Consider the following 72,089-nt stretch of genomic DNA (forward strand, 5'->3'; position numbering starts at 1 on the left):
AATTCCCTTGGTTGCTTGAATCCTCAGATTCATCGTCACCATGAAATGTAAGACCTTGTCGCAAAAGATGTCTAACACAATCAATTGATGCAATCAATCGTATTAGATATGCAATTCGTGCCTTGTCCGATTGCTTGAAGAAAATTGACTGAATGTGCTGTTTTTGCTTCATTAATGCTTGGCACATACTCGAACATTGGTTGTGGGCACTTTTCGGACCTCCAACGTGGCTTTGTAATTTTGTCGAACCCTTCTTCCAATTAGAAAATCCTTCACTCATGAAGGTATCACCACCCGATTATTCTTCGATTTTTGGTTTAAGAAGATAGCAACATAGACAATATGCTTCATCTTTATCTATGCTATATTCTAACCAAGTAGAAAATGCATTAAACCATGTTGGGTTGAATCGTCGTAAGCATTGCCCATAACTCTTATAAGGAAAATGATATTTTTCAGGTTGGCAAGGACCCTTTAGCATATATGCTCTCCGAATTTGATCTCGGACATCGGGATGGTAATTCAATATCGGAGTTCGTAGTCCAGGATCTGTAGCCAGATCCTCAAGGTTGATCTCTACATCACTTATCTTTGAAGAGCCATCATCTCTTCTTAGAGATGGTGGCAACCCTCTTGTCACAAATTTGTTCATTACTGATCAATTTCCTATAGAGAGTGACGACATTTTAGTTTGGATTCTTAGTGATCAAACAAATTCAGAAATTGCATATTATAACAGAATGTGTACCTGTGTTGTTGTGCATTGTACTAAAAAAAAGAAATTAAATATTAAGAAATTTCATATAACAAAATAATTGTGCATCTATGCCGTTGTTCATTGTACCAAAAAAAATAATAATAAAAAAAAATAAAATAGAAAAATAAAATATTAGAAATTGCATATGCATTGCTATTAGAAAAAATAAATCAAAGGGCGTACCTATATAAAAGAACTTGATCTTGCAAGTTGCAACACTAAACACTCCCAATTTCTCAAAATTGTTGTCATTATACAAAGTGCTTCAACATACACCAACAATCAATCGAAATAGCTATAAATAACAAAAATGAATAAATAAATAAATTTAGTGGAATTTTTTAGTATTTAATTTGACTTCAATAAAACTTTATTGCAAAATTTTGAACCTACATTACCCAAAGATAAAAGAAAGTTAATTCCATGTACTATATACATCTTACTGGCTACTGCAAAGGGAAGAGATTGTCCTACTTTCCGTTGATTTAAAAGTTAAAACAACTAAACAAGTACTGATCCAATTATCCAACCATAATTTTAGAGGCAGCAAACAATTTTCTTTTATAGATAAAATCCCTCTTTGAGAACTTTTTTACAAATTACGAAACCTTATTATATTCCTTTTCGGAATCTCAATCCTCTATCTTTTTTAAAAAAAATACAGTCAACTAATCATCTAACCAAATCACTGGTAATCTCTTTCTTTTCTATATAAATTTATGTGTGTATGCATTTATATATGGGATAATTCTAAAAAAATAAAATTTTGAGGGTTAAAGGACAAAACAATAGAGTCAAAATTAAGTATATCAAACTCACCGTATAGAGGTGCCGAAATTGGTCTTGAGAGAACCAAATCACCGTAATGAATTTTGAAGGTTGAACTTGAATCCCTAATTTTCACGCAGGAGGCAGAGATGAGAGTCTTGAGAGAACCGAAGTGTGAAATAGTAAAGTTGTAGGAGATAAAATAATATTTTGGGAACTTATATAGTGGGGGCATTTGTGAAATTTCAAGGGGGGCATTGTATAAATTTTAAAAAAAGTCTAGTACATAATACAAAAAAAAAAAAAAAAAAAAAAAAAAAAAAAAAATCGAGAGGGGCATTGTCCCCCCCTAGTCCCCTTACAAGTCCGTACCTGGTTACATCATAAGCATGACAACTACCAAAAAAGAATTCAACCTATATGTCAAAACTGGTGAAACTGATTTTTTTTTTTTTTTTGAAGTTTTGGGGTTTGAAATGGTGGAATTTGAGAAAGTTTTGGTTCAATTTTCTTAATTGTTTTTCTCAAAATCCACTAATTTTAATTTCAGTACTCCAATTCCATGCAGCCGCCCAATGATTTTTTCAAGAAACATATTTTTCAAAATAATGTCTTCACTTTTATGATATGAACATCTTTTAGGCCCTTACAAAACACCATTTCATTCCTCCACATTCTGTCAAGTGCAAACCATACGGTGTCTAAAGCTAATCCAAATTAAAAGCATAGTGCTTCAAATTAAAAAGCCCATATTTTTTGGAATGAAACCATCAACAATCACCGCCGAAGGATGTAGTCTAGTTGTACTTCACGGCCTTCCTTTTTAAACTCCCATCCTATCGGAGTAATAAGTTGGTGCTTGTGTTATTTGCTGGGATATTAAAAGTAAAATACATTAACAATCACCGGAAACAAATATTGTGTTACACAAAGTTTAAGTGTAGCCAAGACTTCAGAAGGTCCTTTCTTCTTGGTAGCTCATTCAGTCAACCCCTTTAGTTCTTCTCCAAGTACTTCCATTGAATCCGAAACTTCAGCCTTATATTGATAGAGCTTAGTCATTACTAAGAAGAGTATGAAATTCAAGAAGCTTAGTATGGCGAGGAACGCGAAATAATAATCAAGATGAGAAGCATTAAGGTTATTCAGAATCCATCCTTTGTGACCGTGCGCCTTGGTAATATCAGAAATCAAGGAAAGAAGAAATGTGCTAAGGAAATTCCCAACTCCATTACTAGTCATAGCATAAGAAGTCCCAAGACTCTTCATGCCTTCGGGTGCTTGATCATAGAAGAACTCAAGCTTGGCTACCTCAAAACACGCGTCTGCTACTCCCATAAGTACGAATTGAGGAAGCAAAATGAATATGGTTAATGGTACTTGTCCTTTTTTTCCTACTAGGTCATGGTCCTTGGCAACACCAAGTCTGTATCTCTCAGTTAGGGACGCTACTATCATAATGATGATATGGAGTACAAGACCAATTCCCATTCTTTGAAGCAGAGTGATGCCTCTTGGATTCTTTGTCCATCTTCTTATGACCTTGACAAAGACACGGTCATATATAATGATACTAAAAAGCATGGACACTGTCACGAAAGCACCTAAGCTAGCCGGGGGAATTTTGAAGTTACCCATGCTTCTATCAAGAGTGGTGCCTTGCTTGATGAAAAGGGTATGGGTTTGAGCAACCATTACTGAAGGGATGAATGCGGGGAACAAGATGGATATCATTCGCAGCATTTGTTTGGTTTCTTCGACTTGAGTCACCGTGCAGAGCATCCATGGACTGGTTGGACCATTTTCAACACAAGCTTTGTTGAGGAACCTGCATTAGTGCAAGCAGGAATATGCATTAGAATTCTAAGAAGGAAGCATGGGGCTGTCATTAAATGGGGCCAGCAAGTCAAAAGTTGGAGAAGTTATTGGGTGGGCTAGACATCACAAGTTATTGGTATGCTCACCCAATGAAAATGCACCAAATCAACTTGATGAGAGCATTTTTTATAAGTAGGAGGGATAAATTTTATTGGATGGTACATTTTTATTCAGTGAACATACCAAGTCGGCCGGATTCTCTGTTGTAGCACCTTGATATGAGAGCATTTCTTCTAAGTAAGAGGGATAAATTTTATTGGATGGTACACTGTGAACATACTGAGTTAGTCAGATTCTCTGTTGTGTAGCACCTTGGTATTGTAGCGTTTTTCAAACGCACTTGCATCTATTTTCAACACATTTATTCTACATTTCAACACACTATTATTTCATGTTTCTAGTGTGTGGAACAAAGTGTGTTTCAAATTGTATTGAAAACAGATACAAATGCTTGGGCTGTAAAGCCTAAACTGTGTCTGGACCAAGCTAATGTGCACAAATCTATAGACTGTGTACATGAACTTGGTTTTTCTCTTGTGCACGGGACAATCCAATACACAATGGAGTGTCAAGATCACCACGCAAATAATAGGGTCCACCCTGAATTGTCCATTGCACATGAGAGAATTGAAATTTGGGCAAACCTAGGTCAACATAATTTGCAGCCTGGTTATAGCCAATAAAAGAATGATATACTACGAAAATAATATCGTATACGTCTGATCTCCCCAAATCATATAATGACGGAAGTTTCGTCACTGTGTTAATCCTTTATAGAAGAATGGTATAGAGAATGAATACAAACCTGAGGGTGGATGTGGAATCAATTCTAAACTTCCCTCTGCTGGTGTATTCTTCCAAGTCAAGTTCATAGAGTTCTTTAGGGTCTTTAGGAATGGATACCCTCCACTTCCTCAGGGCAGCCACTATGACCCTGGCCATCCTCGTGAAGGGACTTCCTGTGGGGACCTTGTGCCTGTAGAAAGGTGTGCCAAGTATGAAGACTAATATGGCAAAAGTGAGCCCCACAGTTGGGATCCCATAGCCAAGAGACCATCCCACATTGTCTTGTATGTACACAAGAAATGTGTTCCCAAAGAGTATCCCCGTGAAGATACTAAACATCCACCAATTGAAGAAGGAAAGCTTTTGGGCCTTCTCTTTGGGCTTGAAATCATCGAATTGGTCCGCCCCAATCGTGGAGATGTTGGGCTTGGTCCCGCCCGTCCCAATGCCTAAAATGTAGAGTGCAGTATAAAACACAGCTAGCTCTAGTGTTGAGGCCTTCTTACAGTCGGTCGGGTTGACATCCTCGGCGCAGGGAGGTGGTTTTAGCCCAGGGACTGAAACTGCTAGTGTTAGTAGGCACATCCCCTGCAGTCAGATTGAATAAGGCCATCTTGTCAAAAGCGACCAATAGTAAATTGGAATGGGAAAATTTAAATATATATATTGTGGTAACAAAATATTAGTTACAAGATTAAAGTTGAGTGTTAGATTACAATCCGACAAAATTCTAAAAGGCTTATAAGGAAGTTTGGATAAATTATTGATTTTTTTAGGCTTATAACGAAGTTTGGACAAATTATTGAATTTTTTTTTTTTTTTTTTCATTGGCAAGAAACTCACATACATTCATTTTGCTTTTTTGTAAACTCGAGCCCTTATCATCCACTTTGACTCCTAGTAGATCTGGCAAGAAACTCACGTACATTCATTTTGCTCTTTTGTAGACTCGAGCCCTCACCATCCACTTCTAGATGTAGAGAATATACCACTAGGCCACAAGGCCCATGGTGACCTCCACTTAAATTTGATATGTAGGATCAACCGCACGTCTAGCATTTTCTTTCCAGTAGATCTGTACATTAAATTTTATAAAATAATAATTTTATCTTTCTATTGTATGAAAATTAAGTTATTGCTAATTTTTCACGCTTAAAATCCCTTTTTGACAATGAATTTAAGAATGGTTAAATTAATAAATGCTAAATATTTTATCAATGTATGTAATTTGCTCCAACATCGAAAGAAGTCGGTGACCGGATGGGATATCATGTCATCAACACCGACCCTTGATACATTGGTCAAATGTTGAAGTGCCCAAATAGAGATTGGGTCAGGGCTCCACCATTAATCCTATCAAATTTTTTCATATCCTATAATCATCTCTATTTTTTGTATTCCAAGATTTCTTCTTAACGAAGTGCTCTATCTTATTTTATTTTATTTTATTTATTATTATTATTTCATCTTATTTTGGGATTAAGGGTGGGTGTGTAGTGTTTTTTTGTGAATTCGGATAATTTTGATACCTTTTTGTTTATTCGTAATCAAACTCATCTCATTTAACGAAGGAATAATTTGCCCTCCACATTTGCAGCCATTGACATAGCATCTTCAATAATTAACCCAATTGACTAATGCAAAAGCAAGAAAAATGCTTTGAAATTAATAGTCTGTAAGAACATTGAATTTGACATTTAAAAAAAAAAAACAAAAGAGCAATAAATTACTAGAAATGAAAAGCAGTTTCACTAATCACACGATTAACACGTTTGTCAAATTATCAATAATTTTGTAACTTATGCATATATATATGCGCGCGTGCGTGATTTCGTATCATATGACAAAGATTTCTTCCTATATTCCCTTAAAAGGCACAATTTTAATGTGAGGCATTCAAATGTGTGACTTGTGAGACCACCAAGTTAAATGCTAGACCTACAAGCCACCTAATTCAAATGATGATGATGATAAGGAAACTGATTCATTCACTGTGTGGTTTCAAAGAAAATAAAAAGAAAAAGAAAATGTAGTTGTGGCTTGTGAAAAATATAAACGTGTACTTATTCGATATTTTCGTGTTAAGAATTTGAGGAATGACATGAAGAGATATTGCTGATGTAAAATGATATGGTGTGTGAGACATACCAATAGGTAAATTGCAGATGCGATCATGAACGTCCAATAACGGCCTAGATGGGCATCGGCAACATATGCGCCCACGATGGGAGTTAACCAGACAGTGCCTATCCAATTCGTGACATTGTTTGCTGCGGTGAGTGTGCCCTGATGGAGCTTCTTTGTCAAATAAAGAATCAGATTTGCTGATATAGAGTGATAACACATACGCTCAAACACTTCATACGCTGCATAAAGATAACCAAAATGAAATAAATAAGTAAGAAGTTTAAAAACTGAATGTTAGGATGTAAAATATTTTTATATTTTTATGGTGTTTGGTTATTGTAAAATTTTATTAAAAAAATATTAAAACAACAAAAATTTACTCATCAATTTTCGGCAAGATATTTTACACGCCCCATCCATCGGACTCAACTTCAATCTCGAATTAGACCTTTTCTAAACACCGAAAAATAAAAAATAAAAAATATTTTACTTATAAAAGGAAAATATGTGGAAACAAACCGAATCTAAATGGTAGGTACAAGTAAAAAGTCATTATATATAGTGATAGGGGAAAAGTAACCCCAAGTTTGGCCGCCGCCTATACTGACTGTTCCCTTTGATTTCGGAGAAAATAGCATAAATCATTCATTCGGCTGTGGAAGATAGGGGAGATCAGTTAAAAAATATAAACTGAATCTTCCTAATCGAAATCTACGTAATCGCCTCGACCCCAATGCAACCATAAATATGATAGTTGGCCATTAAATAAGGTATGAGAAAAAATCCCTAAATATTGAATACAAAACGACTTTTCTGTTATACGATTCCAAGTACTAACTTGATCGTTGGAAGATACTCAGCCGGTACCCTACCGATGCCATTGGAAGTGACATTCCATTGTTTTACAGGTAAACGCCATTGTCCCGAGTCGAGAGGATTTTCACATCAACAACTAGCGCTGCCTATAGGAAATGTTTAGCTCCCTGAAGAAGTAGTAATTCTGACGCAATTCAGCTCGGATGGCGAGACGAATATTTCTAATCATGGAAACCATCCTGAAATCATCCTTTGCGAAGTGTTGCGACAACGAGTTCCCCGCTCTTATAGAAGGACGGGTCTCCACATCAAGATTCCCCCATCCATCATACTTAGGGCAAGACAATGGGTAAGGGCGGATCCAGGAATTGTTAATAGGGTGTGCTATTATTTATTTAGGTGGACTAATACTAATAATACTTTTCTTTTCATTTTTTGGTTGGGCTAAAATTGTTGGTGGGCTCAAGCCCACCAGAGCCCACCCCTAAATCTGCCCTTGACAATGGGTTGCATGATGTCACCCTATGTATGATGACAGTATTATAAGTTTAGCACATCGACCGAGGCACCAAACCAACGTGTCTGGTGACTTCCATCTGGCGGTGCTTAATCCCCTCACTACTAAGGTCTGGTCGCCCAAAACCAAATCATATCTCCAATTTGGCGGAAACAACTACCAAGGCTTGATTGTTGAAGACTAAGGCCTAGTTATTCCACACCTACATAAATTAGTGGGTCTCTACCCACTAAGGAAGCCAATACTAACAAGGGGGTCAATACCTACCAGTGAAACCTCTACCACCAATGAGGTCTATATGCCCAAGAAGGTTCCTAAGTCCAGGGCAATCATTGCGCCCAATGAGGTACTCAACTATTGGTAACTAGGCCATCATCCATCAGATGTTGGGCACCATGCCCTCATCCTCCAAGTATCAAGCCAATCGCAGGACACCAAACTTTCAACTACAAGATTATGGTTATCACCTCTCTTTTTTTACAAGAAATGCCCATCAACTTCAGATTATGCAAAAGTTTGGATCAATAATCCATTGTAGATTTTCAGTAATCATCCTGAACACAATCCAACATTTTAAACAATTGTATATTGTTGTAGCACCAGAATACCCGGTCCACCGTTATTAAATGTTTATAGAATGGGTCCTCACCCAACACTCCCACATTCATCATACTAGGGGCAAAGCAGTGAAGCACATGATATCAATTATCGATCTACATATGATGACAAGGTTTAGAAAACTAGCGCATCAACCTTGGTACATCGAGCCAGCTGAGTCCCTGGTCTCTCTCATCCAGCCAGTACCTGACCCCTTGGGCTACCCGGTCTTCCGAAACCAAGCACTGGTCATCTAAGACCAATTCTCAATCATCCAAAACCATAGCCTGGTAGGCCTCTACACACTAAGAAGGACTTTATGTCTAATAAAGTTTCTACAATTAATGATTTCACCACATCCAATAGGGTGCATAAAAAAACCATAGAACTAAGAACCGAACCAGAACCGATGCTTCGGTTCGGTTCCGGTTCTTGTTTTGAAAATGAAGAACCATTGTATTACGGCTCGGTTCCGGTTCCAAATCCTACAAAACCGGTAGAACCAAAACCGAACCATATATTAACCAATTACATATATATATATATATATATATTACATTATATTAATATATCAAAACTGACACTATTTGAGTACTTCTGTGACTTTGTCGGCCACTCACTCTACATAGGATTTATATATATATATTATATTGTATTATTATATTACAACACATAACCCAAAGAGTCGGAGTCTGTAATATATAGAAGTTTTATATGTACGTATTATATCCCTGATACATCATAAACAGAGCGTGAGATTTGAGGCTGAAAAAATGAACTGCAGCTTAAAATAATATTATTATATTAAGAAAGAAAGAAAACAGAAACTGATGGTTGACAGCTATATTTATTCTATATCAGTTTTATGGATGGCATTGATCTGAGTCCAAAGTAGAATAATCACTCCGATAAGAGTCTCATCATAGACCGCCTTGGCCTCCAACTCCCGGCTCATACTCACAGGCCTCTTTACAGTCATCGACTCATCGCCTTGTGTCGTCAACGAGAGCCATCATTGATTGTCTTCAGTCACTCAGTCAATCTATCTCTCTCAACCGGTGAAGAAACTTTACTCCATCCTCTCTCAACTAGTAAAGGAGATCCGCGCTGGAGATTTCTCTATCTCTTTATTTCCTTCCTTTTTTTTCTTACTTTCTGCTCTGAAGCCAGAACCATGTTGGAACCGGAACCGAACCAATCTTTCATGGTTTGGTGCCATGTGTTAATGGTATGGTTCCGGTTCTAACTTTGGAGGAACCGTCAAGAACCAAACCGTGTGCACCCTAACGTCCAAGGTAGTCTCATGCCCAATGAGGTTTTTAACCATCGAGCACCAAGAATGGTCTCTTATACTAAGAACCAAGTCTGGTCTCCTGCACATCAAGTCTGGCGAGTCTCTGCCACCATAGCCACAGTGCATGGCAAGCATAAAGCATAAGCTCATGAAATTCAAACATTTTACTCCCTTATTAAAGGGCAAGCTCATAGAGGTAAAAATAAAAAAATAAAAGCAACATATTCCCTTATTAAAGGAAAAACTTATAAGGCTCAGGCAAAACATCTCCTTATTAAAGGAGCGATCTAGGTGAAGCTTGTAAAAACTAACCCTTTATTAAAAGGGCGAACTTAGTGAAACTCGAAAAAATTAAACCTTTTATTAAAAAGGTTGGCTGGGTGAAGCTCGAAATTATTACTCCTCTTATTAAATGGGTGAGTTGAGTGAAACAAGTAAAACTTATTCCCTTATTAAAGGGAAGTGTTGAGTGAAGCTCGTAAAATATATATATATATATATGTATATATATATATATATATATATTGTGTTGATTCCCAAAGTGAATCCAACTATCATCACACATCGGTGTTGTTGAGTGTTAAGCTGATGCCCTTTAAAAAATAGAACTTTCACCCACCGTAGAATAATAGCTGAGGTATAACTATTCACCTCGGGAACATTACCCGAGGTAAAAATAAAAAATAAAATTTATTGTTCACTTTGAAAATAGTACCCGAGGTAGAATTGATCACCACACACGTATTATTCCAAAGAGAATAAAACGATCATGTTACCTCGGAAAGAATTTGTTTAGTGTGGGACTTGAACTCACGCCCTTTCACATTATAATTTTGGCGCTAGAACCATTTCTAAATATCACACGGCGTGAGTTGAAATCCCACACTCAACAAATTAGGATGGAATTTGAATTCACTGGAATAGTAGCCAGAAGTTTAAAAAAATGTACCATTCACTCCAAGAATTGTACCCAGTACATAAATTTGTTGGATACCAAAATGAACCGAGTATCATGTTACCTCCGATAAAAATCAAGGTGGAATTCGAACTCACAGCCTTTCCTACCATAACTTTTGGCATGTTAGGAATAAAACTCGAGGTTAATATATATATTTGGATTCCAAATAAATCTATCGTGTCTCAACGAAAATTTGTGCAAAGTAGAATTTGAACTCACGCCCTTTCATTTGGCAACGTCAGGAATTGTTACCGAGGTATATAAAAAAAAATAATAATAAAAAAAAAAAAAATACCATACCTAAGTTACTGTTCACATCGGGAATAGTGTCCGGGGGGTAAAAAAAACTATCTTGGGAGTACCCCGATGTACCTATTCACCTTAGGAATAGTGTCCAGGGATATATATTTCCTAGTCCGTTCCAAACCAAGGAAATAGAGGGCAACTGATAGGGGAAAAATTACCCCAAGTTTGGCCTCCACCTATACTAAACTGTTTCCTTCGACTTCGGAGAAAAGAGTATAAATCATTCATACAGTTATGCAAGGTAGGGCAGATCAGTTAGAAAAGATAAATTGAATCTTCCTAATCAAAATCTACATAACTGTCTCGACCCCGATGCAACCATAAATATGGTAGTTGGCCGGCCATCAAAAGAGGTATGGGAAAAAAAAAACCCCTAAACATTGAATACATAATGATTTTTCTGTTATACGATTCTACGTACTAACTTGATTGTCGAAGGATTCTCAACCGGCACCCCACTGGTGTCATTCAAGATAACTTTCCATTGTTTTGCTGGTAAACACCGTTGTCCCGAATCGCGAGAATTTACGCATCAATATATAGATATTTCGATCTTATGTAAGGATAATTGTTGTGAGTCGTGATCTAAAAACATCTAAAGGGGATACCTTTTAAAACATAAGCTTATAATTATAAGAAATTGGATAAATTCTACTTACCTCCTTCGAAATTTGTCAATATTCCACATAAACTCCTTTTTACATTTCATAATCTCACCTACTTCCCTTATCAATTACTTTTTTACTAAAATAAAATAGGAAAATGATCGTACACCTGCTAAATCACTTCCAAATTCTGTTCATAAATCTCACTAAATAAACAGTAAAATAACACCTTTGAACTTTTAGTTGAGTGACCAAAAAAAGAAGAAATATAAAAAGTCAAAAAATTGGTTGACACATAGATGAAGGAATATTTTGGACAGTGGGTGGAAAAAATTAACTGATAGATAATTGGTTTTGCAAGAATTTCTCACCCTTTTTACGTTTTATAATTTCTAATAATCTATTGTTGGATTTAGCAAGGATTCAATCAAATAATAGTGAAATTTTGAATTTAGTAAAGATCTAATATTGACAAATTATTTTGAATAAATTTCACTTGATTCCCCTGATATTTATCAATATCCCACTAAGTATTTTGCCATCACTTTATCGGACCATTGGACAACCTCAACTCAGACGTCACTAGGGTTCTTCTCACCTTGATTACAATTGCTTGTGAGGATGCCATTTCTTCCTTGGCGTGGAAAGTAGACTTGTCTTATTATTATTCGTGATAAAGTGTATATATTGTTGTTTATCGCTATTTTATTTTATACTAATTTTTTTTTTTACGAAAAGGCAAGAGATAATATTGAAATATCAAGGAAAAATCAATACATCAGCAGCTAAAAGACAAGTCTACGGCCATACAACTTTGAATATAAATGAAAACTTGAAAAGTAGACTTTCGGTGATCAAAAGTGTATATAACTATTGTTTGTCACTATTTCATTTTATACTAATTTATTTTTTTACGAAAATGAAACAGATAATACTGAAATATCAAGGAAAAATCAATGCATCAGCAGCTATAAGACAAGTCTACGGCCATACAACTTTAAATATAAATGGGAACCTTAAAGCCCACCCTGCAAACTTATGCGCAGCACCATTAGAAACCTCACGAGGCAACCAAGAAATTTTGGGTTTATATCATTGAATATGCATAGAAAGTATGAATCAAGATACGAAAAATTAAAAAAAAAAAATAAAAAAAAAAAATAGAATAATTAAATAATTAATTAAATTTCAAAAAGGAAATTCAATAAATAAACAACTAAGTCATCTAATTAATAACTTTACATCTCAAAAAGCAAGAGGAATTATTTAAAGTAAAAGTTATTAACAAATTACTTATATTAATATTTTGATTATTACAAAGACCATTTTTATATTTTTCACTTTTGCATTTCAAAAAGCAAAAAGAATGACTTAAAATAAAAGTTATTAATGTAGCTATTATTTGATATTGATATTTTAAATGTTAAATGGTCACTTTTATATTTTTCGGTTTAAAGGTTCAAATTATATTAAGTGGGTCACGTAGTGAAACTGAAAAATTTATTTAAAAAATTGTCTAGTGATCGTACGTGATTTAAAACTATATATATATATATATATATATATATATATATCAACTATTGTTCAAAGTTTAAGCTTTGACCAGAGTCTACAATCTAGTTTACAATTGCCCCAAAAGATACTGTGGTTCGGTGACCATCATTAATTATAGGACTTAGATTCTAAAAGATAAGAGAGAGAATGATAATCTAGAGAGAGAGAGAGTAAAACTCACCAACAATAAAGGGACAAGCTTTCCATCCACCTCTCTTGGATCTAAGGACTGGGTTCCCTTTAAGATCCACAGTCCCATCCTTCGTGTACTCATCAACCCCCTGTTCTACAGCCATGAGTGTCTTAGCAATATTGTGTAAGCTGTTCTTTCCTACCAGGAAAATTTTTATTTTTTATTTTGGTTATAACGTTTCTCGCTAGCAATTTGGTTTGAGGGTAACTCAGATATGGAGTCAACACGTGGGGTATGGGAATAAAACCAGTGACGAGTGAGAAAAATAACATTATCCCTTTATGGTGATGTGTCATAAGTTAATAACTCGTGAGATGTTGTATGCTTTAATATACATATTGTAAAAACTAAAATTTTACTAGACTTTAGTTTTGATAAATAGACTCATTCAATATGAGTTTAATGTTTAATTAAATTATTTAATTGACTCAATCTTGATTCATTTAAATTATTTACTTAGCCCAGCCCAGCCCAGATGGTTAAATAAAAAGATAATTATTCCTAATAAAATATATTTGAAATAATTATTTTTAAGGATAATTATCATAATATAACCGATCTGGCCCAGTTATTATTTTATCCTTATTAGGAGATGACACGTGTCATCATCCTATTAATCTAAGAAGCCTATAAGTAGAGGCCTGAAGGAAGAAGGAATTGACACAAATTTTGAATTCAGAAGTCCAGAAATCAAGAGATTCAGAAATCCAGGACACACAAATTCAGAGTCCATAAATCCAGAAACTCAGAAGAGACAAAGTCAGAAATCCAAAGGGTTCAGAAATTCAAATACAAATTCACAATTTAGAATCCACAAATTCATAAATCCAAAAGGTCCAAAAATTCAGAGACTCAGAAATTTAGAGACATCAAATTCAGAATTCAGAAATTCAGAATTCTAGAGAGAAATCTCATCCCCAACATCCAAATCCAAAAGCAAGAACACCAAGCACATCCAAAGTCGTGCCGTTCTTCATCAAATCCACGGTGATCAACAACAAGCACATCAAATCGTGCTGTTCTTCATCAAATCCACGGTGATCAACAACAAGCACATCAAATCGTGCTGTTCTTCATCAAATTCCACGGTAATTCAAGATCAAGCTCGTGTAACCCTTGGATCCAACCAACCAAAAAGGAGATCGAATCAGAGGACCTTATTCTTTGTAAAGAATATTACAGAGGATTGTACTCCAAGTTTTATAAATTAATAAAATACTATTTTTGCCCCTATTTTGTTATCTTATTTGCAGACTACAAAATTTATGTGTACAAATTTCTGGCACGCCCGGTGGGATATCCTCTTTGCCTCTCATCTCTTTTTCCTACATCAAATCCTCAACAAAGTCATCGTTAGATTCTATGACTTCTAATAAGATTCAGACGAAGAGTAATAATACTACCAAAGACATCACGGTCATGACGGACAACATCAATACCATCACAAAAGGTGGCAAGAAGGTTACAACTTCGTCAAGTGGTACAAACACCTCTGCAAGTTCAACGATGTGGAGCATGGTCAAATCTTCCGTTCCTTCCAACACGATGCGATGAGAGTTAATTCTGCCAAATCTGTCAAAGTAAAAACTCAAACTCATACCGCCTTCATCTTGTTGGGGGAAAGGAGGAGGTTTCTACAACCTCAAAGGTTGCTCCAGTCACAAGTTCAAGTTTCACCTCGCTGGGGGCAAGGAGGAAGGTTTCTACAACCTTAAAGGTTACTCCAGTCACAAGTTCAAGTTCAAGGCTGGTCCACCCAAGGCCAAAGATTTTTTCTAACTCCAGCACTATGCCAGTTATGATGACGAGTACTACCTCGTATGAAGAGCAATTGATGACTATACCCCGTGCAATTGAAAGATTACAACACTCTCTAAAGGAGCAAGATCTGAAAATTGTCTTGCTGACAGAAAAGTAAAATTTGCGTGACGACAATGTTGAGTCAAGCAAAGGCCGAATTTCTCATTCTAATTCCATGCCAGAGAACACTCCAATTGATGATCAAAATGACATGTCCGCTAATTCAATAATTAATGCTGCCTCCGTCACCTCACTTTCTGTCCAAAAACTTCAAGACATGATAGTGAATTGCATAAGAGACAATACAGTGGCGTTCCTCAAAGTGATCACATGCACTCAAAGCCTTACACAGAAAGAATTGACATCTTAAAAATGCCAATTGGGTATCAACCTCCAAAGCTTCAACAATTTGACGGAAAAGGCAATCCCAAGCAACATGTCGCACACTTTGTAAAAACTTATGGCAATGCTGGTACAAACGGAGATCTCCTTGTCAAGCAATTCATTCGTTCCCTCAAAGGGAATGCATTTGATTGGTACACAGACCTCAAAGTTAGAGGTGCTGACAGTTGGGAGCAGATGGAACGAGAATTTCTCAACCATTTCTACAGCACTCGTCGTACTGTAAGTATGCTGGAGCTTACAAACACAAAATAGATGAAAGGTGAATCCGTGGTTAACTACATCAACCATTGGCGAGCTTTAAGTCTTGACTGCAAGGATCGTTTGTCTGAAATTTCTACAGTTAAAGCATGTATGCAAGGTATGTGCTGGGAACTTCTTTACATCCTACAAGGGATTAAGCCTCGCACATTTGAACAACTTGTTACTCGAGCCCATGACTGGAGCTTAGCAAGGAAAATCATAGTGCTAGGAAAGATGTTCCAGATATACCCAACAACCTTCAAGAAGATAAGGGAAGTGAGTCCGAAGAAGTTGGATGACAAAGTAGCATCATCTTTCATTATAAGCATCAACTCGAAAGACTTGCATCAAGAAATGCACCATGCTACAACAATGACTTCAATAAAAAATGCAAAATCACAGGGGGCATTAAGTCAAGGAAACCAAGAAGAAAATCCTCAAAGTGACGACGAGATAGTCCGTGCTCTCCAGTATAAGCTTGGATTGTCGTCTGATTCTTGCAAAGTTGAAAAAAAATATTAAAGTTGAAGTGCAGGCCGATACAAGCATAAACTGTTGATGACACTCCTTGATATGAGTATAAACTGTTTGTCTGAAAAGAAAAAAAAAAAATCAAAAGCCCTTGATATGAGTTTAAATTGTCTCAAAAAAAAAAAAAAAGACATTCCTTGACACGAGTTTAAACTGTCTACCTGAAAAAAAAAAAAAAAATCAAGAACTCCTTGACACGAGTATAAATTGTCTACTTGAAAAAAAAAATCAAAAAAACTCCTTGATATGAGTTTAAACTGTCTCCCAAACAAAAAATGACATTCCTTGACACGAGTTTAAACTGTCTACCTGAAAAAAAAAATTCAAAAACTCTTTGATACGAGTATAAACTGTTTGAAAAAAAAAAAAAAAAAAAAAAAAAAAAAAAAAAAAAAAACTCTTTAACACGAGTAAAAACTTTTTTGGAAAAAACACGTCTCTATTGAACTACGTGATCACTTGATCCCTCTTTTGAGGGTACATAAGTAGTTTAGAATTTCATTTTAAGTTCAGTACGATGCTAAAAAAAAAATCCTCAAGAGTATGCAAAATAGCAAAGTGCGCTTGTCACAAGATATCAAAAGGATTAGTCGTAATTAATCAACTTGGCTTACTGTCAAGATATTGTTGTCGCTCGTCACAAATTTTTAACTTGGCTCGCTCTCAAGATGTTGTCACTCATCATGCAATATCAAAAGTGCTCGTCGCACCTGTCAACTTGGCATGCCACCAAAGTGTAGTTGCAAAAAAAAATTTGATCTGTCACCAAATTGTGGCTGTAAGGAAAAAATTTGGCCCACCGCCAAAATATAGCAGCAAAGAAGAATTTTGGTCAGTCGCCATAATTATAACTACAAAGGAAATTTTGATCCGACAAAGTGTAGTTGCGAGGAAATAAATTGGTTCAGCGCCAGACTATAGGTGCCAAGAAAAATTCTGCTCGTCGTCGAGGTATTACTGGAAAAGATTGTCATTGAGCTATCGTTAAAGAAAAAAAAATTTGTTCATCATCGAGGTGTGGCTTGAAGAAATAAATAAAATTGACTTACCACCAAAGTGTTGCTGAAGAATCCGGGTCATCGCCAAAGCTTTACTGCAACAAAGTTTTGACTCATCGTCGAGGTGTCACTGAAAAAAAATTTGCTTGCTGTCGAGGTATTGCTGAAAGAGAAATTTGGTTTTCTATTTAGGTATTGCGTCAAGGAATTCACGGTGTCGCCAAGATATTGCTAAAGTAAAAACAAATCACCACACAGAGGCATAGGCATGCAAGCTTCATCTGTCACATCCTTAAAGCATCTGCAACAACTTTTTGTCGTGGTGTTTGTGGCCCGAGTATCATGGATCGATTACCACTGTGTGCTTCTTTTTGATAGTTGTGTTAACAAATTGCGGTTTATTCGCTTCATCATCACTTTCTCATCTAAAAATGGTTCTATTTAGATTTTTCTATCAGAAGGTGGATCAAGTTGCAACCAAGATCATAGTTGCTGATGACACTGTCTGTGCTGGTCATATGACCTTTCGGAGTCTATTCTTGCTCTATCAATGGCTACTGGATGATCCATGGCTGACGAAGACGCTCTGGTGATGGCTAACAATGTTGGCGGTATGACCTTTTGGAGTTTGTTCTTACTCTCTGAATGGTTGATGTCTGATCTGTGGCTAATGAAAACTGCATATGTCGTTGCTCTCTGGATTGATTCACGGCTGCTGACAACACTGTCTGTGCTGGTCGCATGACCTCTCGGAGTATGGTCTCGCTCTATTAATGGCTGCTGGATGATCCATGGCTGATAAAGACGCTCAAGCGATGGCTCACAATGCTAGTGGTATGACCTCTTGGAGTTTGTTCTTACTCTCTAAATGGTTGATGTATGATCTATGGCTAATGAAGACTGCATTTGGCGTTGCTCTCTAGATTGATTCATGGCTGCTAACAACACTGTCTGTGCTGGTCGCATGAGCTTTTGGAGTATGGTCTCACTCTATCAATGGTTGCTGGATGATCCATGGCTGATGAAGACGCTTTGGCAATGGCTAACAATGCTGGTGGTATGACCTCTTGGAGTTTGTTCTTACTCTCTGAATGGTTGATGTCTGATCTGTGGCTAATAAAAACTGCATCTGTCGTTGCTCTCTGGATTGATTCATGGATGTTGACGACATTGCCTGTGCTGGTAACATGACCTTCGGAGTCTAGTCTCATTTTATCAATGGTTGCTGGATAATCCATGGTTGATGAAGAAGCTCTGGCGGTGGGTGTTAACAACGTTGTCTGAGCTAATGGTAAAACCTCTCTCCATCTACATCTGTCGTTGCTCTCTGGGCTGATTCATGGCTACTGACAACACTGCTTGCGCTGGTGGCATGACCTATCGGAGTCTAATTTTGCTCTATCAATGGCTGTTGGATGATCCATGGCTGATGAAGACGCTCTGGCAACGGATGTTGATAACGTTGTCAGAGCTGTTGGCAAAGCCTCCCTGCGTCTACATATCTCATTCCTCTCCGAGTCGATTCGTGGTTGCTGACGACATAGTCTGTGCTGGTGGCATGACCTCTTAGAGTCTGTTCTCGCTCCAAAACGATAGTAGTATGGAATTTGAAATTCTTCAAAAACACCGTGATTGACTAGCACCCAAAAAAAAAAAAAAAAAAAAAAAAAAAAGAGAGAAAAAACAAAGAAAAAAAATGAGTAAACAAAAAAGACAAAAATGCATAAAAAAAAAAAGAGAATGAAAAAAATAAAGAAGGAAAAAAAGGTGTGTGAAAGGGGGAGAGAGAGAAAAAAAAAATGAGTGAAAAAAAAAAAGGAAAGAAAAGTACGTGAAAAGAAAAATGAAGAAAAAATTACGTGAAAAAAAAGAGGAAAAAAAATTGCATGAAAAAAAAAGAGAGAGAGAGAAAGGAAAAAAAAAAAAAGATGGAAAAAAAAATTGAGTGAAAAAAAAGAGAGAAAAATAAAATAAAATAAAATAAAAAATCATACCAATTATTCAAACAGAGACTGCAATCTAACAAGTCTTCAGAGGCTTTAGAATTGATGGCAAAACCTATAACATTGGTGGTATATATAAGCAATAAAATATTTCCTATTTGTACCGGGATTTGTATAATTTAGTTCAAATAGAAAAGTAAAATTCAAATCCTAAGTTGGATAGAAAAGCAAAAGAGGAAATCTTACAATCCAAAGTTGATAGGAAAGGGAACAAAAAAAAAAAGAAAAAGGAAAGTCCCATTTGATAAAAGGAAACAAATCCTGTCAAACATGGGACTCAAAGTGGGGGCAATTTGTAGACACTAAAATTTTTGCGGGTTTTGGTTTTGACAAATGAACCCATTAAATATGGGCCTAATATTTAATTAAGTTATTTAATTGGCCCAAGCTTGGTCCACTTAAATTATTTAATTAGTCCAGCCCAGATGGTTAAATAAAAAGATAATTATTCCTAATAAAATATATTTGGAATAATTATTTCTAAAGATAATTATCATAATATAACCGGTCCGACCCAGTTATTATTTTTTCCTTATCAGGATATGACACGTGTCATCATCCTATTAATCTAAGAAGCTTATAAATAGAGGCCTAAAGGAAGAAGGAAGGGACACAAATTTAGAATTCAGAAGTCCAGAAATCCAGAGACTTGGAAATTCAGGACACACAAATTCAGAGTCCAGAAATCCAGAGACTCAGAAGAGACAAAGTCAGAAATCCAAAGGGTTCAAAAATTCAGACACAAATTCAGAATTCAGAATCCACAAATTTAGAAATTCAGAGACTCAGAAATCCAGAGGGTCCAGAAATTCAGAGACATCAAATTCAGAATTCAGAAATCTAGAATTTCAGGGAGATATCTTATCCCCAACATCCAAATCCAAAAGCAAGAACACCAAGCACATCCAAAGTCGTGCCGTTCTTCATCAAATCTACGGCGATTAACAACAAGCACATTAAATCGTGCCGTTCTTCATCAAATCCACGGTGATCAATAAGAAGCACATCAAATCGTGCCGTTCTTCATCAAATTCCATGGTGATTCAAGATCAAGCTCATACAGTCCTTGGATCCAACCAACCAAAAAAGAGATCGAATCAGAGGACCTTATTCTTTGTAAAGAATATTACAGAGGATTGTACTCCAAGTTTTATAAATTAATAAAATATTATTTTTGCCCCTATTTTGTTATCTTATTTGCAGACTACAAAATTTGTGTGTACATATATATATATATATATATATATATATATATTGGTAAATTTTATTGACATTTCATAAAGTTTGGACAAATCTCATGTAAAGACATCTTTAAAAAATTATTATTACTCATAGTATAAACGTTTGGTATGTTTTTCACTCACACAAACGTCATTTTTGAGTATTGTCAAAAAAAACTTTTTGTATGTAAAATGACATTGTTACCCTTTTAACTTTGTGTTGACTTACAAAAGACCAAATTTATATATAAAATAACACAACTACCTATAAAACCGAATTTAAATGACCAAAGTGCCCATTTTCCCAATCCTTTCTCTCTAGTATCACCTAATATCCTATGTCCATTTACATATTTCATTATATTTATTTTAGGAAACCAATACCAATTAGTAGTAGAAAATTAGTTAATAGTATTTAGTGGATTTAGGTAATATGTTATTTCCTTATTTATTTTCTTATTATCCTATATAAGGATGCAATTGTAATAGAATTAGGGTATTGAATTGAATAAAAGTTAAGAACTTTGGTGGCTAATCCCCAATTCAAAGGATTATTGGTGACTGATCTCCAATCAATAGATCACTTTAGAGTCTAGAACCCTAACATATAGTACGTACCAGAGCATTCGATCTGAGACCATCTAATTTTTTTTTTCTATTATTCTTGTTTCTTATCTCAAAGAACATGTTGTTGCCCTTACTACTAGGATGGACACGATGACGCATGATAATAAAGCCAGGATGGATGTGATATAGCGTGATAATCAAGCTAGTTTTTAGCAAATTCTTACAGCTTTTCTGGCTTTAACAAAAAGTCTAGCAATACAACCTATTCTTGTTCCTCCCCAACGTGATAATCGAGTACCCCTTCATGGTGACAACCTTGATCACCTGTTTCACCATGACGGCAACGATGATCATAAAGAAGAAGCAATTCCAACAAAAGTAGTATTAACAAACAAAGATGAAGATGCACTAGCCAAAGGCATTCCAAACAGCAACGAACCAAAACTTACGGTAGTCGATGCAGTAAACCTAAACCCGACTAAAGGCGTTGGAACCAAAAAATTTGGAACGGTCTCAGATCGAATGCTCTGATACCAGATGTTAGGATTCTAGACCCTAAAGTGATCCGTTAATTGGAGATCAGCCACCAATAATCATTTAAATTAGGGATTAGCCACCAAAGTTCTTAACTTTTATTCAATTCAATACTCTAATTCTATTACAATAGCATCCTTATATAGGAGAATTACGAAAATAAACAAGAAAAAAACATATTACTTAAATAAACTAAATACTAATAAATAATAAAAGCCTACTATATTTTTAATACTAATTGGTATTAGTTTCCAAACATATGTTAGGTTCTAGACCCTAAAGTGATCAGTTGATCGGAGATCAGTCACCAATAATCCTTTGAATTGAGGATTAGCGAGCAAAGTTCTTAATTTTATTCAATTCAATACCCTAATTCTATTACAATAGCATCCTTACATATGAGAATTAAGAAAATAAACAAGGAAATAACATATTACTTAAATTAACTAAATACTAATAAATAATAATAGCGTAATATATTTCTAATACTAATTGGTATTAATTTCCTAACATTCCACGCCCCATGAATCAAGGTTTGTCCTTAAGCGTGGAATCCATACTTTTCGCAAGTAGGGTTATCGACGATCCTTCCACTTATGAGTTAACGAGTGATAACTCCATTGTAACTCATCAAGTAACACATCCACCATTGGAATATGGAAGCAATCCTTAACAGTAACTTTATTGAGTGCGCGATAGGTAATCAACCCACATATGCCACGAACCATCTATTTTGCAAACCAACAAAGTCGGAGATACAATGCACAATTGGGTAATAGGCTTAACTTGAATAATCGGAGTAAGATGTTTATCATCATTATCGTTGGTGACATGGGCTCCATTGACTTTAGTCGGGTTTGGGTCTGCCGCATTGACGACCACGACTCTTGGTTCGTTATTATTAGAACACCTTTGGCTCGTGCATCTTTATCTTTATTTGTTAATGTTACTCTTGTTAGATATGCTTCATCTTTCTTATTATCGTCGTCGTCATATTAAAGTGGTTGACCAAGGTTTTCACCATGGAGGGGCTACCCAATCATCACGTTGTGGATGGGGAGGAACAGGAATAGGTTGTGTTCCTAGTCTTTCTATTAAATCCTACAAAGCTGAAAGAATTTCTTGAAAACTAGCTTGATTATCATTCAACATTGCATCCATCTTGGCTTCACTATTACGCATCATCATGTTCATCCTAATAGTAAGGGATCTTCAAGATTAGAAAAAATAATAATTATTATAGAAAAAAAAAATTTAAACAGTCTCAGATCAAATGCTCTGATACCATATGTTAGGGTTCTAGACCCTAAAGTGATCCGTTGATTGGATTTCAACCACCAATAATCCTTTGAATTGGGGATTAGCTACCAAAGTTTTTCATTTTATTCAATTCAATACCCTAATTCTATTACAATAGCATCCTTATATATGAGAATTAAGAAAATAAACAAGGAAATAACATATTACTTAAATCAATTAAATACTAATAAATTATAATAGCCTAATATATTTCTAATACGGCATTAGTTTCCTTACAATTTATTATTAAAATTAATTTATATTCTAAATATGTGTTTATTTATGGCTGGCATTTCATCAAAAATTAACTAATTATGTGACCTTTGGCCTAACATTTTAATTTATAAGTTTATCTCTTTCACATGAAGAAAAAAAAAAGACAGAAAGGAAAAAATAAAAATAAAAAACCAAGGATATTTGCAATTCTGAGTGAGCACGGTTTTGAACGATTCGACAGTGGAGTCAAGGCGTTTGGAAAGAGAACTTGGCGCCATCACGTCATCTTCAGTTTCTCATCGCTGATAATTGCCTTCGTTACTGCCTGAATTTTCATTAGGTTTTGTTGGATTTTTCTTTATCGCCGTCTTATGAGTTATAGCTAGTCACCACTAGGAGATCATCGTCATATAAGTTCTTGTTAGTCGCCACTAAGAGGTGGCATGCTGATTACAAATTGTGGGTCTATTCTTTGGGTTTTTTTGGTGTATAGATAATTCAAATCAAAAGGCAAATGACCCCACTAACTCACTTGAGAGTGAAAAATGCCTTTCTCTTCCTACCCCACTTTTCTCTCGCTTCTCTCTACCCTAGTCACCGCTCCTCACCTTCCTCCATCTGCTTTCTCCCCACTCCCTCCCATGGAGGTCCCAATCCCGGTCACCCACTGATTAATAATATCGGCCTGCTGTACATAGCCTGTTCGGTGGGTGGATTCACGCCCTTTTTTGTTGTTTTTTCTCGCTGTCGTCAAGGTTTCGCTGTGAGCAGCGTTTCTCACGTTTCATCATGAGTTTTTGTTTCCGATCTCCTAATCTGCGCCGTTTTCAAGGGTAGCTAGTTGCTGGGTCGCCGGAGTTGGGTTTATTTATCTGCTCTTTTTTGGAGCTTTTTGGTGTTTTGTGCTGGGAGTGGATCTGATGCATCTGTGTTTTTTACCAACGTACGCCGTCTTTGCCTACCGCTGGTGTGTTTGGTTCTCTTGCTGGTGGTTTTTGTCGCTGGTTTTTTTTTTTTTTTTTCTTTTGTTGTGGTGGTTTTCTTTAATAGCTGACACCTTTTCTTTGGCTTGTCAAGACTATTGATCTTGACTATAAGAGGTGTTAGTTTGGGATGGTGTTTTATGTGTTTTGATTTTCTGTATCTGCCCGATGATTTTGTTGTAGATGAATTTCGATACATAATATTTTCACTTAATACAATTACATTATCATGGACTTGTATTGTTATTTTGAATATATACATGAAATTATATACATTGATTTAAATAAGAAGAAGAGAAATAAAAAGAATAAGAAGAATTTTAAGAAATGGAAGACAAAAAAGAAAAAAGAAAAAAATGAACAAGAAAAATGAGACAACTATGAAGGGAAAGTGTTAAAATTTAATTGAAGAAGGATATATATATATATATATAGGAAATCAAAGTAATTTGGAAAGTAAAAGCGAAAAGAAAGAAAATTTAAGAGATAATTTTAGTAATTAAAAATTTTAGGCGGTAGAGGGCATTAGGTTTGAGGTAAAATTTACCTTCAAAATATATTTAAATAACAAAAATAGGCAAGTTTATATAGTGGGTGGAGGGCAAGGGAGGAGGCATATTCCCCCTCTGGGCCATAATTGACTCCACCCTGATTATGGTGATAGCTACCAAGATTATTTATCTGGTGCCTGTAAGTGATTTTATGATTGTGGGTGGAATTGGGTGGTGCTATTTGATGAAGTTGTACCAGATAAAGAAGTGGTTTAAGTTCTACAATGGTTATGAACTTGTGGATGAAGATGGGAGATGAAGTTGGAATATAAAGAGAGATATATATATATATATTAGATGGTTGTGTAGGAATAATTAATGAGGGTATTTTGGTTCTTTCAATTTTTTAATATTTTGAATTAAAAGACATTAAAAAATTAGGGGTAATAATGTCCATTTACATCTTTTAACTGTGTAAGAGATAGAAAAATAATTTGGGGTGCAAGTGATAGTAATTTTTGAAATATGTCTCCATGCAAGATTTGTCAAACCTCAGGGGTGTCTAAGAAATTAACCCTATATATTTTATAAAAAATAATAATTATTACATACTTATTTTTATTTGGTTCAAGTCTATTTTCAAAAAATACTACTTTGGTCAAATTCATACTATAAAATAAAAATAATAATAATAATAACTCATTTTAACATAGTTTAATTATATCACAAAAGTACCTCACTTATTTCGCATTTAATCAATTGTTTCTAGTAAGAAAAAAAGTTACTCTTGAGGCACACATAATCTAAAAAAATGAGGATATTATTATGTAAAAAAGGAAAGAAAGAATGCTTTTCAAAAAATTATAGGGTAAAGTTCAATAAACCTCCCTTGAACTATGACCTTTTTAGCAAAAGAAAAATCCTTAAACTACAAAAGTGGCAAAAAAATAAAACCTTTTTACTTAGCAGTTTGATTTCAATTTTCCTAGTCTAGCAATCACCAATCTGAATGTTTCTCTCCCATCATCTGTCTATATATATGTTGAAGCAAAAATTGGCACGACTCGGGATAACACCGTTTCCCTACAAAGAAATGAGAAGAAAAACGATGAACCTTGACTGACACCCGTGTGCTGCCTGCCCAGAGCTCTCCTACGATTAATTCAGTCATCGGAGCTTTGAATTAATGTATAACAGTAATTTTTTTATGTATGTATTGTCGCATACCTATTCGGTGAGTGAGAAGTTATAATTATAATGGTACACTAGTAGAGCTATTGCGATTCGTTGGCGATTGAGGAGATTTCTACGTAGTTTGAATTCGAACTATTGTTATCCGTTAGTCATATCTCATTTGATTTCAAATTGATCAAATACAATTAGATTTTCTTATCTATTCTGTAACAACCCAAACATGGAGGTTCGAATCGCTACACGAGTCCCAACGCGAACTCGAGGGCACACAAAGGAAAAATGGTCATTGCAAGGCAAATATGGGGAATAGCTGATAATAAGTAGTCAAATAGGGCTTTCTAACATCACATTATCCAATTTAATCCATTTCATAAGTTCCTAATGGCCATAGGTATAATTTACCATACTTACCCACTCTTGGTTTGAAGGATTCTCCGACACCACTTCACTAAAATAACTATAACTCTCAGTGTTATTAGAATTTAAGGATAATATTAATATCATTGGAAAGCTTACTTCAAGCCGATCAGTTTAGACTCAAGAACGACCTAATTTGGGTTTGAAACGAGGGAGTTATGGCTATTTGAAGTTTGAGTAAACAACTAGTGGACAGGTAAAAGTGCTCTATCGATCAAGTCCAAGCTCGAATGGTAGGGTTGAGAGCATGAAATTTGAGGGTTTTCTCAAATTTTTTAAGTATGGGAGGCTCAAACGATCAAGAGGGGACTCGATTAATCGAGTTGAACCCTGAAAATAGCCATTAACCTCCAATGAAGTCTTGGTTGGTTCCTACATTGAAATTTAAGACAAATAACACTTTCATATACTTAAAATATATCCCAAAAAAATCCTAAAAATATATATACACTCCCATAACATCATTCATACATTATAATGGTTCAAATTAATTACATCATTAAAGTCCATATCATACCAAAACTTCAAAGTATAAATATAGTTATCATCCTCATGACTTACATGCCCAAATAAAATAGATTTACAAAATGAAGCCTCCATGGCCATATTACAACATTTACATAAAAGATGTCAAAAATGATTTTTATTACAATTAAGATCACATAAGTTATACATTGATTACAAGAATATCAAAAAATGCTTCTGTCAACCCTAACTATACATATGAGGGTTCGTCACCAACCACGCCTTTGCTTAAAATGATAATGGAACACGGAGGCTCAGTAGAAGATACCTAAGGCGCCAACTTTGGACTCCCTTGAGCCACACATCACATATTGGGGATTAAAAGAAACCAGGATCATACTTAGGGGATTTTATAGCATTTGAATCACAAATCAATCTCCACAATAGCATTTAAGCAATCCATCAAAATATTGCATAGGAATACAGTGCACAACCGTTCCCCAAACTTGGTCTCTACCGACCCTAACTCACACCAAAAACCGCTAACCGATTTTACCAAGGTAAGATTGAATTACTAATCTTGGTTCCAAATCCGGCAACCATTTGGGGTCTAGTAATCAACTTTTTATGTCCAAAACCAGCACGCGCTCCCTCTATGTCGAATTAGTACCGAACTCGCAAAATTCAGATTATTTTATAAAAGTTTTTTTTCAAGCCCTTTCTCATTCAACATTCCGCCATGCTATGTGATGAGCGCTGAATATTGCATATTCGAGTCCCTAAATATGCATATGTTAAGACCTAAAATGATACTTCTATCCAGTTTTATATTGATTTATGTTTATTGCATGTTTTAAAGAATTTTTCCAAAGAAATGGTTAAAACCGAGCTTTTATGATGAAAAGACAGACATTGAAGGTTATAGAGTTGTTGCCGGTCATCTGAAGCTAGCCTGAGGTCAAGAAGGTGATTTTGGAGAAGTTCAAGTTCTAAGGCTCGAGCACATATCCAACAGAAGCAAGTAAATTAACCAAGGCGAAAAGACTTGAGCCTAGATATTAAGGCTCAAGACCAAACTCAAAGTGCTTGAGCTCTTGCAAAAGTGATCGAGCCAAAACTGCCTCGGAATGCCAAAACACGCTTTGGAAAACTCCAACTTGCCAGATCTCGAGCCTTTGCCAAAAGGCTCGAGCCCAAAACCCCAAAGCTCGAGCCTCAAGAAGTAGTGATCGAGCGCTATGAAGATTCATCCTCAAAATATTCAAAGTGTTAATGAAAAAGAAAAATTATTTGAAGAAAATTGACTAAGTGTTGAAGTTTTGCTCGAGCCCTATCTCAAGAGGCTCGAGCCATACTTTCTAGGCTCGAGCCCTTGCTGTTTAGTCAAACTTTTTGAATGCAGGATTTGTCTTAATTAAGTCATCTTTCATCCTAAAAGGGCCCAAAATTACTCCAGAAGACCTAAAAGCCCATCCAGCCCCTATTAGAAGTTAATTCTTCTATAAAAAGAGGTAGAAGGCCACAATCTCATATATCTCTTTTCCTAGCTATTATTCTCTTAATTAATGGCGGCTTTTAGGGTTCCCAAAGGTAAAGATCCCAAGAGGAGAATTGCAGTCTGTGACGACGAAGACCACGACAACACAAATGATATATTTCATCGTCATGAGTAGCTAATTCTTTTCTTAGGGCATTAATGAAGCCCGAATTTGAGTATTATGGTTTGATCATTCTAATTTTTGGGATTAATATGTTTATGTATCTTGATTGCATAATTATGAGCAATTGATTACGGATCAATTGGTGTTTTAATGAATTAATGATTTTTTATTAATTAATACATTGTCTTAGATTTAATTGTTCTTAAATTGTTCTCAACCTATTCTTATTGTACGGTATTGTTGGATACCTATCGGACATAAGAATGAAGATTATGCAATGGTGTTCCAATGTTTTTCATGAATGAATGTTTTCATACTATATACCTAAGGAAGACGAGTTATATTACAACATTAGTTAGATGTAGGTAGGTAGATAATTCGTGCCAACCAAAGATAGGTTATAGTTAGTTGAAATTCATGGAACATCTTTCTTTAAACCCGAATTAAATAAATGTTATTGAGTTTAATTCATCTGATACATAAATTATGAAATCCCAAGGTTGAATGGTTGACCATAATATGAGATTCGTGGTGAAGTCAATCCCTAAGACTTTCTCTCTCTTGATCTTATCCTTAATTTAGTTTAATTTTATTTTTATGTTCGTGACAAATAACCCGAAATAATCAACTTTTCTCCTTGAATCAAAGTAATATTAATTGGATGCTTAAACAAACTACGACATTCTCTGTGATTCGGCACCCTTAATATAGCCCTATTCTACAAAGATTTGTGTTATTGCAAGTGGTTATAATTTGGTACACATCATTATGCATACTAATCAAATTCATTAATTCAACTTCACTTTCATATGTGACAACAATGGGACAAATATGACATTCTCTAGAAAAAAACACAACATGGCATTTTCTATAATATAACCATAAGCATGGCAATTTTTATAAACCAACTACAACATGGCATTTTACACAACAAGGATACAAACATGCTCATCATATACTTACATCATCACAATCAAGTTAGCACTTGGAAATTAGCATTCTTGAAACTTAGAACATCATGTTTTATACTTAGCACATAAGGTATATTTAATTATCACACTTAGCATGCTTTCATTACATCAACATCATCTATTATCTTATTCACATTACATGCATAATCTAAGGGATAAATGAAGAATCAATATAAATTACTCAATAAAAGGTAAAGTTTGAAGCATTAGAAATACCTACCTCAATATGTGCAACCAAGCACGCCCTTAGCTAGACAAACAAGCCCTTAAGTCATCCCAATTTCGAAGTCCCTCCAAGCCCTAGCAAGATTGGTGTCAAATAAAAGCCCTTTTCATGCTTTTCATTTTCTCTTTCTATGGTTTCGCCAAAATTCTAACCTAACTCACCCAAATGGAAGCTTGAAAGTAAAGAGGTAAAAATGTAGAGATATAGAAAGAGAGAGTGTGTGTCCAAGAATAAAGAGGAAGAAGGTGGTTAGGTGGTCTTGCAAACACACACAAGGTCTATACTTTGCCACTTGTCACTCATTGGGTGAATTCCACTTTTTGGCAAAGTTACCCTTATACCCTCACTTAACAATCCACATTCCACCCATGTCCCCAAAATATCTTCCCCAAGGTATAGATATAGGTATATGTATATATGTCTAAAAAGAACACAATGCCCCTCAAAACAAAAGGCAAAACTGAGAAAAGTTTTCCGAGCCCGGAAATCGTCCCGACTTCCGAAAAATCCTAAAAATAATGTCGTCCCTTCTAAATGACTTAAAATAATTAAAATTATATTTCTAAAACCATCGGCTCAGGAAATAACAGAAATAGCCCTCAGGGCCTTCATGACACGTAAAACGAGGCACAAAAAATAATTAATATAAAAAATTTAAAAAATTTGGGACATTACATGGTTAGTCTGTGGAGTTGCCTTATCTCAAATCTCCTTATTAGTTGCCCCCCATTCCCAAACTTACTCGTCTAATTTTTGGAATGTCAGACACTATTTTTTTTTTTTTTTTACCTTGTGTCACTATTCCTGAGGTGAACAGTACCCCAAAGCTCGAGCGGGGATACTGTTCCCGAGGTGGTAATTATTATTATTTTGTACCTCAAGTCACTATTCCCGAGGTGAATAATACCTTAAGGTACTGTTCCCGAGGTGGGGAATTTTAATTTTTTTTTTACCTCAGGTCACTATTCCTAAGGTGAACAAACCTCAGCGTACTGTTCCCGAGGTAGAAATTATTTTTACCTCGGTTTACTATTCCTGAGTAAATAGTAGACCTAGGATGTTGTTTTAAGGGTAAACAGTACACCTTGAGTTTTGTTCCTTAGATGAAATAATACAAATACCAAATCAGGGTTCTGTTTTGTAAAGACATAAGTTCAAACCCCATGGTTAATAACTCTTAGTAATGTATGATTGGATTTTCTTTTGGAATCTAACATGTAATTGGCAGATTTTATGAGTTTCACTCAACTCGTCCCTTTGGTTAGGGAATAAAATTTACGAGCTTCACTCAACTTGTCCCTTTAGTAAGGGAACTGGTTTTTCGAGCTTTACTTATCTAATCCCTTTAGTAAGGGAGCTTGGTTTCTTGTTAGCTTTATGTAAAGCATAAGCACACAGGTCATTCATAAGTAACTGAAAATATAATATTTTATTGCATAAACATGAGGAGTCATCCATCTTATTGGTGATGGTGACTTTACTGAAAAATAAAATTAAATGTGAGGAAGCTATCCTCCCTCCAAAGTACTGAATTGAAATGCCTCCGGTCTTTATTTTTAACTACTTGATGAGGCTATTCCTAATTAGGGAGTCAACTTTTATCACATTAGCCTCATGAGCTAAGTTGGATTCATCATCCAAGTCCACTCATTCAAAGATGATCATGATCCCCCTAATTGGTTGTTGCCCTAGAGGGCAATTATTAGGGTTGGTACCTTTATTGGCAACAGACTTTTACGAGTGACCTATTAGAATCAGATTCTTAATCTGATTCTTAAGGTCAAAACAATCCTCCGTAGTGTGTCCATGATCCCGATGGAACCTGCAATACTTATCTCAAGATCTTTTCGCTGGATCGGACTTCATCCTCCATGGCCATTTCAGAGATGTATCATCTTAAATTTGTAAGAAGATTTGGTATATCGACGTATTCAAATGAGTGTAGTCGGTGTACTTATCGGAGTCTCTCTCACGAGTTGTTCACTCACTTTGATTGAAAAAAGATTTTTTGTATTTGGTTTCCTTCTCACCCTTAACTCCAGGTGGTGACATATTCTTATCTTCTCCTTTTTTCACCTTTCGCGCATTCATAGCATCTTCAGCATTAATGTGCTTCTGTGCTCTTACTAGTAACTCTGCCATGCTGGTAGGTGGTTCTTTTGCCAGGGACAACAGGAATCTGGAGGTCTGTAATCCTCCCATGAAAGCGGTCAAAGCCACTTTATCACCCACTTCTTCTACCTGCAACATCTCTATATTGAAACATGTGGTGTATTCCCATATCGACTCTCCCTTCTGTTGATTTATAGTAAGCAGGCAGGTGGCTGACCTTATATGCCTCTGGCCTGTAATGAAATGGCTTACAAAATGCTTACTCAGTTCTTCAAAGGTGTTGATGGTTCATGGCTTCAGCATATTGAACCATACTCGTGTCGATCCCTTGAAGGTCGTGGGAAAAACCCGGCGCATAAATTCATCTGGCACAACTTGTAGATGTATAAGAGTTTGAAAAGTCTCCACGTGGTCGAGAGAATCTTTGGTCCCTCAAAACTTCAAATGAGGGCATCTTGAACTTGCTTGGTAGGGAGTATTACATGATAGTAGGACTAAACGACAAGTTGGTCCTTTGCACCAAGTCATCTATTGCGGCACAACATTTTTCTTTCATAACCTACATCACATCCTCTATTTTTGCCTTAAGATCTTAGATTTGTAGGTCGAAGTGAACGATTTCCTCTGTCTTCTCCTCAATATAAGCAGTCATGTCTGCCTGAGGCTAGGAATTCCACGGAGGAAAAGGAGGAGTTGTCTCGTTATGTCGGTTCCCAACCAGGCTTTGTTCTGCCACAAACTCTTAAGGATGATCGTTATCTCGGTCCTCCCCATTTTCTCCCCCATCATTCAGATTGGAAGGATCTAGATGCCCATTAGATAATTCTTGTTGAGGCAGTTGTCCTGTCAGGGTAGCCAAGAGTTGCAAAATCTTCACATTTTGTTGAACCAACTAGTCTAGTCCTTGGTTTAAGGTCTAAACCTGTTGTTCTAACGTTATGATGCAGTCCCTGTCGTTTGAGGCGTCTAGATGTTCCCCAGGAAATTCCTTTTGACTAGGATTCTGGTGTCGTCGTGAACCAACAAGTTAAAATGTGTTAAAGAGTGGCCAAGTTTGAATTTATAAAGTTCCACTACTACCTCTAACTACTAATATAGCTAGGGCGAGTAGGGATCATCCCAAGGGATTGGAAACGTACTTTGCTTAGAAACAAGGTCGAATTAGTAGGTCAAGTGATCAAAAGGTGGTTTGATTTGTTAATTAAACTACAATTTTAAATTAAATGAAAGTAATTTAGAACAACTCAATTAAGTAATGTATAGAGAAATAAGAGAGAGAGGTCTTGGAATTTGAAGTCACCGCTAAACATCACCTTCCTAGACACTCAATGTGCAATAAATAAGGGGGGTTATATGTTGCAATACTAATGTGTATGATTGATTGAATCAACAAGCATGGATGACCAATTAAGCATACATTGTCTAGACAAACTAATGAATAGCACAATATATCAATTTAAGCCATAGTTCCTTCCTTTAAGCTGTAATACCCTAGTTTTCAAAAGGATAAAATTGGAATTTAACTTTGATTTCTCAGGCATTTTTCGTTGTTTACGTGGCTATGTGTTTTTGTGTTTAATTGTGAATTTGGTTAATTGGTTAATATTCTATTTGTTTAATTGAAGTATGTGTTTAATTTAATTATATGATTATGTGGGTTTGCTTTAATTGTTTAAATTGATTTAATTGTTTTAATTGATTTATTTGTTTAAATGATAAAATATGTTTTAAATTAAATTAATGTTTTTAAATAACGGAGTTGGGCTTGGATATGGGATTTTATAAGGTACAGTTATTACTCATGAATGGATATACATGTATATATATATGTGTGTATAGCATTAAGTTAACTATTTGGATTTATTAATAATTACATTTATACTGGTTTATTAATAATGATTTTAGGGTTTTATATTTTTAGGTCGTAGCCGACTTAGCTATATGATTAACTATTTTTCTTCATCTCCTAATATAATTAGTATTAGGGTTGCGGTTGTATAAGCCTATATAAATACTTGAATATGTCTGCTAAGGGTTTTTAGAACCCAAGTCACGTAGCAGTGGAGGCGACGAAATACAGAGAGTTTTGAGAGGAAAATAGAGAGAGGAAAGTTAAGGTTTGGCTAGGGACAAGGGTTGAACTAAGAACAACGGAGGTGTTGAATGGCAATCCAAAATCTGTCAGAAAACTCAAAGATGGTGGTTTAAGGTTTCAAAACTGAAACCGAAGGCAAGTCTCTATTCTAACTTTTTCCCTTAAACCTGTGTTCTGTGCATGCCTAGGTAGTCTCCAGGGTTTTAATTAATGTTAAAACTGATCTTATAAGTATGGTTGTAGTGAATTTAAATGCATTGAATTAAAAGGTTTAATGGTTTATACATATTTTTGTTTTAATTATGATTTCGTTGATTTTTTTAAACTGGTTTTAATTTATGTCGATGATATATGACACCTGCATATAATTAATTCGGGGACATAAATTGAACCCTAGATAGTTAAATAAAATAATACGGAGGCTCTGAACTTCACCGGAGGTGAAGAATGTGATGACCTTGTGGGCAGGTGTGCCGTGGGCAAGTGCGAAAGACATTAATAGGCTACCACACTGGCGAGCTACGAGTGCACAGTCCCACATTGCCTGGGAAAAGGAAAGGTGAAGTGCTTATATGTAATTATGTCATCTCCAATTGGTATGAGGCCTTTTAGGGTGAAGCCCAAGAACAAAACCGTGCGGGCTTAGGCCCAAAACGAACAATATCATACTATGTGGTGGAGTGGGTCGTTACAATTGGTATTAGAGCCTGACCCAGCTAGAAGTGTGCCGACGGGGACGTCGGGCCTCTAAGGGGGGTGGATTGTGATGACCTTGTGGGCGGGTGTGCCGTGGGCGAGTGCGAAAGACACTGATAGGCTACCACACTGCCGAGCTACGGGTGCACAGTCCTACATTGCCTGGGAAAAGGAAAAATGAAGTGCTTATATGTAAGTGTGTCATCTCCAATTGGTATGAGGCCTTTTGGGTGAAGCCCAAGAACAAAACCATACGGGCTTAGGCCCAAAGCGGATAACATCATACCATGTGGTAGAGTGGGTCGTTACAAAGAAGATGAGCAGTTTTGAAGAATATGGCTCCCAAGTGAATGGAGAAGGCTCCCAAGTGTATGGAGAAGGCTCCCGAGTGTATGGAGAAGGCTCCCAAGTTAATGGAGCAGGCTCTCAACTTATGAGAGCTTGCTCTCGCCCGAAATGCATAATTTTGGTTTTTTTAGGGGCTGTTTAGGCTGCCTGGAGTATTTTTAATCCGTTTAAATTACACCAAATGATGTACTTAATTGTGATGGACCTATGAAAATATTATAAAGCATTACCACATTAGGGTATTAAAGAATGAAGCAACATGAAGATAAAGAAAAGCCTACATGTTTATCACTGTTTTGTTAAGTTGTTTGGTTACTGAAACTTACCAAATCTTTCACATATGATTTAATAATATTTAATCAGATTTCAACAATGTATAAGGGTGATGGAATACTAGCAATTAACTAGGTTTGGTTTGGATTAAATTGATATTTAATTTATTAAAAACGATATCAATTTCTGGGCTGTTTGGAGGATTTAATTGTTTACTATAATTCTAGCATTTTGTGTATGTATGATTAAATAGTATTAATCATGTTTAAGCACTGAAATAAGCATAGTTGATTAACTGAAATTGTAGTATGCTTATATGGAGTTAATTGATATTTTAACGGTTTAGATTGCATCAATTGTTGGATTTATGGATTGTTATGAAATTTATGTTTAAGAATTTCACTATAATGTGTTCAGTAAGATTCTGATTATTATTATATTGTTCTGTATTATAATTGATGAACTGCTTGTACTGTTTTGTCAATTGTTGGATTGGTTGTGTGTGTATGCACCGGCATGGGACGGTGGCATACTAAGGACGGATTAGTTAAAAATACTAAGTCCTACCTATTTGAAAATAAGTTGGATTAATTATAAAAGTTAAGTCCTACTTATATATGTGTATATGCACCGGTATGGGACAGTGGCATATTAAGGACGGCTTAGTTCAAAACACTAAGACTTACCTATTCTAGGGACGGATTAGTTCAAAACGCTAATTCCTACCTATTCATACAAACAGAATGGATTAACTAAAACAGTTAAATCCTACATGGTTTCATGTCCTGTCAACTAAAACAATTGAACAACATATTGGATGTTTGTTTACATTTTTGTATTAGGAAGGTAATGGATTTAATTAAAACATTTAAATCCTAATTTTATGTCGTGTCTTGGCAACGAACAGTTGAGCGGCACTACATTGGTTTTGGTTGGAAATGTATATATATAATTTATGGTACCACGATATGAGCTTGAGTCTTAAGATCGTTGGTTAGGGAGCGTATATGCATTAGGATGCGTAACTGGTTGTGATGGTTGAGGTATACCCTGTTAGGTCTAGGTACTCATGTGCACCTTTGGGTGCATTTTTGCATGTTGCTTTCTATTCAGGTTGAGACCCCCATTGTAGTCCAGTGAGAGTCCTGTAGTGTGGATATATTTACGGACTATATAGATATTGTTGAGCTATCTAAGATGTCTCTGCGTATCGAGTTTCTGTATGGATTGTAGTAGGATAGAACTTACATATGGCCTGACCCACTCTTATTTTTTTCAGGTGTTCACAAGTTCCAGGCTTAGAGTTTAATCGTGCCGAGCAGATACAGACACACACTCCTCTGACTATGTTGGACTGCTTTCCATGTTTAGCTTTGTATTTTTATTTTAGTCATTTTACTTTTTAGTTTGGGATTGGATTAGGGATCCACTAGATGGATTCCCGAGTTGTATAGTTATTGGGAAGTTGGGAATTTATTATTTAAATTTTGAGGATTTTTAATTTAGAATTCTTTCAGCGTATTTTTATTTATTCTTATTTGATATTTGTATTATGTGCTTCTTTAAATATTAATTGTTTGGTATCCCTCGAATCTGTGCTCGGACTAAATCACCCGTGGCTCTAGAATCGAGGGGTATCACATAAGCTCACAATCAAAACACATCAACAAACTAAGAAATATACTTCTTGTATTCATAAGCATGGAACATCAAATAACAAGCATGGATTGTCTTCCCATCTAGGAAAGTAAGGCAACTACACTACAACTAAGCTAGGAACATGAAAATTAAACTAATTAAACTAAGGAAAAGGCACAATCCATCAAGAAATAAGTATGAACCATCAAACAAACCAAAAGAGTATTCCATTAAAGCACCATGCCTTGACCATCACTATATTCATGATATTAACACACATAGACATACATCAATGTAAAAAAATCTAGAGATAAACACATGAACATCTATTCTAGCATACATAGACATATGAATATAATGAAATAATCAATTAGAAGTATTAAACCACACAAATCATTATAGAAACAAGATTTATATATATCCAAGGTCAAGACAAGAATTACAACACAAATCCCCTCAAAATACAAAGCATTAAGGTCTAGAAAGCATGCTTAGGGCTAACTTTAGCCCCAAAAAGATGTTTAGCCACTCATTGATGTAGTTATCTAACCCTCAAGGGCTATCTCCATAGTAGGAATGATCTTCTTCTCTTTCATGGAAACCCTGGATGAGTGGAAGAACTCTTAAATGGTGTGTATCTCTCCAATCTCTAGACTCCTCCAACCTCTCTTGTGTATGGTTCATTTTCTATGATTCTCCAAGATTGTTTTTATGTAAAATGACTCAAAATCCTTATATAAGTAGTTAAGTATCACACCTAATGGTCAGACCTCATGCACCAGGACCTCCAAATCATTACACCACGAGTACCCTTTTAATTAGCTAGAACTCTGTTTTTTTTTTTCGCACTTAAGGAGGTTCGATCAATCGAAGTCTAGTGAGATCGATCGAACCATAGCGGCGCTTTTTTGGAATAATGACAAATCTAAGATATTTTTGGGATATTTTGGGGAAAAGACAAAAGTGGTAGGTGGGGATAAGATCAAGGGTGTTCAATCGATCAGAAAAATGTTGGATCGATCGAAGAAGGTATTTTGGTGAGGAAAATGACAAAAGTCTCGATCTCTCTTGAAATGGTTGGAACGATCACTGCGAGATTGATCGAAACTTGGTCTGATTGATCGAAGATGCAGTTTTCCACCACTTTGCTTTTTTCTTCCATTCAGCTTGAGAATGCTTCTTTTATGCTCTGATTTGAGAATGCTTCTTTTATGCTCTGATTTAAAGCTCAACTTAAGTAGAATGCAACAAAGTCACCTTACCCCCAAACTTAAACTACACATTGTCATCAATGTGCAATGAGAACAATGAAAAAGATGGAAAGAATATACCATGGTGGAAAAGACACGAAACCCGGTAGTGATCCATTGGGAAAGAGTGCACCCCCAAACTTGGAATCAATAACCAACTTGAATAACCACACTAGCAAACTCACATCAAATATCAAATGGGATAAGATAAGTAAATCAAGCATTCTAAGGCAATATAGCACAAAAAGAAAGATAGATATGAGATCAAGCCCCATAAAAAAATATGCAAGTAACATGACTACACATAAGGGCACAATAATGAATTTATATGTATATATATATATATATATATATATATATATATTGAAAATATGCAAGAAAAATATAGAAAGAAGAATTGAAAATGAATATGTATGATACAAGAGATAAAAGACACAATGTGTCATGTGGGTAATAAGTTTAACGTCTCTAACAAGACGGAATGTCATTTTGAATGATCGTTTTTATTTTTTTGTTTTTTATATTATACATTAAGTAAAAGTAAAAGAAAATTAAAAATAAAATAACTAAAAATATAAAGAAAAAGTTAAAGATTCAAAGGGTCTAGGCTGTGATCGACCTAAGAATGATCAATCTAGGCTAGATCAATCAAGAATGTGAAAACCTGCAGACGACTTCGAACAATACACAAAGAGATGATTTTTCAAAGGTTCAAAAAATTTTCTAAGTATGAAATAAAGATCAATCTGAGGAAAAGCTAGATCGATCAAGGAATACTCAGATCGATCGGGAATAAAGTTCACACGATACACAGAGAGCTGAAATATGCAGGAAATTTACGCACGATGGGACAGAGAGATGATTAAATGCAGAGATGATATTTGATCGATCGAACCTCCTTTTGAGATCGATTGAACAGGCAAAAATTCATGCATTTATCATTGCACACAAATCCAAGTAAGTTAATGATGATGATGACACAAAGAATGAATGGTACTAAAGGGGGAAACAAATCAAATTCCCTTTGATAAGAGTAAATGCATCACTATATCTTTTCATAAATAGGATCCACCAAAAGGGCAGCTTCCATATGTCTTTGAAAAACTTGTCCCTCAATGTAGGGTTTTAATCTTTGCCCATTCACCTTGAATGTGTTGCCATTCTTTAAGCTTTGTATCTTTATCGCCTCATAAGGCGCAACAGAAATGATTTCATAAGGACCTTCCCATTTGGTTCGTAACTTTCCAGGAAAGAGTTTTAATCTAGAGTTGAAGAGCCATGTTTTTTGACCGGGCTCCAAAGATTTCTTCACAATGTGTTTGTCATGAAAAACTTTAGTTCTTTTTTTGTAGAGTTGGGCATTATCATAAGTATTGTGTCTCAACTCTTCCAACTCATTCAATTAAAGTGAACGGTTCTCTCCGGCTTTGTCAAGGTTAAGATTTAGCTTTTTAACTGCCCATATAGCCTTGTGTTCTAACTCAACTGGAAGGTGGCAAGACTTTTCATATACAAGTCTATAAGGAAACATGCCAATGGGAGTCTTATATGCCGTCTGGTAAGCCCACAAAGCGTCATTTAATTTCCGCAACCAATCTTTCCAAGTTGTGTTCACTATTTTCTCAAGTATATGCTTAATTTCCCGGTTTGAAACTTCTACTTGCCCACTTTTTTGAGGATGGTAAGGGGTAGCAACTTTGTGCAAGACGGAGTATTTGAGAAATAGTTTCCTTAAGAATTGATTGCAAAAGTGCTTTCCCCCATCACTAATCATTACCCTTGGCATACCAAAACGAGTAAAAATATTAAATTTAATGAATTGAACAACCACGGAGTGGTCATTCGTTTTAGTAGCACAAGGCTCTACCCACTTAGAAACATAATCAACGGCAAGTAAAATGTATTGAAAACCATAGGATATAGGAAAATGACCCATGAAATCAATACCCTAAATATCAAAGATCTCAACCACAAGAATATTTTTCAAGGGCATCATATCTCTTCTTGACATAGTTCCCATCTTTTGACATCTCTCACACGCCTTGCAAAAATTGTAGGCATTTCTATGAACGGTAGGCCAAAATAACCCGCTTTGAAACACCTTCAAAGTGGTTTTCTTTGCGCTAAAATGCCTACCACATGCAAGGGTATGGCAAAACACAAGGACACTTGGAATTTCACTCTCCGGAATGCATCTTCTTACAATTTAATTCGGACAATATCGATACAAGACAGGATCTTCAGAATAATAATTCTGGATGTTGGCAAAGAAACGGTTCTTTTCATTTCTTGACCAATTAGTTAGAAGCTTGCCAATTGCCAGAAAATTCACAATGTCGGGAAACCAAGGCATTTGGCCATTAGAAATTTGGAAGAGTTGTTCATCCAGAAATGAATCACAAATTGGTGGACTTGGGGAAGATTCCACCGTTAACCTCGAAAGGTGATCGGCAACCACATTTTCGGTGCTTTTCTTGTCTTTTATCTCAAAGTCAAATTCTTGAAGAAGTAAAATCTAACTTATCAAACAAGGTTTTGTTTTTTTCTTTGTCAAAAGATGCCTCAAAGTAGCATGATCAGAATAGACAATGACTTTCGATCCTAAGAGATAAGACCGGATATTATCAATAGCATATACTATGGCAAGTAATTCCTTCTCGGTGGTGGAGTAATTCAATTGAGTTCCCGAGAGGGTTTTGCTTGCATAGTATATGGCGCATGAAAGTTTTCTACCCTTTACCCTAAAATTGCTCCCTTAGCATAATCAAAGGCATCACACATGATTTCAAACGGTAATGACCAATTGGGAGGTTGCATAATAGAGGCAAATGACAATAAATTACGCAGTTTATGAAAAGCATCAAGGCATGCTTGATCAAAGATGAATGGTGTCTCCTTGGTAAGAAGACTACACAAGGGTCTACTAATTTTCCTAAAGTATTTGATAAAACGGCGATAGAAGCCGGCATGACCTAAAAGGGAACAAACCTCTCTCACCGTAGAAGGTGGAGGCAATTCAAAAATGAGCTCAACTTTTGCTTTATCAACTTTGATACCCTACTTTGAGATGACATGACCCAAAACAATACCTTCTTGAACCATGAAATGGCTCTTTTTTCAACTAAGAACAAGGTTTATTTCACGACATCTTTTAAGCACTAAAGATATATTTATAGAAAAAATCATCCATAAAGACCTCTAGGTACTCTTCTACCATGTTCGAGAAAATTGACATCATACACCTTTGGAATGTGGCGGGAGCATTGCACAATCCAAAAGGCATCCGTCTATAAGCAAATGTGCCAAAAGTACAAGTAAATGTGGTTTTTTCTTGGTCTAAAGGGTCCAAAGCTACTTGATTGTAACATGAATAACCATCAAGGAAGCAATAATATTATTGCCCGGCCAATCTCTCTAGAATTTGATTAATAAATGGCAAAGGAAAGTGATCTTTTCTAGTGGCGGCATTTAATTTTCGGTAATCAATGCATACACTCCATGAATTGGCGGTACACTTAGAAATTTCCTCACCTTTTGAATTTTCAACCACCGTAATCCCCGATTCCTTTGGAACTACTTGAGTTGGACTCACCCATTTGCTATCAGAGATTGGATAAATTATACCGGCATCCAAAACTTTAACAACTTCCTTTTAAACCACCTCTTTCATGTTTGGATTCAATCTCCTTTGGGTATCCCTAAAAGGTTTTACATCGTCTTCTATAAGTATGCGATGCATTGAAGCACTACCGAGGTTGGCTTCAAATCATTCAAACCTAGTTGGACATACACAGAGTAAGGAATCAAATTAACACTTGTTCCTAAGTTAAGAAGAGCTCTACGAATTTCATGGTTTCCAATCACACATGAGATGGTCGGAGCACCGAGATCTTTGAACTTAGGTGAAGTGTTATGTTGAATGATGGAGCTTACTTGCTCCGTGAGAAACACGTTTCTAGGGCCTTGTCCCTTGCTCTTCCTCTTTTGTGTGCAAAGGTCTTTTAAAATTTTTACATAAGACGGAATTTGCCTAATTGCATCCAAGAAAGGAAGATTTATATTAACTTGTTTAAAAACTTCCATCATATCAAGGATTTTTCCTTCTTACCTCCTAAAAGGCGAAGTCACTTTTAAAGCATATGGAAATGGAGCTTTGGACTCATGAGACCTTGTAACTTGAGGAGATGATGAAGAGGGTTAAGAATTCTTAACGGTGACATTTTCATCCAAGGAAGTAGGAGTAAAATTGGGAACGGGACGGGTGTCAACTTCGGATTGCATCGGTTCACTAACTTCAATTGGTTGTTCAACCCTATTGTCAATTTGCCTACCACTTCTCAAAGTGGTAATTATTTGCACTTACTCTTAGGAAGGGCACCCCGATGTAGGGTTTGTTTCCACGAAATATTGGGCTTTTGGGTTCCTTTCAGGTTAGCTTGGTAATTTACCATTTTCCCTTGTATTTAATGAATTAGCTATCATCTCAATTTGGGATTCAAGCTTTGATATCGATTGAGAATGAGAATGCAACAATTTAGTGTTCACTTCCAAACTACCCAAAGCCGCCAAGACCTTTTCTTCAAATGTGGAATTACTAGAAAGTGCATGAGGATCATGAGAGCAAGCTTGAGAGTTATAAGCTTGAGGATGAGAGTAATGATTCATTCTTTGATGATAGGAAGAAGATGATGTCAATCCTCGAGAACCTTCATTTCTTTGATGAGGAGAAACATACCTATTTTGAAAATTTGTAGCTTGAAAAGGTTTTGAATATTCACTCCACATCGGAACATAAGTATTGGAATAAGGGTGAGCAAATGTGGCATTGGCTTGTTCATATTGCTTATCAAACACATGTCCATGAGGACAATTGGAAGTAGAATGTAAAACACTAGAACATGTCATGCAATGCTTATAAGAATGATGAAAATGATGAAAAGGAGATGATTTAATAACTGGTCTTTGACTCAATAAGAATTGATTAAATTTTTTAGAAAGAGTTTTGACCTCGGTCACGATCTCTATTGGACTTTCAATTTGACACACCTTCAAATTTTTCTTCTTTTCATTAGAATCATGACTCAACCAAGAAGTGTGAGACTTATGCAATGAATTTTCACTCATTTTTTTAAAAAGGTGCCAAACATCATCTTCATGTTTCCTAAAATATGAACCCCTACATGAAGTATCAACTGTGTCCTTGTGAGTGTCAGATAAGCTTTCATAGAAGTATTGAACTACTTACCATTTAGGAATGTCATGATGAGGACATTTCCTTAGCAAATCATTCTATCTTTCCCAAGCTTTATGCAAAAGTTCTCTTTCCCTTTGAGAAAATTCTCTAATGGCAGTTCACATTGAATTGGTTAAACTTAGGGGGTAAAATTTTTTTTTAAAATTTATTTTGCATTTGTGTCCAGGAAGTTATAGAATTTGCCTCCAAATTATTGAACCAATGTTTCACCTTATTTTTAAGAGTGAAAGGGAAGAGAAGTAACCTAAAAACTTCTTCTGGGATATTCATATACTTCACAGTGGAGCATATTACAAGAAATTCATCAAGGTGTTGATATGGTTCCTCATTATTTAAGCCATAGAAAAGTGGGCACATTTGAATAGTCTCGTGCTTAATTTCATATTAATCGGCCCCAAAATTAAGAAGTATGATATAAGTCGGTGCATGATATTCATGAAAATTGTAATGATCACGAATGATCATTGGAGGAATCGGAGCTTGAACTCCAGGAGGAAATTGGTTGACCGAAGGATGTTCCATGAAATTTGGGTCTAAATAAACAAGATGACCCTCTAGATTTTCCATTGATATGATGGAGGGTTGATTAAGACCGAACAAAAATCAAACAGCGCAACAAAAAAAATCAACAAATCAAGCACTTCGCCCCCACAACAAATCAATCAGCAAACATTCTCCACATACATTGATCCCATACTCCCATGTTTTGACCAATATACAAGAAAAATTAAATTACCTCCACGCGGGCTCACGATCTATCTAAGAAAATAAAAACATGCCTCCATGTGGGCTCACGATTTAACTATGGATTGAGTTAGAAAAGGCTCACAAAGGGTCCTTAAGCAACTTCAAATTAATTTCAATTTTTGATTTGCCTTGCAATTTTTTAGATTTTTGCTTTTTATGCTTAGTTTAGCTTGGCTCTTTGCTTTTACAATTCCCCTTTGCTTCACTTTCCTTGGCTCAATTCACCTGGCCAATTAAAAACAAATACAATAAGTAACCAAAATAAAAATAAAGTAAAGACTCGATCAAAGGAGTACTAATTCCTAATGGTTTCCAAAATACGGCGTTACCTAATCCCCAGCAACAGTGCCAAAACTTGGTGTCATCGTGAACTAACAAGTTAAAATGTGTTAAAGAGTGGCCAAGTTTGAAGTTATAAAGTGTCATTACTACCTCTAACTACTAATATAGTTTAGGCAAGTAGGGATCATCCCAAGAGATTGGAAGCGTACTTTGCTTGGAAACAAGGTCGGATTAGTAACTTGAGTGATCAAAAGGTGGTTTAATTTATTAATTAAACCACAATTTTAAATTAAATGAAAGTAATGTAGAACAACTCAAGTAAGTACAGTATAGAGAAATAAGAGAGAGAAGTCTTGGGACTTATAGGTCACCGCTAAACATCACCTTCCTAGACACTCAATGTGCAATAAATGAGAGGGGTTATATGTTGCAATACTAATGTGTGTGATTAATTGAATCAACAAGCATGGATGACCAATTAAACATACATTGTCTAGAAAAACTAATGAATAGCACAATATATTAATTTAAGCCATTGTTCCTTCCTTTAAGCTCATAGTCAAAACATATCAACAAACTAAGAAACATACTACTTGCATTCATAAGCATGGAGCATCAAACAATAAGCATGGATTGTCTTCCCATCTAAGAAAGTAAGGCAACTACACTACAGCTAAGCTAGGACCATGAAAATTAAACTAATTAAACTAAGGAAGAGGCACAATCCATCAAGAAATAAGTATGAACCGTCAAACAAACCACAAGAGTATTCCATTAAAGCACCATGCCTTGACCATCACTAGATTCAAGATATAACACACATAGGCATGCATCAATGTAACAAAATCTAGAGATAAACACATGAACATCTATTCTAGCATACATAGACATATGAATAGAATGAAATGATCAATTGGAAGTATTAAACCACAAAAATCAGTATAGAAACAAGATTTATATATATTAAAAGACAAGACAAAAATTACAACACAAATCCCCTCAAAATACAAAGCATCAAGGTCTAGAAAGCATGTTTATGGCTAACTCTAGCCCCAAGAAGATGTTTAGTCACTCATTGATGTAGTCATCCAACCCTCAAGGGTTATCTCCATAGTAGGAATGATCTTCTTCTCCTTGATGGAAACCCTAGATAAGTGGAAGAACTCCCAAATGGTGTGTGTCTCTCCAATCTCTAGACTCCTCCAACCTCTCTTGTGTATGATTCCTTTTCTATGATTCTCCAAGATTGTTTTTATGTAATATGACTCAAAATCCTTTTATAGGTAACTCAAGTGTCATACCTAATGGTCAAACCTCGTGCATTAGGACCTCCAAATGATTGCACCACAAGCACCCTTTTAATTAGCTAGAACTCTGTTTTTTTTTTTTCGCACTTAAGGAGGTTCGATCGATCGAAGTCTGGTGAGATTGATCGAACCATGACGGCGCGTTTTTGGAATAATGACAAATCTGAGATATTTCTGGAATATTTTGGGAAAAAGACAAAAATGGTAGGTGGGGATAAGATCAAGGGTGTTCAATCAATCAGAGAAATGTTGGATCGATCGAAGAAGGTATTTTGGTGAGGAAAATGACAAAAGTCTCGATCCTTTTTGAAATGGTTGGAACGATCACTGCGAGATCGATCGAAGCTTGGTCTGATCGATCGAAGATGCTGTTTTCCACCACTTTGCTTCTTTCTTCCATATAGCTTGAGAATGCTTCTTTTATACTCTAATTTAGCTGAATTAACTTATTGTTGGGATAGGTGCTTGAAAAGGGCAATAATCATGAAATTAGTCTAAAACGGGAAAATAAGATAGATAAAGGTTCTAGAATATTCGACCTTAAGGGGTTTAAATGCGCACTTTTCAACAATCATCAGATTCTGCATTGATGTTCCCTCGCCGACGGCCAGCCGGGATCGCAACTAAACCATGATCTTTTATGATCAGAACTTTCATACCCATAGACGGCGCCAACTGTTGAAGCAGAAATCAGCACGACCTAGGATGACACCATTTCCCTGCAAAGAAAGGAGAAGAAAAGTGATGAACCTTGTCTGGCACCAGTATGGTGTTTGCCAAGATCTCTGATGATCAAGTCAATCACCGGAGCTCTGAATTAATGGCAATAATTTTTTATGTATGTATTGTCGCATACTTGTTTGGTTGTTGAGAAGTTGTACTTATAGCGACACACTGGTAGAGTTGTTGTGATTTGTTGGTGATTAAGGAGATTTCTATGTATTTTGATTTTGAACTGTTGTTATTCGCTAGTCATATGTCATTTGAATTCAAATTGATCAAATGCAGTTGGACTTCCTTATCTGGTGAGTCTGTTAAGTTACCTTATCTTAAATCTCCTTATCAATATATATGTATATATATCTCGCTTGTGTAATTTTTCAATTACATATTGTCTATAATTGAAGAATTTTTAGAGGAAGCATTCACCAAGAAGAAACAATTGCAGAGACACCTGTCAGCTATATGCTTGGTCACGTCAGATTAAATTTTCTAACTCCATAAAAATTCCTGTAAGGATATTTTCATCTGCATGGAATTGAAGCCTTGTAATTGGAATGATGTTATTAAAGAAAAGTAATTTCTTATTGAACTAAAATTTACTCCAATTTTAATTCTAAATAAAACTCCAATTTTATGAAGCCAAATACACCCTAATTATTTTTCCTAAATCTTCTTCAAACATTAAATCCACAATCATTTTGAAAACATTGGACAACCATTTCGGGGCTGAGCTTCCCATCACCACTATGTTCTTTCCTATTGATACTTTCCTTAAAAGTTGTAAGTCATCAAGTTGTAGAGTTCTTCCGTGTTGATACTATATCCTAGATCATTCGTCTGTGACAAGTTTTTTTTTTTTTTTGGGAACAGTTGTGTGATAAGGTGAGGATAAGCTTGTGGAGGGGTTTTATTTTGATTGGTTGTTGTGATTGTTAGTTGCCGCTTCATCAAAACTATGTAGATTTAAATAAGGATAAATGTGTTTTTTGAATTTTGTGCCCAAGTGAGTTGTCAGATTATCCTTATTGTAATAAATCAATAGCTTAGTTTTTTTTTTTTTTTTACCCAATTGGGGCACAGCGAAAACAAAAGAAAGAAAGAAAAACAACAATTCAAACCACAATACAAGATATATACGTGATTCACCCAAAATCTGAGCTACATCTATGGATAAGAACAGAGTCACTATATATGTAGAGATATTACAATAGTAGAGAATTTCAACACCGGACCATGCACACAAACTCTTGACCGAGTTCTCTGTGTACTCCACGAGACTCTATCTCGCCATCAGTGTTCACTCTATCAAACCCGTAACTCACCTCTACCATTAACGTACTCCCTTATGAGGCTATATCTCTTTCAACTCATAACTCTCAACAATAGCCTAAGTATCTATTTTTAGAGTCACATACCCAATTCCTTGGTGGACAAGGATTACAATTTGTTAGAGCCCAATACAGTCTCTACAAGAAATTACCATAAAAAATACACTCTAAAATATAAACTAATAATAATGGGAATTTGAGACATAATTCCTAACAGAAGAACTATATGAAAAGTGCATCAACTATTATTAATTCTTCTCTCTCTCTTTTTTTTTCCCTCATGTTTTTTTTTTCCTAATTCTCTCCCTTATGTTCTTTGATTGGTGCCACATTGAAAATATTTATTTAAAATAATTAACTTACTCAATTTTATATATATGAGAATGATTCTTAGGCAGGGACAGAACAAGGAATTTTTTTTAAGGGGGACACATTGTATTTATATAAATCAATGTTAAGGGGGTATGTATATAAATATATAGAGAGGTATAGATTGTTATGAATACAGATAAATATATTTTTGGAATGAGGTCAATTAATAAATTATATATATTTTTTCAAAGAAAATTATAAATAGATTACAAAAATTTATATAAAATATATGGGGAAGGAGAAAATTCGCGGGGGCGAGGGGTGGCCTCAACTCCCTCTATTCCTGCTCTATCACTATTCTTAGGTCATTACTTGAAAATAAATAGTGGGATATAATCAACAAATCATTGACCTAGTGGTATTAGACTCTTACTTTTTAAACGGAATTTGAACCTGTTGGCACCAAAACTTAGCAACCATCTCAGCGATGACGTGGACCAGTGAGGAGCCGACAAGTGTTTATTATGTTTTAAGGAAAGTCGGCCAATTGAGAAACAAGAGGAGGAGATCTAAGAATTTAGCCACTTTTCTCAATAGGATTATTGCTGAAATATGGTAATTGATATTTGAATTTATTCAAATAAGTTGTTTAATTGGGAAAGAAGTGCTAGAGATTTAGCTAAATGGAAATCCTATGAAATAGGGATTTAATTGAAGAAGGGATCCTAACAAAGAAGGGCAGTTACACTAGTTATTGTTAAATTCAAAAGAGATATTCAGGCTATCTAAGGGAAGTACTTCAGCCGAGTTTAAGGAAAAGAGTTGATAACAATTAGCAACTTCTATAGCAACTTTTTTGGTAACAATTCGGCAATTTGTTTTTGACTAAATCAAGGAGAGTCTTCAGCAAGGATTTTCTATTGAAATTTATTGAAGCAAGCCATGAAGAGAAGTGGAGATATATTGAGATTTGACCCAGTAAGCCATGAAGTGAAGAAAATCAGGAAAGAGAGATTTTCTAGCAATTAATTAGGAAATAAGTTAAATAAAACTTCTATAAATAGAAGTGTTGTATTTCATTCCAATTGGTCCAACACCAACCACAAATCAGCATGAATCAAAAATTCATCAAATGACTCAACGTCATCTTTATCCTCAATTCATTTGTCCAAATGGCAAATTTCATTCGAAGAAACTAAGTTCCAGTAACTTATTCTTCTTTTGCAATGCTTAATTATGTTATTTACAAATTAAATATTTATTTTATGCAACGGATTCAATGACAAATCTTTGATCAGATTCATGTCATTTTAATTCGGCCAGGATTTCATTTGAAAATGTCATTATTTTCTGTGTTATTTCAATTCAGCCAATTTATTTTAAAGTCCATTTCAATTCAGCCAGTTCATTTTCATTTACTTTAAATCGCATTTTATTTTCTTTTAAGCACCTTAGATAAAAAGTTCTTGCTACAAACAACGCATAAAAAGAACCTTGCTGGGAGTTCTTACTAGTCTCTCTCCCACACAATCGCCTAACAGTCAGCCATCAGACAAAAGGGATAGGCTGGTGTTCGAATTAACATTTTTAGTGTTTTGTACAAATACTCTGGTACGCCCGCAAAGAGTCCATCGACCGGCGTAAAACTGGGCGAACATATTTTGCCACGCCCTGTGGGACCACTAATGGGTGTTAGAAGAAGCAAAAATGCCATGGCTTACGAAAAATTCAAAGGCCATAGCCACTGAAGAAGATCTAAAAGAAGAACATCAGCCAGCTCAGGTTGGTAGCTCTACCTTGGGCCCTGTAGATGAACTAGCTATACCATCAAAAGTATCAATGGTTTAAACACAGTTGTGCTCTTTATTAGAGGCGATGAGTAGAATGAGTGCACGTCAAAACGACCTGCATGAAATAATGTCTCAACTTTCAGCCGCCATTATGAATAGGCCGGCTCAGGCTGAAAGCTCCAACAATCAGGAATTGGCCATTCAGTCGATTTCGTTACAGGTTGTTCAGCCGGTAGTAAATGATCAGCTATCACAGCCGTGGTCGCCGATGGTTCTGCTTCAACCAAATATGATGGCTAATCAACCAGAAGGCTGGCCGAATTATTTTCAACCGCCAATGGTATATCAACCAGGACTCAGGGGGCAGCCGATGGCTAATCAGCCATATGGCTGACCGAATTATTATCAACTGCCAATAGTACATCAGCCAGGACTCGAGGAGCAGCCGATAGCTAATCAGCCAGAAGGCTGGCCAAATTATTTTCAGCCATTAGCAAAAAATCAGCCGCCAGTGGTAAATCAATCGCAATAAGAATGGCTAGAATATCAGCCTGTTGCTTCTATACCATAACCTTCGATGTTCGAGGGACAGCCGATGACTAATCAGCCACAAGGTTGGCCGATTTACAATCAGCCACTAGTAGAAAATCAGCCGCCAGTAGTATATCAGCCAAAAACTTTGGTACTCAGGGGGCAGTTGATACCCAATCAGCCGCTAGTGGCAAATCAGGATCGACCAGTCATTGATCAACCCAATCAGCCAACGATAGTCGAAAAGGTTCAGGTAGCTGATATTATTAAGCAAGAATATGGTAATGGCCTTAGGGGAATAGGCCGACCAATGTACAAAAAGCCAAAATCAGCCACATCCGGCACTCGAACATCTACTGTATCGGCCAAAAAGGGAGCGGATGATGAAGTCATAGGGGTCGACAATGATGTTTTCATAGCAGGTAGTAATGTGATCAGCCAGGCTCCCAAAGGGAAGGTTGATGAAGGGAATCAACCTAAGGTTGCCGAGAGGACACCATCAGCCATTTCAAATGTCGAGGCTCTCATACAACACGGTTGCTGCCCTAAATGGAAATGTATTAACCGAGGTAAAATTAAGTTTTTTCATAAAATAAAAGTCCAAACTCGGTTTTCTAACAGAAGTGTTCAAGAGAGATTCACTTCTTATCAAGGTAAAAGAATTTTAGGATCAAATCGGCTAGATTACCAGAATGCTTGGCCGAGAGTGGTATCTAATCCTCAGCCAGAACCATCATTGGCTGAGAGAATTCTTTTATCTCTTCAACCTCAACCGAATTTCAAGAAAAGAAAGTGGGGATGGAAACTAAAAAAGGTTAAGTTGAAGAGAAATTTGAGGACAAAAATAAATCGGCCATTTAATGTAAAATTTTATGTGGCCGATGTAGTGCTACACGAAGAGAATCTTATTTTGTTCAAAAGAACAAATAAAATGGGGCGACCAGTATCGGCCACTATGAAAAGAAGTCTAGCTGATGTTAACTCTAAAGAGTTAATCAAAAAGGTATTTTGGCCGAGGATAATGCTTCATCGGCCATATGTTGAGGTGCCAAATAAAGAATTAAGAAGGAGTCAGGCCATCATGGCTGCTGACATTCTGAAAGCTTACTCAGTAAATAAAAAATCGGTCAGAAAAGAAATACTTTTCTTGGTATTTCCGGCAGATATAGCTGAAGTCCTTAAAGAAGATGACTATTCAAAAACTTGGGATGGCATACTTTCAAAAGCTCCATGGGAGTATAAAAATTCAAGAGGATCAGCCATCAGAAAAGCTCTATACTGGCAGAATTTTGTTTTTTCAATAGAGAAGCCAGTTAGATCGGCCCAAATGACATTACATAACAACCTGATCCTGGCAGATCACGATCGTACCTTACCAGTAGAGTTGGAAAACTTCAATGGTGAGGTCTATCATAGGTTTATAAATGGCCAATATTTTAAGGGGTATCAGCCAGCTTTGTGGGAATAATAGAAGAACCATGATCGGCCAGTCCTAGTTGACGCAAAATAAAGACCAACTTAGAAGTGGTCCGGAAGAAATAAAGTCTAGAAGCTTGTTGGCTGCCAGTTTCTTTCATGTTATAAAAATTCCAAAAATCTTATCGGCCTAAATGGCCGATAAGAAATTTGAAATTCAGGGGGCATTTGTTGGCACCAAAACTTTGCAGCCATCTCAGCGATGACGTGGACCAGTGAGGAGCCGACAAATGTTTATTATGTTTTAAGGAAAGTCGGCCAATTGAGAACCAAGAGAAGAAGATCTAGGAATTCAGCCACTTTTCTCAATAAGGTTATTGCTGAAATATGGTAATTGATATTTGAATTTATTCAAATAAATTGTTTAATTAGGAAAGAAGTGCTAGAGATTTAGCTAAATAGAAATCCTTATGAAATAGGGATTTAATTGAAGAAGGGATCCTAACAAAGAAGGGTAGTTACACTAGTTATTGTTAAATTCAAAAGGGATATTCAGGCTATCTAAGAGAAGTACTTCAGCCGAGTTTAAGGAAAAGAGTTGCTAACAATTAGCAACTTCTTTAGCAACTTTTTTGGTAACAATTCAGCAATTTGTTTTTGATTAAATCAAGGAGAGTCTTCAGCAAGGATTTTCTACTGAAATTTATTAAAGCAAGCCATGAAGAGAAGTGGAGATATATTGGGATTTGACCCAGCAAGCCATGAAGTGAAGAAAATCGGGAAAGAGAGATTTTCTAGCAATTAATTAGGAAATAAGTTAAATAAAACTTCTATAAATAGAAGTGTTGTATTTCATTCCAATTGGTCCAGCACCAACCACAAATCAGCATGAATCAAAAATTCATCAAATGACTCAACGTCATCTTTATCTTCAATTCATTTGTCCAAATGGCAAATTTCATTCGAAGAAACTAAGTTCCAGTAACTTATTCTTTCTTTTGCAATGCTTAATTATGTTATTTACAAATTAAATATTTATTTTATGCAACGGATTCAATGACAAATCTTTGATCAGATTCATGTCATTTTAATTCGGCCAAGATTTCATTTGAAAATGTCATTATTTTCTGTGTTATTTCAATTCAGCCAATTTATTTTAAAGTCCATTTCAATTAAGCCAGTTCATTTTCATTTACTTTAAATCGCATTTTATTTTCTTTTAAGCACCTTAGATAAAAAGTCCTTGTTACAAATAAGACATAAAAAGAACCTTACTGAGAGTTCTTACTAGTCTCTCTCCCACACAATCGCCTGACAATCAGCCATCGGAAAAAGGGATAGGCTAATGTTCGAATCAACATTTTGAGTGTTTTGTACAAATATTCTGGCACGCCCACAAATAGTCCATCAACCGATGTAAAACCATGCGAATAGAACCTCAAAAAAGACATATTTGTATTTGAATACCAACTGAAAAAAATAAAAATAAAAAATGATGGGATGCATAACACTATTTTTCATGCAATCTTACGTAGTTTATATTCCCTCAAGTCATCAAAGGCGGAAAAAGATAAAAAAGAATATTCAACTCCACTTATTAATAGCATGATAGACCATCTACGGGTCATTGCCGTCCTATTGAAGAGTTAAAGATCTACTTACTTAATGACCTAAGAGACAATAAAATACAATTTAATTGTATTGATGCAATATTTCTTAAATTTGATCCCCCAATCAAACCAACTCTATGACTAATAATATTTTTTTTGGAGTAGTTTAATTTCATAGATATATATATATACACTCTGGACCAAATAAAATAAAACCCTAATTCTTCTTCTAGTTCTAGGACCACATGCACTACTTCCTCGCAGTTTATAGTGCTAGGTTCTGACTTGCGTTCCCCCATTTGCAAGAGAATCCAAATTGATCAAACTTTTATGATTATGACTATTCATCAGTGTCAACACGCTATGACAATTATCACAAATAAATAAATAAATAATAAAGAAGAAGAAGAAGAGTCATTTGGATGTCACATAAAAATCTGAAGTTTGTAAAAAAAAAACCTTCACGAACCATTATATAGCCAGACAACGATAGGATGCTATTTACAAATATGCATTTTTGAAACATGATTCAGAAAATATAAATCTCACAACATTTTAATAATAATTATGAGGAGATGATTTTGCAATTTTAAGATCAAATTTAATATATAGATTTCTAAGTTTTCTATTGCTTAACCATTCGGAAAAAAATAAAAATAAAAAATTGGATGTAATTTTGTAAATGATTGTGATGATTTTGTAATTTTTTAAAGGAATTTATGTGGAGATGGGATAGAGATTGAAAAAACAAGATGTACCTGAAAAATAAAACATAATATTTCAATGCTTTAATCTGTAAGAAACATTTATAGACTTAATTATTTGACAGCCACGATGTTTTCTTATTCAAGATTTTACTAAAATCTTTAATGATATATTTGAAAGTATCCAATTGACCTATTGAATTTGAAACTGTATGAAATTTAATTCAAATTTTATACTAAATATTATTTTCAAGACACGAAGATAGTCAAATACAATTTTATTTATTTATTTTCTTGTATTTTTTTTTTTCATTTGGTGTCAGATGCCGATTATCGGTCGGTGCTAAAACAATATGAGGTATCATAACTTAATATAAAAAAATTACTTTCATACTGTTCGGTTACACAAGTGTTAATAAGAGCTTAAGGTCTATTTTGAGGAGTTTATACAAATCAGTTGTTGTAAGAAACAACAAACAATATATGCTTCTCTTCATACAACTTGAGCAAACGTGGTGACCTATAAAATTTTGTTTCAAAAGCCTCCCATTATTCGTTTTCTTATTTTTATATAGGATTTTTTTTTTTTTTCACATCATAATTTTGTTGTGGAGTTCTCTTGTAACAAAAGAACAATGGTTTTTGAATTATATAAATAAATAATTAAGGTTTTAAGTTTGAAAGAGACAAATTATGTAGGGTTTTATACAAGTTTTTTTCCCCTATATAATTAAAAAAATAAAAATTCTTGTCACTCCTTCGTTAGAATAGTACAATTCCTATATTTTTTTTAATATTAGAAGTGTGATTCAAAAATTAGACTTAAAAGACTTACCTTCCAAATCTCTGTCAACACCATTATACCTCTAAAAACACATACACACACATATAAAGCCCGCATAAGAAGTTTTTCATTCAACTTAATGAAAAAAAAACAAAAACAATTCGTTTGACAATTAAAGATTTGCTTCACCCACCATTAAAGATTAGAAAGAGGCAAAAGGAACCACCACCACCATAAATTTATGGACGACTATTAAGAAGGTCCAAATGCCCAATACAAGTCATTATCAATTATCTTGGGACAAAAAAAACACGGCATAAGATAATGGAGTTTTGTTTGAGATAAAAAGGGAAAATCAGATGATGTAAAGTGTACTGGCTTTATATACATTGTCAATTTTGAGTCCTCCTAAGTTCCCACTCTGAGTAGAGGCATGATGGAGTTGTCATTATACAATTTTGGAACAAAGTAATATTCCCACTCTAAGTAGAGGCATGATCCAGTTGTCATTATACAATTTTGGAATCAAGTATTCGCCCACCGAGATCACATAAAAAGAAAGTGACACTGTGCTCACTTACTGCAGTTTAGTCAAAGGCTATCACTTTGTAAGGATATAAATTTTTTTCCCCATTTTCTCTTTCGCATTGTGTATATGTTGGTATATTTTGCATCATCAAAACATCACCATAATTCAAAAAATATATGAATATGATCACATTTATGACAGTTTTTGTCTATAATCACAATCGTCTTATCATGAACTCGATCAGCTCTCACTCCTCCATCGACACCCTTATTGTCAACTTACAGTTTCAAACTTTTAGATCGGTAATACATTCTCGTAAACTCTCAATTCATGAAGGTGTGGTAAATTCGTGAATCTAATTCAATTCAATTCGCTCCGTGCTGATCAGATTAATTTTTTAATCTCACTATTCGTTGACAGATTGATAAACTAATAATTTGTAGTGACCAAATCGATTAACAGATTAGGGTCTGAAAAAATGATCTGTTAACCAATTAGATCCGATCCACTCAAATTTATAAAAATAAAAATTTATATATATATATATATATATATATATATATAGTGTAATATATATACATTATTTTAGTAATTTAGTATATGATCTAAGGTAAGCACTGTCCTTATACGATCTAAGGACATTGTCCTTTCTTTTATTATTTATTCAGGGTTAAGTGTAAAAACTCCCTTCTACTGTTGATATAGTGCAAAATTATTCTTATGTAGTGTAAAACACGTGCCCCTATACTATTGATTTGGTGCAAATAGCTCTCTGGAGGCTTAAAATGACGATAATACCCTCATTTTAGTAGAATAAATTAGTAAGTATAAATACTGACCATGTAAAATGACTATTTTATCAAATTTGTGTAGGATGTTGTTTGTTTGAGACAAGAATAAAATAATGCTTGATTTTGGTAAAAAATTCAATTGAATTTTAGTAAAATTTTCATTGCAAAATGCATGATAAGAAAAACATTAAACATACGAAATCTGATGCACCAATATTATAACAAAGAGTGGTTAAAAAAAATACTATAACAAAGGGACAAAGTCGACCCATACTTGGTGGGAAAAGTACTTATTTTTATATTCCTTAACAAATATTATTAGTAGTATAATTTTCTTTTGTCATTGTAAAGGTTGGACCATATATACCTTTATCATATCATCATTCATGTCAAGTATGAGTTAATCAGATTTTCTCTTTGAAATTATACACCAAATCAAAATGTAATATTAATTGATGAGATAGTTCAAAATTTTCAATTATCTTAATCTTTGACATACATAATATTATGTGAAGGGCATTTTTTTTGGAATGGTTAGAAGGGCATATTGTTATCCAATACCATGCATAAATTTCCTAATTACCTTAAAAAAAAATTGAGCACTTTAAATTTTTGGTAAGTAATAAAAAGAGAATTTCAAGAGAAAATTATTTTCCATAACCATCTAACTTTTTAGAAGAAAAAAAATTCAACAAAAAATAAGAAAAAAAAAAAAAAAAAAAAGGATTTCTTTTCTACATCACTTTCTTTCACTCTTACTTTTCACTATTATTTTTTGTCCAACCAAATGAGCCTAAAATTAATTTGGAGTTGATTTTGTGAGATATATATTTTGGGAAGATTGTAAATAATATATATTCTGTTATTGGCAACTTTCGGTGTCAAAACAAGTCCTCAGTTGTAAATTCAAGTTACTATATCTGGATCAACAGCCACTGCAGAAATGAAAGGTTGTTCAAAGTTACCATAACTGAGATTTTTTTTTGAAGAAGGTAAGAACAAAGCATTAGGAAGATTCTAAAAAAGATTGGACACATTCTACACTTTCCATTTTGTTCAGAACAAGATTTTACATTCTGTCCATCTTGAACTGGTTCAAGAATAATCGAACAGGATCAACTTGAACTGGTTCAAGATTTATCGAACAGGTTCAACTTCACCAGAGTGGTGATTTTAGAGTCTGTCCATCTTAAACCGGTTCAAGATTTATCGAACAGGTTCAAGAAATCCTGGTACTATTCTAACTTCAGTTTCCTTCTTTTGAATGTTTCCTTTTTAATCCCAACTTCCTTCCAAATCCTATGCACGAATTTTATCATATTTTCTGAAAGATTAGGACTTTCTAAACTCTATATAAACCTTGTCATACACATTGGGTTAGACACGGCTTTTGCATACAAAATTTCAAATCTTTGAGCAAGCCTTTTGAGAGATATTTTTTATTCATTCAGAAAATCAATCTGATTTTTTTGATTTTATTTTTGAGAGCACACACATAAACACAAGAGTGATTTAGGAGTGTTGTTCTCTATCTCATCGGAATTGAAGCATAATTGAAGATTCAGAAATTCCGGAAAAGCAGAATTCATTCGTTTTTCATCAAATTCAGATCTAGAAGAAAAGGGGTAAAGCGATCACACTTTGAAGGGGTCAGAGCATTCGTGGAGTGTTGTCTGATCTACCTGCAACTCTTCTACAAAGATCGAGAGTTAGCCTGAGGTCGAGAGCTGTTGGACGGGGGAGTCGCAAAGCAAAGGATTGTCAGCAATTGGTTTTTGGTAGAACGATAGGGTGTGAGACTGAGTCAAAGTTCAGTATACTTTGCTTCAAACATAGTGGATCGTTTATCTCAGGACTGCGAAGTCCAACGAGGTTTTTCCTGTTACAATTGGTCTATTCTACCAATTGGGGTTTCCTCGATAAAATTCTGGTGTTATCTCTCGAACTCTATTTACTTTACTTGCACTTTATTTTTGCTTTGTGGTTTGATTTTAGTTTTAATTCGATAAAATTAAAATAAGTAAAAATTCGATAAAAGAGCAAGTTGAATCTATTTACTATCTCTCTAGGTTATCTATCCATATAATATATTCCACAACCACTCCGCTACGCATACTCAACAGATTTGATTAGATAATGGAACATATTTTACTAAATCAATATTTAAGGTAAAATTAAGTAGAGAACAATTATATGGATATGTATATAGTGCCGACTATGAATGAGAATGCTTATAGGTCTGAAACGTATACTATTTGTATAACATATGTAATGACAAGCACCTCGTGCATAGAAATATTGATACGATGACAGTAAGCAAATTTGATAATTAATCACATAGCTCATCAGTGAAACATTAATAAACTTTCTTGAGGCCTCCATGGTGGGGGAAGAGCGAGAGAAGCCATGAGAGAAAGTAAATCAAGTAAAAATGTAAATCAATGAATTACAGTTGTCACACTGTTTTTAGTAGAGCTTAGTTTGTTATGCAAATAGAACTATCTGTAATAAGATACTTTTAATCAAACATAATCTGAACACAAGCCAAGCCGATTAAAAGGAAAGTTCAATTCGTAGAACTGAACCGATTGAATCAATATTTCACGGAGCCAATTATTCCTACATATCAGATTGGTTTCAGATTTCATCAATCCATTGAGATATGATTGGATTACATTTGAAGACGCCTAATTCAATTGGTTACCATTGTGCAATTTTGGTTAAGTAAACCTTGAAAATAACGTATTTTTATTTATTATCTTAAAATTGTGTCTGTAGAGGGTATAATTTAGACGGCCTAATTCAAACTCGAATCCTAATCCCAAAGCTTTAGGAATTCCCAATCCCCAAACATTTGGGAAATGTTTAGGAAAGAAAGGAAAAAAAAAAATTATTCTTGATGCATCTCTACTGCTGACTTTGCCACTTCTGAGGCCTCCCAAATCATCTTTCAATATTCAAATTCATCAAAATTCTTTCAGATTTTTGCAAGAAATATATTTTCAAGACAATGCATTCACCATCTGAGACAGATTTCGAGTAAAATTGAAATGAACACTTCTAGCCACTAACAAAACACAATTTCATTCATCTAGCTTCTGACAAGTGCAAACCATGCAGTGTATTAATTAACTGGGTAAAGCAAATCCAAATTACAAGCATAGTGCTATAAATTTGATAGGCCGATATTTTCTGGGGTGAAACCATCAAGAAGTACCACCAAAGGCTGTAGTCTTGCGTTACTTTCTCACCTTCCAAAGTAAAAGGTCCAAAGTTTCAAGTCCCGTAGGAGCAAATGGATGCATGTTCTATTTTCCAGATATAGAAACAGAAATATATCAACAATCACTCAAAAAAAAATATGATTGTGTTTCACAAAGTTTGAGTCCAGCCAGACTTGAGAAGGTTCTTTCTTCTTGGTAGCTCATTCAGTCACCCTTTAGTTCTTCTCCAAGTACTTCCATTGAATCCGAAACTTCAGCCTTATATTGATAGAGCTTAGTCATTACTAAGAAGAATATGAAATTCAAGAAGCTTAGTATGGCGAGGAAAGCGAAATAATAATCAAGACGAGAAGCATTAAGGTTATTCAGAATCCATCCTTTGTGACCGTGCGCCTTGGTAATATCAGAAATTATCGAAAGAATAAATGTGCTAAGGAAATTCCCAACTCCATTACTAGTCATAGCATAAGAAGTCCCAAGACTCTTCATGTTTTCCGGTGCTTGATCATAGAAGAACTCAATCTTGGCTACCTCAAAACACGCGTCAGCTACTCCCATAAGCACAAATTGAGGAAGCAAAATGAATATGGTCAATGGCACTTGTCCCACCTTTTCGACTAGGCCATGGTCCTTGGCCACACCAAGTCTGTACCTCTCGGTTAGGGATGCTATTATCATAATGATGGTATGGAGCACAAGACCAATTCCCATTCTTTGAAGCAGAGTGATGCCTCTTGGATTCTTTGTCCATTTTCTTATGATCTTGACAAAGACACGGTCATATAAAATGATGCTAACAAGCATGGACACTGTCACAAAAGCGCCTAAGCTAGCCGGGGGAAGTTTGAAGTTACCCATTCTTTTATCAAGAGTGGTGCCTTGCTTGATGAAAAGGGTATTGCTTTGAGCAACCATTACTGAAGGAAGGAATGTGGTGATCAAGATGGATATCATTCGCAGCATTTGTTTGGTTTCTTCGACTTGAGTCACTGTGCAGAGCATCCATGGACTGGTTGAATCAGTTTCAACACAAGCTTTGTTGAGGAACCTGCATTAGCACAGGAAATCAACATGCATTAGAAAGGTAAATCCTAATTGTAAAGCCTAGACTTGGTTAAGCTTGAAGTTTGGTCCAAGCTAGCGTGTACTTTCATCTATAGACTATGTTTGCGTATTAATGAACTAGTGCATAAGGTAGGGTGAAGATCATAGCACAGGCAGTGGGGTCCACTCTAAACTGTTCACTACATAAGGGAATATTCAAATTCGTATATACATATATGTAATTGGGAAGACCTAGGATCAACATAATTTGCAACAGTGGTATAACCAAATGATATATTGTGAAGGTAAGACTGCATACATCAATTGGTCCTCAAACTCTGAAATGACGGGAGTCTCGTGCTCTGGGTTAAGCCGTTATAAAAGAATGGTACAAAGGATGAATACAAACCTGAGGGTGGGTGTGGAATCAATTCTAAACTTCCCTTTGCTGGTGTATTCATCCGAGTCAAATTCATAGAGTTCTTTAGGGTCTTTAGGAATGGGTACCCTCCACTTCCTTAGGGCAGCCACTATAACCCTAGCCATCCTTGTGAAGGGACTCCCTGTGGGGACCTTGTGCCTGTAGAAAGGTGTGCCAATTATGAAGACTAATATGGCAAAAGCAAGGCCTACAGTTGGGATCCCATAGCCAAGGGCCCATCCCACATTGTCTTGTATGTACACAAGAAATGTGTTCCCAAAGAGTATCCCCATGAAGATACTAAACATCCACCAATTGAAGAAGGAAAGCTTTTGGGCCTTCTCTTTGGGCTCGAAATCATCGAATTGGTCCGCCCCGATCGTGGAGATGTTGGGCTTCGTCCCGCCTGTCCCAACGCCCAAAATGTAGAGTGCAGTATAAAACACACCTAGTTCTAGTGTTGAGGCCTTCTTACAGTCGGCTGGGTTGACGTCGGCGGCACAGGGAGGTGGTTTTAGCCCAGGGACTGAAACTGCTAGTGTTAGTAGGCACATTCCCTGCAATCAGAGAGTAATTCAAAGAAACAGAAATAATCAGTAACAAAATTTTATTAAGTTATAACTGAGGGTCTCGGGGGTACCAACTAGGTTTAAAGGTCAATTTGGACTTTTGAGACCATTTATATAATTATATATAATCAACATATATATTGATAAGTATTAGAATTTGACATAACAAGTGGACATGTCCACATACGTAGTGATAGACCGATGGAATGTCAAAAAGAGTGACATGGGCCCCACCATTAATCCTTTCAAATATTCCAATTATGTCCAAACCAATTGAAACATTGTTTTTAGTTATAATTTTGAACTTTTTGGTGTTTTTTTTTTTCTTTTGTTTTCCTTTTTTTTTTTTTTTTGGTGATATGATGGATTAAATTTGCTTTATTGGTTCTAATGGTGGCAATTGCTGATTCTGTTGTTGTGCCAGCCATTTTTGTTATTGCTTTTATAATTTATTGGTGGGGTACACACCCCACACTTTTTTTTTTTTTTAGACATTTCGCCATCAAATCTTTATTTATGTACTTGTATATATTATACGATGATTTGGTTGATTCAATAATTTAGTGAATTAGTGTTTCACTTGAATTTTGGAGTGCAAGATTTTAACTATTTGTATTTATTAATCTAATATTCATTTTTAGCTTACAAATATATATATATAATATGATATCGTTTACTTTTTTTTAATATGGAATTTACAAAATTTAATAATTATATGATTTCTTTTAGGGGACCAAAAAATATATATATATATACGAGATTTGGAGGCCATAGGCTGAAAGAACAATGAGATTTTATTTGGAAGGAATATTAGGAACAATGCCCTCCATTTTTCACATCCCATGAAATAGCATCTTCTAATATTTTACACCCAATTGACTAATGCAAAAAGCAAGAACAATGCTTTGAAATTAATAGTATGCAGATCATTGAATTTGACTTTGAAAAAGAAAAGCAATCCCTTATTAAAATCAAAAGCAGTTTCACTAATCAGGTTTACCACGTTTATCAACTGGCAAATAGTTTTCTAGTTGAAGTGTGTGCGTGAGAGGGAGGTATTAATAGCGCTGCCCAAATATATCGTGCCCTAAGTTATATAATTATTTTAAATGAGTGCTGCTATTATGTTTTGTGTATATTTTAATTTTAGATTTCGTTCGTGTGATTTAAATTTTACTATTTTTACACTCCCGTTTTTACTTTCGCTCCCACTCCTGCACCCTCTCTGAAGTGACTTAAACTATGACACTCTACTTATTATTCTTCTTAAATGAAATAACAAAAAAGTCCTTATATCTCTTTCTTAAAATAGACTTAGAAATCTTTGAGCCTTCCTTTTGTCCGATCTCTCTCTAACAAAATTAATTAACTCCTGTCTTCAACGTCCTCGTCTTATTCAACTAAAAAAAACACCCTCCTTCTCTTCCTATTCTTGTTTTTCTTTATCCCATCATATCTATTTTAAACCCTTTCTTGTTTTACTTTCTTGTTCTCTTTTATATATATATATAAACTTCTTTTTCTACCCAAAAAAAAAAAACAAATCGAACCATGCTATGAAGTTTGAAAGAGAGGTGTAGGGTTGGCCAAGGAGAAAAGAGGGAAAAAACATAAGAGGGAGAAAATGAGAAGATAACTACAGGGGCTGTTTTGTCATTTTATTGGAAATAAGGATGGAGTGGTAGAGGACTTTTGTGAAGTCCCTATATATGTGTCATTTTCGTAGACAAAGATGTCTTCCTACATGCCTGAAAGTGCACCCAATGTTAATGTCAAAGCATTCGTGATATATTGATATGTATCTCTATATATATAGACACACAAGTCGCTTAAAATGAAAGGGATGTGAGACCAAGTTAAATATAGACCACCCAACTCAAATGATGATGAGATGATAACAGAATGATTTCGTCACTGTGTGTTTTCAAAGAAAACAAATTAAAAAGAAAATGTATGTGGTGACTTGTGACAAACCGAAACACTAGCTATGCTCAAAGTAATTGTAGGAATGAATAGCTTGTTATACATTATTTCAACAATAAGTAAGAGGTTGAAGACTAACATACTTAAAATACCATTAAGACTTTTAAGGGTATATTATGGATATTTTGGAATTTTTATATTAATAAGAAACTGTCAAGAAGGACTATCAACATGTATTAGGAACAGGACGAAGTCAGGATGTAAAGTAAAGAGGGACAAAAATGAATTTTGGGGGCAATAATAATGCTCTTTTTTTAGTAATTTTAGAGGGGACAAATATAATATTTCCTGGTATATTATTGAAAATGAGCAAAAAAAAAAAAAAATTCAATGTGGATCCGTCTCTTAGGGAGAAATTTTCTCATATTTTTAAATGTTAGAAAAATACATATTCATACACTAAATAGGAGGGTATACTTTAGACATTTTTTTATATAATAGAGGGGTTTTACACTTTACCCTAACTAATATTATTTCTTTACAAGGAAATCATATATACACTAATTCTATATAGTCATGTTGAGAATGTAAATCTTCAACTTTTTTTTTTTTTTTTTGAAATGATAGAGATATACCAATTAAGTCCTTGATAAAAATATAAAAGTAAAAATAAATAGATAAAAATTGAAATATAAAGTTAGAACAATATCATGTGAACGACTGCAATACAACACTTATTAGTAATATATCTAATAGAAGTTGTGGTAGCATTTAATGATATCGGTATAGTCATGACGTCAGTTATCATCATAACTTCATAATTTTATTCATATAAAACAATCGGATCGACCCTAATCGTTTGACCCTAATCGTTCTTTATCTAAAACATAAGTAGTTATATTTTTTTTTCTTTTTTTATTTATTTATAATAAACTGCACCTAAAATGGTGTTAATATATGTTCTTAATTAAGTACGAGGGGCATTTAGGTTATCTAGTTTTAAAAAATGAGTATATTTATAATAATAGTTGATGTAATAATATAATAGATGAACTAAAATTTAATTATTCAAAATAAATCTCAGGAATATTTTGTTTTATATTCTGCACAAAAGTAATGCTCTGAGCAATAGCGACCCAAGCAATTAATTGTGCCCAGCTATGCAGACCTGCGCCATTCAATCATCTTTTCTCCTAGGTGCAACTTTTTACTTTTCACTTTTCTGTCAAAAAAAAAAAAAAAAAAAAAAAAAAAAAAAAAAAAAAACACCTTTTTACTTTTTATAGAACTTAACATTATGTTATTATGGTGGGCCTCAATCTACCCTTCTATTGAAATGATGTTATTTAGTGTTATTTTTTTATTTATTAAAAACGAAGGGTTTTTTTTTTGTTTTTGGACTTAAAAATGACGTCACGTGGGTGTATTATTTGTTACTATTATTATTATTTATTAAATATGTAATATATAAAAATTATTTAAATTTTGAAAGTAATTAAGACAACTCGGAATGATATATGTGTTGATATAATATAATGATATAGTGTATGAGACATACCGAGAGATAAATTGCGGATGCAATCATGAACGTCCAATAACGACCGAGATGGGCATCGGCAACATATGCGCCCAAGATTGGAGTTAACCAGATGGTGCCTATCCAATTGGTGACATTGTTTGCGGCAGTGACCGTGCCTTGATGGAGCTTCTTTGTCAAATAAAGGATTAGATTTGCCGATATGCCACAGTAACACATGCGCTCGAACACTTCATACACTACATAAAAACAAACAAATTAAAAAATAAAAAAAAAAAAGTTAAAAAGTGATTGCTTGAATCATAATAAACTGCATGGTAAGAACATATATAAGCTTATAGATATTTCAATTTTGTATAAAGTTAATGTGATGTTGTGGTCCGAATTCTGCTTGGGTTCGGATGGGGTCGCAATTGTGGACTTGGTAACTTAAAAAGGTGTTAGATTTTAATTATTATGTGGATGTGAGAGAACACCGAAAGAGAATCAGAGAGGAATAACAAAGGGTTAGGGAATTAGATGCTGTATTCTACTTTTTACTGTGGTGAAATATCTTCACGTAGATCTTTTTGTATTGTGTAATGCATAATATTGTTTTTATCATTTTTTGATTGAGTTATTGGTTTAGGGATGTTTGCCATTTACTAATGGAGATACCTTTGAAATATAAACTTTGATTGTAAGAAATTTATGGTAAAAGTTTATATAATTAAAACTACAGGTTAAAGTCTTGGAGAAAATAATTTTTAAGAATTAATAATATTGTCAATATTAATTACATCTATATATAATTATATATATATATATATATACACACACACACTCTATTTGTTCCTCACAATGAGGAATGGAGTGGGTGATGCATGTGTTGTCATGTTATTAGAGAGTTTCAGGGCCTTTCGAAAACGACAAAATTACTCCACAATTTTCAAATAACTCAAAATTAAGGAGTGTCTTTCAAAGTTAGGTATTTGTTCAATGACAAGTGAGCTAGTAGACATCATCACTTAAAAATTGATTTGTATTTGTTTAAGCCAGATTGACTATGATATATTTACAAAAAAAAAAAAAAAAAAGAAAAAAAAGAAACGAAAAGGATTGACTATAATATGGTCTTTTTCATACTAAAAATCATTGTCATAATTAAATTATTTAAGGATAATCAGAGAACTCAATAGATGGAGCAAAATTCAAAGAATTGTATATTAATCGAACAAAAGTCCCATGCATGCCTCATGAAGTCCAATAATGCAACTCGGATGTATAATTATTTATTCTAAATGTAAACAAAACAACATTCAGTCTAATATATTTATTCTATATCATTATCATTTTGATATATGACCTCTAATTGTATACGATATCTAGATTCTTTAAATTTTATGTCTTACCTTTTTTATAATTAATATTTTTCTTTTTTTGGTCACTCAAATAAGAGAGAGAAAAAAACAAAGAAGCCATTTCCTTTTCTTGTTTATTTAGTCAGATTTATGAATAGTAATTTGAAAGCTAGTGATTTAGTAGTTTAGTGGGTAGTTAGATTTAATCACTGAAGATGCGAAATTATAAAATATTACTAGTATAACTTTGTCTTAAGTTGCTTAGCTCATAAGCGAATAATAATTTGAGGTCTTTGCGTAGAGACACCAAAAGAAAATTTTGTTTATGTCAAATATACCTATTCTCTTGCTTTTGAGAATAATAAATTACAATTTTCTAAAAGTAAATATTTTTTAATTAAAATTTCAAAAAAAAACTTTTCAACACAATCAATTAAATATATTTTTGTAGAGTATTTAAATTTTCAACTTTTAAAAAATCAATCAATTTAGAACTTATATATTGACTTGAAAACTCTCGTAACTGTCTGCCTTTTATACCTTTTATACTTATAGTTATCATACTTATACTTATCAGGTAAACTCCGGCCACTCACCTCCGACTCCTCAATGTAAGTAGCATTTTAAATCAAGAACTTAAAGAATTTAAGGAAAATCAAATCGAAGTACTAAATACGAGGGACTAACACTTAAAAAGCCCTCCCCGTCACCAACTCTGCTACGCGGCAATGTTAGCATTAACTTACTCACATACTATATCACAAATTAATATTCCACTGCATCACTCTAAGTACTGCTCTATACCATTTTAACGAACTTTAGTTATTTGAGGTCCATTGATAAGAGGGCCATGAGTATTTCGAGGTTCTTTGCATAAATCCCATGTTAGGTAGTGACAGTAAAATACTTAGTATTAAAACTACCTATATATATATATATATATGTAATTATGTATCTATCTGTTTGTGTGTATATATTTGAACCATTTTTCAAACAAGCAAAGCTTCACAGCAGACATGAAAAGGAAGACAACTGTCTTCCGAGTTTGATGGAGGCATTATAGTGTACAACTGCCCCAAAAGGTGAGGCATAGTGACCATCATTATAGGACTCATGCGGGTCCTAAAAGATAAGAGAGAAAATGATAATCTAGAGAGAGAGAGAGAGAGAGAGAGAGAGACTCACCAACAATAAAGGAACAAGCTTTCCATCCACCTCTCTTGGATCTAAGGGCTGGGTTCCCTTTAAGATCCACAGTCCCATCCTTTGTGTACTCATGATCAAGACCCTCTTCCACACCCATGGCTCACTTTCTCACCACCAAGCTTTTTCAGATCTTCTTCTCGGTAAAATGTTTCTCACTCGCAATGAAGTTGGTTTGAGGGCTCACTCATTTATAGGGCTGAGATCCGTCTTTCTCACTGTTTAATCTAGTAGAATTACCAAAATGCCAAGAAAAAATAAAATTACCAAAATGCCATGCAATCATCTCTACGGCAATGATTGAATAATTTGAATTGAATGATGAATATTGAATGCCATGTGGTACAGATATGAAGTATAAAAAATAAAAAAATGTCACTTTTGGCAAATGACGAGAATAGGCCGACAAATTGTGTATTAACAGACAATGATTTTTGTGTTAGAGGTTTTGTAATCCGGATTATGTTGGAGGGATCAAAGGATTCTTAATTTGGATAAATTCTCCGAACATATTATTTATACACAAGAATACGCGATCATATCTGTCAACACCTCTAATAAATCAAGACAAATTATTGTATGATACCTCCCAACTAGCTTGAACAGTCATTAAAAAACCCATTAGGAACAAATATATCATCCTGGAGGTCTTTTGTTTTCTTCTTTTTAATTTATTTTATTTTATTTTGGTAATTTGTCCTAACTCATAACTTCAAAAGATTCATGTTATCATTTATAATTTATAAATAAAAAGAAAAGAATAACTACGAAAGAAACAAGTTACCTTGAATCCACGAGGTAAGCATTTTAAATTCACAAGGCAAAGAATAATTTCAAAACCTGATATTTTAATTGATAATTGAATGAATGATATGCTATGCAAACATAAGGAAATTAGCCGCGTAAGGAAACTGCTCAAAAACAAACTTGCTCTAAATATTCTGTAAAAATAAGAAAAGAAACTTAATTACTAAAAACTACTAAATATCAAAAAAGAAAACAAATAGAATCCGTTTAGTATTCTAACGAAAATTCCAAAATATTCAAAAATGAGAAAACGTCATTTCCGAGCCCTAAATGATTGAATTCGGCCAAAAGGCACCCCTTCGCTGCCGATATTTGCGAGTTGGGTCATTTCTGATAAAACTGGGCTCTTTCCGGGTTAAAAAATGCACACTTCAGGATCAGCCCAAAAAATCTGTCAATATACCCGTTTGCCCCCTGGCGGTCCAAACGGGTCATAAAAGCTTCAGCAATCAGTTTTACATACAATTCTAAATAAAAATGAAACTACTTAAATATTCATTAAAGGCTTCAGCAATTGATCAGTTCTACATCAAAATAGTTAGGTTTCACACTAAGAGGCAAAATAATTTGAATAAACCTAGAAATTTTTATGCTATAAGAAATTTAGATAAGAAAAACAAAAAAAAAAATCATCCTTAAAAATTTCTTCAAAATAATTTGCATGTTAAAACTATTTAATTAGACGAAGAAAGAAAATTAATTTGCAGAAATATGTGCCTATTAATGCTATGTGACTTATTCCCAATAAGTATGTGGATGGAAACCCTAACCCTTGAGATCATTTGGGTTTCTATGCTCATGGACTGAGCTTAGATTCTTTATCTAATTTCCATATCTTATAGTTTACAATTAGGCTGTTTATTTTAGGTTTTTATGAGAATGCCAAAATCATATTTTTTCTTTGATGTGGTATGAGTGATATGTATTTCTCTTATTACTATGTTTTGTGATGTAAATCAGGACACATAAAGTTTATATTTTTTTTGTGCACTAGTCTAACTTAGAGATAATTGATTAGAAATCAATGTAAAGTTGACTAAATTACATTGTATGGGTAGCTAAAGGAGTTTTTACATAACTTAAAAGATTATCGTGTTTATTTATTTAGTAGAAAATAAAAGAAAAAGAAAAAGAAAAGAAACACATGCATATATATATATATATATATATATATATATATAATATGCTGTTGAACTCTTTACTAAGAAAAAGACTACCTAACAGTGAGACAGGTCGCACATTATTGGACCGGTCACACTTTAACAGTCATAGTCTCAGTTTTTTATTTTCAAAATTATCTAAGTGGGATCGGTCGCACATAGATCTACTAATCGCACTCTCAGGATTTAATGAATTTAAGTGAACTCACGTGCGCTCATTTAGCCTCTTTTAAACATATAAATCCCACGTCTTGGACATCTTTGAGCCATGATCACTTCTCCAAGCCTCCTCTGTCAATTTTTGTTGAAACTCTCGAGTTAATTGTTGATGGTAGTTCGTGAATAGGATGAGGAGATCGTTCCACGTAAGCCAAGAGATCTGAGATCAGTATCCAAGTGGAGATCCAAGCAACACGAGGGATTCTCTAGGTATGGAGATTAAGAAAGGGAAGGCCGACCTCGGTACCATGCAACCTCGAGCTTGTCAGAGGATAAGAGTTAATGTGGTGGTTGTATCTGTTTAAGGCTGATTAACACCCCTATTTATAGTGTTTTCCTCCTCGGTCAATGTCTTTTGGTCCTTTAGCTGAGCCCGCTCTTATCCACAGGTTTAATGGTCTCTTCCTCTGACGGATGAGACATTGATGGATGGGCCGTGGCGCTTTGCCCCCCGGACAAAGGAGGTAACGGCGCACCCTAATTAATGCGGGTCTTATCAAATGTCATTCGCAATTAATGCATTGCTTATCCTTTATCGCTCGAGCTTAGATACCGGGTATCCTTTCCCCCTCATGCTGGCCTCGGACTGAGGCAACCCCTTAGATCTCAGCCACCTATCCACATGTCCTCAGATTCCCGTGCTTCAGTGGGGATAGGCCCCTTTTGAGGTCCTGCCTTCATGACCTCGCAGGTTCCCATCCCAGTTCTATCCCGAGGTCTTCTTTGCCAAGAAGGGAGACGTGTACACAGGTTAGTCAAGGCTGCTCTTTCAGAGAACACCCTCGAGCGAGCCAGGGGGGGAGGAGCCCATCCGACTAGAGCAGGGCGCGTCCACAGTAGAGGAAGGGTAGCGACCCCTCCCTCGACCAGTGAGTTCCGTTATTGGATAGGTAGCTCGAGAATACCTAATCCTCCGTGGGCACGCCAGGTCAGCACTGGCCAGTTGTGCCTATGTTGCAGAGGTGGCGCCACCTAATCAGCTACCGTGGCGCGGTCATCAACATTTTGCCCCCTGCTCGAGGTCGCCAAAAGGGAGCTCGAGCAAATTATTAACTTGGTTCAGGTCTGCCGTCATTACTACTGGTACTAAAGAGTCGCATCTTTTCAGTCTCGAGGAGTCACATTACCTTGAAGAGTCATGTCTCTTTGGCTTCATAGGCCACGTGTCACTTTTTTACCGGTGCGCCGAGCTGCGACACCTCGAATGCCAAGCCTCTGTCTTTTCGTTTGTCAGAGGCGCGACGCTTGGGGTGTCGACCCCTACTATTTAAGCCCACACTTGTTTTTTTCTTGTGAGATCGTGCAAATTAAATTTGACTTCTTAGAAATCTCACCCTCCCCCATTTTCACTTGAGGTAGGATAACAGTGATGGCCTTGCGCGACGATGTCCCTAACATCCCTCCCTTGGCTGAATGGCGAGTTGCTCCCTATTTTGGCCCGAACGATACCTTTTGGGTGAACAACGATGAGCTTAGCGAGGTGGATGAGACCCCAGCGGGCACATTCTTATTTGAGGGCGAGCCTTATGCACAGGCAGGAATACCCATCCTTCCTAGTTCGATACTGCGATTCAGAGTCGAACGTGGTGACTTTCCCCATTCTAGTCTCGCTTTTACCGGTCAGACCGGTCACGGCCGAGGCTGGGATCTGTGGACGGATGCCACATTATCTGATGCCGAGTTTCTTGAGACTCTGAAGGCTTCAAGGATTGCAGACGCGATCCAGAACACCCGCGAGCTAACCATCCCCCGAGACGTGCATGATCTCGCTCTTCTCATATCTCGGTGGAGTCGCGATACCCACACTTTTGTTACCTCATGGGGCGAGTTTACCCCCACGATAGAGGATGTAGTGCAGCTTATGTGTTTGAATGTGTTTGGCGAGCACAACCCTGGCTCCTGGGTGCTTTCTGAAGACGAGGTCAAACTTGTTGCCAAGCTTCGCAGTAATGTCACCGCGGCCGAGAAGATCGCTTCGCGCTATCAGGATGACGGACTTCGCGAGGAGTTTCCAGAGACTGGAAAGAAATGCACTTTCGTGTCGCTCTTCCGTTACTATTTTCGGGACTTTCCTCCTCAGGACCAAGAAGGAGAGGCCTCCTTTAATAGTCCTAAATGCAAAGACTCAGCTCGCCTCGCCGCATTTCTTCTATATTGGCTATCGAGGTTCATTTTTCCAAGTCTTCCTGATGATGGACCATGTCCAGATCTTATTCCTTTGGCTGTTAGGTTATCCTGAGGCAACAGCTTTCCTTTAGCCGCATTATTTCTTGGTACGCTCTATCATGAGCTCGACTTGGCGTATGCCTGGATGGAACGCTCCGTTGGGCATATGAGCGTGGTTTCTCCTGTCAATACAATATTCCTTCAAATGTTCTTATATGAGCATTTTCCCCGTTATGGCCCTCGCCCGACAGCGCTTCCTCGGGACAAAGGTTTGAAGCGATCTTTTCAATGGCACAAACATTCCACAAAAAAGAAATTGGCAGAGTATATTGACAGGGAGAGTTGCTTTCTAGCTCGTCCCTATACTCAAGGGCCGCGGGTGGAGTGCTGTGCCTCAAAGGATGGCATGGTTATCTCAGGCAAGTCTCTGAGACGTACCCCAGCCTTGACAATGATCGCTCTGTACATTACGGGTTACCTTCCTGCCCTCCTTCCTCCTAACTCGGGTGTGGGTAAAGTTTACAATCCCCATAGGGTGGCTCGACAGTTTGGATTGGATCAAGGACTTGCTCGAGACTA

At 35.3% G+C, this 72,089-nt stretch overlaps 2 protein-coding genes across 2 annotated transcripts; both read right to left on the reverse strand.

The window, feature by feature from the left end:
- Positions 1-1,815: 1,815 nt before the first annotated feature.
- On the reverse strand, positions 1,816-13,390 carry LOC132300259 (protein NRT1/ PTR FAMILY 5.2-like). Its single transcript, XM_059797275.1, has 4 exons — positions 13,145-13,390; positions 6,338-6,555; positions 4,209-4,777; positions 1,816-3,353 (listed from the first exon to the last, which is right to left on the reverse strand). Exons 1-4 carry the CDS (start codon positions 13,257-13,259, stop codon positions 2,504-2,506), a joined length of 1,752 nt encoding a protein of 583 aa, XP_059653258.1. The 5' UTR covers positions 13,260-13,390; the 3' UTR covers positions 1,816-2,503.
- Positions 13,391-58,955: 45,565 nt separating this feature from the next.
- Positions 58,956-67,343, reverse strand: LOC132300275 (protein NRT1/ PTR FAMILY 5.2-like). Its single transcript, XM_059797295.1, has 4 exons — positions 67,141-67,343; positions 64,637-64,854; positions 60,575-61,143; positions 58,956-60,169 (listed from the first exon to the last, which is right to left on the reverse strand). Exons 1-4 carry the CDS (start codon positions 67,256-67,258, stop codon positions 59,326-59,328), a joined length of 1,749 nt encoding a protein of 582 aa, XP_059653278.1. The 5' UTR covers positions 67,259-67,343; the 3' UTR covers positions 58,956-59,325.
- Positions 67,344-72,089: the final 4,746 nt, after the last annotated feature.

The sequence above is a fragment of the Cornus florida genome, unplaced genomic scaffold, assembly GCF_030987335.1.
Source record: "Cornus florida cultivar Cherokee Brave unplaced genomic scaffold, ASM3098733v1 CherokeeBrave_3.0.0_Hap2_Chr01, whole genome shotgun sequence".
NCBI lineage: Eukaryota > Viridiplantae > Streptophyta > Magnoliopsida > Cornales > Cornaceae > Cornus > Cornus florida.

What these genes read in the sequence shown, in the direction of transcription:
- LOC132300259 (XM_059797275.1), bottom strand. Translation starts at nt 13,259, where the DNA reads ATGGCTGTAGAACAGGGGGTTGATGAGTACACGAAGGATGGGACTGTG. An exon ending in AGCTTGTCCCTTTATTGTTG is followed by an intron (nt 6,556 to 13,144) that starts GTGAGTTTTACT and finishes ATCTTTATGCAG; the next exon opens with CGTATGAAGTGTTTGAGCGT. An exon ending in CATCTGCAATTTACCTATTG is followed by an intron (nt 4,778 to 6,337) that starts GTATGTCTCACA and finishes ATCTGACTGCAG; the next exon opens with GGGATGTGCCTACTAACACT.
- LOC132300275 (XM_059797295.1), bottom strand. Translation starts at nt 67,258, where the DNA reads ATGGGTGTGGAAGAGGGTCTTGATCATGAGTACACAAAGGATGGGACT. An exon ending in AGCTTGTTCCTTTATTGTTG is followed by an intron (nt 64,855 to 67,140) that starts GTGAGTCTCTCT and finishes GTTTTTATGTAG; the next exon opens with TGTATGAAGTGTTCGAGCGC. An exon ending in GATTCCACACCCACCCTCAG is followed by an intron (nt 60,170 to 60,574) that starts GTTTGTATTCAT and finishes GTGCTAATGCAG; the next exon opens with GTTCCTCAACAAAGCTTGTG.